General features: G+C 40.2%; 1 protein-coding gene across 1 annotated transcript; it reads right to left on the bottom strand.

Annotated features, from left to right (window-relative positions):
* Window positions 1-21,183: 21,183 nt before the first annotated feature.
* LOC143887612 ((S)-coclaurine N-methyltransferase-like) lies at window positions 21,184-70,483 on the bottom strand. Its single transcript, XM_077391715.1, has 8 exons — window positions 70,199-70,483; window positions 40,863-40,971; window positions 36,944-37,168; window positions 36,001-36,100; window positions 35,806-35,916; window positions 35,199-35,282; window positions 23,193-23,251; window positions 21,184-21,584 (listed from the first exon to the last, which is right to left on the bottom strand). The coding sequence occupies exons 1-8, from the start codon at window positions 70,383-70,385 to the stop codon at window positions 21,392-21,394; spliced, it is 1,068 nt and encodes a 355-aa protein (XP_077247830.1). The 5' UTR covers window positions 70,386-70,483; the 3' UTR covers window positions 21,184-21,391.
* Between the last annotated feature and the right edge of the window lie 1,606 nt (window positions 70,484-72,089).

Below are 72,089 nucleotides of genomic sequence, written 5' to 3'. Positions count from 1 at the left end.
GATCTTAGATCATTTCCTTGTCTTTGACATTAGTTTATCTGGTTTAGGGGTTCCCCTATTAGCCCTAGGGTTTGGGCCTAGGGTGTTGCTTTGTGTATTCCCTTAGGTCTTTGACCAAAAGGGTGAAACATTTAAAAATCTAAAAAATATCTAAAGTATTTTAAAAATCCAAAAACATTGGAAAAGCTTTAAAATCCAAAAAACATTGGAATATTTGAAAACTCAAAAATATCAAAAATATTTTGAAAACATCAAAAACCTTAAAAAATCTAAAGTGTTGAGTTTTAGGAGCGTATTAGGAAAGTTTGTTTCGAACTACGTTGGCTTGATCCTCTTACACGAGGTACGTAGTACGGCTTGAGATCCATATCCCAAGTCCAGCCAAACTTTGTAAATAAAAAACCTTTTCAAACCTTTTGAAAGCAAAAATCTTTTAAAATCTTATTTTCAACAAGATCTTCCTCTAGAGTTAGGACTTTGTCCTAGATAGAGAGTCTTGGAGTTAGGAGTTTCTCTTTGATCTGATGTTTGTTTGTTGTGTGCTTGTTTGTGCTTGTTTTAGAGTTAGGGGTTTGTCCTAGAGTTATAGGAACGCCTCCGTCCGGTCAGTTGGCGATCTACATTGCCGATTGATGAGTAGAATATGATGCGTTAGTCAATCCTTTGTTTTCCTTAGGAAACACAGCCTAGTTACACATAGGTTGTAGGAACCACCTGCATTAGCTTAGGGCTAACCTGCATTTAGTTAAGGCATCTAGGGTGTCCTAAAATCCACAATCTATTGAAATTTAAATAATCGCACAAGAAGCTTTAATAACTAGTCCGGTCTTTTAGATCGAGTCTAGGATAGAGGTCTAGGTGTCTTAGGCATCATAGCTTAGAATAGGCGCGAAGAACTACGTTGCTCTGATTCTCGTGGAGGCGGGGATACGTAGGCTTCTTTGGATGAACATCAGACCATCCAAGGACTCAGGCTAAATCATTTAGAGTTTAGGATTTGTTAAGTTATCATATTGTATGTTTTGTTATATTTTCTTACTTTCTTGTTCAGACCTTATACCTTTAGGTGTAGCATGCATGTGTTTGTCCACCAGAACTTACACACCAGTTAAGCATGTCACTCATAACCTAGCGGTGCTTAGGTGACGCACCTTTTATTTTATTTTGTGTGTGCTTATTATTTCATCCCCGAGTCATGCATGATTAGGTAGACGTCCACTCGGGGATATTTGTTCCCATTTCACATGATTTTGCCCAAAACTCTTTGGAGTTAATAATAAATGGCATAAGAGACCAAGTGCTTGCACTCGGACGAATTGGGGGTGCTCTTCGGACCTTCTCTATTCGTAATCAGGCACAAGCCCATATATATTTATGGTTATCCATTGCACAGAGGATTTGATTTTGGGGTTCCATGGCCTATCCATGGATGGCGACTCTGAGTTTATTTTAGGTACCTCTTGGTTTAGGAATTTATCCTTGGATCAATAGGTATCTCATTTATCGCCACTCGTGCTATGCTATGAGGGTGGCATCCGTTTCGAGAGTTCCTTGGTAGAGCTCTCATTTCACGTGGATGATCCAGAGGCTGTTGGGGGCTCGTCCCTCACCTCTCTCTTCGGATCGGGGTACACAGGCTGGCGACTCTGCTGGGGAGTTTTTGTAACATTGCCTAACTCTGTTAAAATGCCATTTTTATTAACTTTGGAGAAATTTAGGCTAAAATCATTTTAAATGGGAACTCTATCGTTAGAATCCAGAGTCACCAGATAGGTGCGTAATTAAAACAAGGGATTCACACACTGCACAACATACATTATTACATTCTTTATTCTGTATTTCTCATTATTTTTCATTATTATTGGCTCCACGAAAATAGATACAGTGCGTGCCAGACTAGGAGGTCATTACCCTGACGGAACCGTTGTATCTATTTTCAAGCTATGCGCCAGTGCTGCAGCCGTAAACACTAGGTGTACTTGTGTTTACAGCAGCCGATGAGCAATGAATCATACTGTGTATAACATTAGGTGTACTTGTGTTAGTATGGTTCATACGCATAGTACCCGGTAGATTGAGTTCGGATGTATATACTTACTGACTTAGTGAAATCCAACTAGGAAGTACCCAAGTTTATATAAGTATATTGCATTCATATAGGGTCGAACATGTGTTACTTACACATGTGAAGCCTAGAGTTAGGAGCTTTGTCCCACTTGTAGACTAGGGTAGCTTATTTTACATGGCTACAGCACGGTCCTAGTGCACTCACCAGTCTGTCTTGAGTCGAGACTTCCTTGACTCCGCTAGATTAGAATTAGGGCTGGTGCCCCTGGTTAGGATATATGTGTATGTATATATATTTATATATACTGATTATATATATTAAGGTTCTCCTCTTAGTTAGAGTTCCTTATTCATTTCAATCGGTTATATCCATTCTTTATTCAGATCTAGATCTATTCAGTGGCTTTTGCTTGCCATTACCTTGGCCATGATCTGTTACCACCGTTATTCATATACCTTTAGTTGAGTTGTGGGAATCCTTTATATAGCCGTTATGCTGCCGGATTTTATCCAGAATATTTTGAGCATGACCGCTGTTCTTTAGAGTTAGGTAAACCATGAGTTTGTCCTGTCATTACTCTTTTCTAGCGTCGTTATGCTGCCGGATTTTATCCAGAATATTTTGAGCATGACCGTTATTCCTTAGAGTTAGTTAAACCATGAGTTTACCTTACCTTGACTTTCTTGTCTAGCCGTTATGTTGCTGAATTTTTCACAAAATATTTTTGAGCATGGCTGCCATTCTTTAGAGTCAGTTTACCTTGTTTCGATTCCCATGTGTAGCCTCAATTAGCTTAGAACCCATTTTTAGTGAGAACTCCTGGTTTGATCAGTTGTATTTGTATCCTTTCAGTTTCACTAGGTTAGTGGCCAGTACATGTCATTCTCGTGGTCATAATTTATTTGTTACCCTTTGTCTATGTATCCATTCTTTTATTGTGTCATAGATTCATGTTATGTATATACATTACTCAGTAGGATTAGATCCTTACTTGTTTACTCGTTGTGTCTTAGATCTGGTTGATGACTCGTCCGGTGCCTTTATAGCCATGGTCTATCATTTCTTATCATATTGATCATACAGTTGTTGATATCCATCATTCAGATTTTAGATTTGGTCCTTGACCCTACTTTTGTCATTCTTATTGCCATGGTCTATTATCTGAGCCATTGACTTTTTATTGATCCATGTTTACCTGTCCTATATCTTTTACCATTGGATCATATCGAAATCATTGATGGAAAAGATTGATCTTACCTGTATCCTTTGAGTGCATGATTATCGCTGAGATCGAAATTTATATAGATTAGGGATGTTTATCGTTCCTGACTCTTTCATTTCCAAAAGAAGAACATTTATACTCAAATGAGACTTAAAGGAGTGGATTGAGAATTCCTTGAGACCCTGTTGATGTAGGTCATATTATCACTGTCTATTTTTCCTTGACCTTCATAGACAGTATTTCTTTGATTTTCAGAATAAAATACCCGTTGATGTGTTCAAGAGTACTCATATCTCTATTTGTTCAGAATCTTTATCCCATGACTATTGATCTAGTGTGTGTGCTTCCAAGTCAACAGTCTGTGTTTAGCGAAAAACCATTCTTTCAAAAGACTGACCATATCCAAACTCATTTGATCTAGGCAGTCTATTACTTCTCCCACATTGTCAACATTAGCCTTTTGTTACTTCATTTAACCTAGACCTTCTGGAGTTGCCTCTTTTTGAGATTCCTACTCCGGGATCGAATTCTATAGCTATCATTGTCATGGAGGAAGGCCTGCTACTCGTGAATTTTCAATGCCACTCTTTTGTTTATAAGAAAAAAGAAAAAGAGTTCTTTTCTCAAAGTCTGTCTTTGATGAATAAATACCAATTCTCATTTCAAAGTTGGCAAGTCAAGTTGTGTCAGTGTTAGACTTGAGTGTATTGAGTCTGTTAGTTCTTTTCATTGAGTCAATGTTTAGTTTTTTTTTAGGCTCGGGGAAAAAAAATGTCATGTCAATCAGTCTTTTTCGTTTAGAGTCAGTGGTTAGCTTTTTGTTAAAATTCAATGTAGAGCCCATTGAGGTGTGTCAAAAATCATCAATGTACTTACAGTCTTCAATTCAATAAAATGGTTGATTTTGTATCTTTGATACTCTATGATTCACTCTTAGATCTAATGTTTAAATAACTAAAGACACCCTTCTCGGATGAGAATACAGACGAAATTTCCCTCGAGATCTGAAAATTGGTCAAATGAGAGGAAGAGTGTCGAGCATAGCCACTCAAAGAAGAAATAAAAGCTATTGATAGTGGTATCGAAATTCAAAACTCGGGAATGATGGATTGGCAAAACTTTATCTCCCGAGGAGTGCGAAGAATTGATAAACCTGTTTAGAGGGGTTTGAGGTAGTCTTGCTTGATCCTATATGGATAAACCGGGTGAATGCCCTATCGTTGTGCAAAGTAAGACTCCATCAGTTTTAGACATCAAGTTGAAAGAGAGAATTCTAGAGAGTGCAACATCAAAAATCAAGTGAAGCTGGTGAGAACAATGAAAGAAGATTTTTGGATAATGAAGTCATATTCATAGAGCATGAGCCCTAAAAGAACACCTGGGCTGTGAAATTTCATGGCAAAGCAATCAGAGATTATGGACAATTTTTTATGTCCAAAAGGAAGAGGATATCCAAAAGAAAGAAAAGCAGGAAAGAAAAAAAGAAGAGAAGAGAATGTGTCCTCAAAGACAACTCCTTAGGAGTATCGAAGACCCACATGATGGAGTCAATGAGATAGATTGAGTATGCGAATTGTCTTCAACATTTGGAGATTAATGAGAGTTGTGGAATCTTGAGCATAAATTCAAGATCTTCGAGATGGGAGTGGAGCACAGTGGTTGAAGTTTTGCCTGACATGCCGTCAGACTCCTCGAAAAAAAAATTCAAAATCTTTGAACCTTAAGCAAAAGAGGTTGCACGCCAAATATACCAGCAGGCCATCCTCGGACGTTTGAACTTTTTATGGCCAAAATCCCAACGTTTAAAAATCCTTCTGTAAACCCTTTGGGCCAAAAGTAAAATTAAACCATTTCTTTTCAAATACATTATAAACCCGAGGCATTTTGTACCCGAACTACGCGGACCCGATCCCCACCTCTTCAGGGGTATGTAGGCAGTCTGATTAATTCAGATTTGGTCAAACCTTGGGGATACAAGCTAAATCATTACCCTTATAAATTTTGGAGCTAAATGTTAAACCATTCTTTGAAAAACCCCAAAGCGAACTACGCGGATCTGATCCTCCATTTTTTGGGGTACGTAGGCAGTCTGGCTAGACCAGATTCGGTCCAAATCATTTGAACTTTTCATATCTAGCCCTTTTGAACCCAAACCCATCTAGAAAGTTCTTCTGGTGAAACAAGCAAAGGTTTAAGGCAAATGAAAGCAAAAACAGAAAGAAAAAAAAAAGAACGAAAGTCTGAAGACCCACTAGGTTTAAAACCCGAAAGGGCGGCCTAGAGTTATGCATTTGCTAAGTTAACAGCCAAAGGAGTTGGCTTATGCAAAAGTCAGGGTAGTGGTCTGCTGGATTGAAAACTTGAAGAGGCAATCCAGTCAGGGACAAAGACTTCCTATAAAAAGTGAGCTTATGAGATTCAAAAGAGTTCCTCAGTCATGACGGATTCCAAAGTTTGAGTAGAATAGAATTCAAATGTAAGTGTTGCAAGCAATCCAGGCAAAGAGTTAAGACAAGTGTTTCACAAGACTACAAACCTGGAAGACATTAGTTGTAACTTTCTGCAAAGAGGAGACTCGAAGAGATGGAGAAACAATCACTACATAGGGCAGGATCTTAGAATCCGAGTAGTGTCAGCAAGACTTACTTTGACGCCTTTCTAAACTAGGGGCAGTGAAACTGAGCAAACCGAAAGGGGTATAACCATGACGGAGATCCCGATGGAGGAAATTAGGTCATCTTGACATGGTTTTTTAGATTACTCTGAGAGAGGCTGACCTTACCAATTAAAAATGACACATTTGATCTAAGGGTGAATCAAAATTGAGTCAAGTCCCTTGAATAATGTTAGTCTTCTTTGAAATAGTCCTTGGGAGTCTGTTTCTTATTCTTTAAATGTCTTCTTTCAAGGTCCAAAGTGTTTAGCACTGAGAAAGAATGGGTGTATACCTTCCAAAGTGAACAGAAAATTCAAAGTAGATACTGGTTTAGGAATCAAAGAAGGGCAAGAGATTTGTTATTCAGACCTGCCTGAAACATCAAAGCCTCAAGCACTGAGTAAAATGAAGAATTCTTACGTTCAGCCTTTGTGGAGATGGTCTTACCACTATACCAAAGAAAGAACCCATGCAAACACAAATGTTTCCTACTTATCCTAGTTTTGCTTTCTTAAGACTTTGCCATGGAAGCACATCATACTAGGGGCATCTTTTATGACTTGCGTCATAAAAGATATTACACAATGATAACTGGGATATCTATTCTTAGCTAATAGAAATCAGAGAAGCTTGAACATACTCTTTGATTTGAATTCCTTGATCAAATTGTCTCTTTTGGAGTCGGTTTCAGAAACTTCAATTCCCAGTGAAGTCTAGAATCTACTCCTGCATCCTGCAAACCTCAACAGAATGCTTTTCACATGTTAACGAGAGTCAATACCTAAAAATCTCATTAATCTACTTGAGTTTTTGCTTTCAGCAAATATCGTGCACTCCTAGTTACTCTTGGTAAGAGATAACTAATCCATTAGTAAAATCAATCAAAGATGGTAAATTCTTCATTCATTTTAAAGAGCTTATAATAAGGATAGAAATTGACAGCTCTGTGCTTCAGAGTCTGGTCTTTTCATCCATCATTTTTAGTTTTTAATAAAGATAGAAATTGACAACTCTGTGCTTCAGAGTCTGGGCTTTTCATCCTTCATTTTGAGTTTTTAATAAGGATAGAAATTGATGGTTCCGTATTTCACAGTTTGATTTTTCTTCTATGGTTTTAGAAAGTTTTCAATAAATGAAGAAATTACTATATTATGTGTTACACCGTTTGGTCCTTTCTTCCATCATTTATTTAAAAAAAAACCTTTGGTTTACACTTGTTTTGACAAAAATTTTAATACAGTTATAAAAAAAAAAAAAACTCTTTGAGTGATTAGTGTGTACTTATTTGATTTGTACTCTTTGAGTGTTTGGTTTTTGTTTGCTTTGGCAAAGTTTTAATACAATGACAAAAAAACTCTTTGAGTTTTTTAAGAAGGAAATTACCGGATTTAGTGTTGCACAATCTGGTCTTTTTCTCAATCATTTTGAAAAAGAAGATTTTAATAGAGTAGGAAATTACCGGATTTAGTATTGTACGATCTGGTCTTTTCTTCAATCATTTTGAAAAGGTTCTAATAGAGTAAGAAATTGCCAGATTTAGTGTTCCACGATCTGGGTTTTCTTCAATCATTTTGTAAAGGTTTTAATAGAGTAAGAAATTACTAGAATCTGTGTTGCACGGCCTGGTATTTTCTTCGATGTTTGGAAAAATGACTTAATGGAGTGAAGAAATAACCAGAATCTGTGTTACACGGTCTGGTCTTTTTTTTAAGTGTTTTGAAGAGTGTTTTAACAGAATAAGAAATTACCAAACCTGTGTTACACGGTTTGGTCTTTTTGAAAGGTTTTAATAGGGGGAAATTACCGGACCTGTGTTACACGGTTTGGTCTTTTTGAAAGGTTTTAATAGGGGAAATTACTGAACCTGTGTTACACAGTTTGGTCTTTTTGAAAGGTTTTAATAGGAGAAAATTATTGAACCTGTGTTACACGGTTTGGTCTTTTTGAAAGATTTTAATAGGGGAAATTACTGAACCTGTGTTACAAGGTTTGGTCTTTTTGAAAGGTTTTAATATGGGGAATTACTGAACCTGCGTTGCACGGTTTGGTCTTTTTGAAAGGTTTTAATAGGGGAAAATTGCTGAACTTGTGTTACACGGTCTGGTCTTTTTGAAAGGTTTTAATATGGGAAAATTGCTAAACCTGTGTTGCACGGTTTGATCTTTCTGAAAGGTTTTAATAGGGGGAATCACCGAACCTGTGTTACACGGTTTGGTCTTTTCTTTGATCATTTTGAAAGGTTTTAATAGGGAAAAAATCATTGATCCTGTGTTACACGGATTGGTCTTTTCTTCCTCTGCCCTGGTTTTAAATACCCAGATGATTAGTAGTGCAATGTCAAGTAGTGACTTGCCTAATCATCATTCCGCAATGTGCAGTTTCCTAACGAGTTAGAAGTTATGCGTATCTGCGAAGAGGTTTGTGTGGGACTGTTTAGCAGGACATACGAATCTGGGTTTATATGGAACTACTTAACAGAACCGCGTAATCCGAAGTAATTTGCTATGTTGAAAGAGAGGTGTCAAAGTTACTCGGATAGTTAAACAAATGTATTTTCAGCAATGATCTGTATAGCTATCGCCCGGTGAGACTTCGTTTCGCCTCGGCATTAGATGTTTAAGTTTGGCTCAAATATTCGAGTACCCTAATAAGTGGTCGAGTAAGTTTTGGACTGATCGACAAGATAAAAAAAAACTCTTTGAGTGTTTGGTTTTGAACTTGTTTTGGACCAGTTTCAATACAGTGGTCTTTGGCCTATTTGACAGTTTTTTAAAAAAACTCTTTGAGTGTTTGGATTTGTGCTTGTCTTAGATAAGTTACAATATGGTTTCTATAAAAGAAAATAAAAAATTGAATGGAGGTTTCTAAAAAAGGAAAAACTCTTTGAGTGTTTAGATTTGTGCTTGTCATAGACAAGTTACACTGTGGTTTTTGAAAGGATTCTAAAAAAAAATGTGCATGTTTGTGTTTTGTGATTAGTTATAAGTCTTTGTTAACTGATGTGGATAGTTAAGTCATGAGTATTAGAGAGAGGCTATCCCTTTGAGGTGTCATGGTTGTCATGTTAAGAGTCAGTGAGAGGCTATCTCCTTATTGCTTGTAGTATTAGAGTTGTTAGGAATCATTTTATGGCTTTACCCTTGTGAATACCATTTTAGAACTCAAAACCCAAAAATTTACTTTGCTTTATTTTCGGGTCGATCAAAATGTGTTGTCTGTTCAGCTTTGGCATTCGCGCATTACACACGCTTTGCCAAAAAAGGGCATCTGTAGACACCCCATTTTGACCGAATCCCCTTACCTTTTGTTTTGGTTAGAAATCCTATTAGACTAATGTTCTCGAGCCCCACTAGGAGACACACTATGTCTCATTAAGGCACTTCTCCTTTGGAGACAAGCCTTGTTGTTTAGAACATATTCCTTAGGGAGCCTATCTTAGTTTTGTAGAAGGCAAACTCATAGGAGGCAGGAGCTTGCCTTGTTTGTAAAATCTTCTTCAACTTGTATCCCAACTTGTATACTTACTAGTTGGAGACCAACTTGGTCTGTTAATTGCCTCATCCATGTTTATCATTGCAAGGGCAATGATAAGGATACTTGGAGTCCTCTTTTGTGTCCAGGAGATTTGGTTAGTCTCATTAGCCCCTATTTTGGTAGTATTATTATAGAGTCTTTGACTCATTCATTTTTTAGGTGGTATTATTAGAGAATCCTTAACCCATTCGTCCTTCTGGTAGCATTACTAGATAGTCTATGACTTGTTTGCTCATCTCCTTAGTATTATCGGTTAGGAGTTTCTCCTTAGTGTTGTTGTCACTCTTCTTTAGAGACTAGCAGTCTCATTAGAGCTTTGCCTTTTGGGATCTTAGATCATTTCCTTGTCTTTGACATTAGTTTATCTGGTTTAGGGGTTCCCCCTATTAGCCCTAGGGTTTGGCCCTAGGGTGTTGCTTTGTGTATTCCCTTAGGTCTTTGACCAAAAGGGTGAAAATATTTAAAAATCTAAAAAATATCTAAAGCATTTTAAAAATCCAAAAACATTGGAAAATCTTTAAAATCTAAAAAACATTGGAATTATTTGAAAACTCAAAAAGATCAAAAACCTTAAAAAATCTAAAGTGTTGAGTTTTAGGAGCGTATTAGGAAAGTTCGTTTCGAACTACATTGGCTCGATCCTCTTCCACGAGATACGTAGTGCAGCTTGAGATCAATATCCCAAGTCCAGCCAAACTTTGTAAATAAAAATCCTTTTCAAACCTTTTGAAGGCAAAAATCTTTTAAAACCTTATTTTCAACAAGATCTTCCTCTAGAGTTAGAACTTTGTTCTAGATAGAGAGTCTTGGAGTTAGGAGTTTCATTTTGATCTGATGTTTGTTTGTTGTGTGCTTGTTTGTGCTTGTTTTAGAGTTAAGGTTTGTCCTAGAGTTATAGGAACGCCTCCGTCCGGTCAGTTGGTGATCTACATCGCCGATTGATTACTAGAATAGGATGCGTTAGTCAATCCTTTGTTTTCCTTAGGAAACACAGCCTAGTTACACATAGGTTGTAGGAACCACCTGCATTAGCTTAGGGCTAACCTGCATTTAGTTAAGGCATATAGGGTGTCCTAAAATCCACAATCTATTGAAATTTAAATAATTGCACAACAAACTTTAATAACTAGTCCGGTCTTTTAGATCGAGTCTAGGATAGAGGTCTAGGTGTCTTAGGCATCATAGCTTAGAATAGGCGCGAAGAACTACTTTGCTCTGATTCTCGTGGAGGCGGGGATACGTAAGCTTCTTTGGATGAACATCAGACCATCCAAGGACTCGGGCTAAAATGTTTAGAGTTTAGGATTTATTGTGTTATCATATTGTATGTTTTGTTGTATTTTCTTACTTTCTTGTTCAGACCTTATACCTTTAGCTGTAGCATGTATGTGTTTGTCCACCAGAACTTACACATCAGTTAGGCATGTCACTCATAACCTAGCTGTGCTTAGGTGACGCATCTATTATTTTATTTTGTGTGTGCTTATTATTTCATCCCCGAGTCATGCATGATTAGGTAGACGTCCACTCGGGAATATTTGTTCCCATTTCACATGATTTTGCCCAAAACTCTTTCGGGTTAATAATAAATGGCATAAGAGACCAAGTGCTTGCACTCGGACGAATTGGAGGTGCTCTTCGGACCTTCTCCATTCGTAATCAGGCACAAGCCCATATATATTTCTGGTTATCCATTGCACAGAGGATTTGATTTTGGGGTTCCATGGCCTATCCATGGATGGCAACTCTGAGTTTATTTTAGGTACCTCTTGGTTTAGGGATTTATCCTTGGATCAAGAGGTATCTCATTTATAGCCACTCGTAATATGCTATGAGGGTGGCATCCATTTCGAGAGTTCCTTGGTAGAGCTCTCCTTTTACGTGGATGATCCAGAGGCTGTTGGGGGCTCGTCCCTCACCTCTCTCTTCGGATCAAGGTCCACAGTAGTGAGTACAAACACCACTTTGAGAGTGGTCAAAATGAAGTGAACCTTCCTTTGACATCTTATGAACTTCCCCTTGTTGAAGCGTTCCAACTTCACAAAGTCATATGTCATCTACTTCGTTGATTGCTCTATGAAGATCTCCAACAAGAATACCGTCTTAGATTGTTGTAGAAAATGGAAACAGTGGATATATAAATGAGATTGCTACAAGGTGCGTAAACGCTTCCCTTAAGAAGATATTTGCCCCCACAAGTAGTGTGCAAAGGGGTACCGCGAACTCGCTTCCAAGATACAATGAAGCCTGGTTCCAAACGAAGTGTCTGGTGACGTTTTGCACTGAACAGTATCAAACCAGAATCACCTTTGAATTTGCCAAATATGTGAGATCCAAGTGACTCTGTCTGCAGAACAATGCACTAGACAAAAACTTCAAAAAACCATTAAACAAAAAGTTTGTAGGGAATTTTGAGAGTGAAAAAAGAGTGTAAAAGTTACTGGAATCAGTAATTTGGGACTGCAAAGCCTGATTCTGAATTGTGTATGTTCTGGGCGTTTTCTGCTCTTTAAATAGAGCTTTTGGTGACTTTTTCCTTTGAAAAGCACCCTTTATAGGCATCCTTTCAGTGGGGTTGGATTCTTTATGTGAGATCGCGTATAATCGCGACTCTACGGTTCAGATCAATCTTGGAGAGACCCTTAGTTCAAAACCTCCGCCCTCCATTTGAGCCCTAGATCACAGCAGATCATCAACCCACGGCTCCGATCGCACCCAATCGCCTCTGGAACGTTGGACTTGAATGTACACAATCCAGCGGTCCGGATCACACTCGATCGGACACTATCCACTAGCCACGATCCTACGCACTAGATCTATCTTGATCCGGCACTAGCCGTTGGAATCATCCGAGTGTGATTCTAGCGCCCTACTGCCCACGCCGCGCGTGCGCGAGTGCGGACTGTACGTTATACCGTCCTGCGGTTCCACCTATGGCTAAGACCCATTGTGCAACAAACAATAAAGAGAAGTGAGTAAAGCTATTTAAATCCATCTCCATCTTTGTGCCCAAGCAATGTGGGACTATCTTTTCCCACCACGTTTGCACTCTTTTCACTCTCTTGCAAAAAAAGTAAGTTTTTCTATAAGAAATGCTTTTCATTTTCAAAAAAAGTTTTAGAAAAGAATTTACAAACACCAATTTGGACTCTGAAATCACGATTTTGAAAATTAAAACCAACAATCCCCCACCATTTCAAAAATAAAAAAAACTTGTCTCATCATACTTCGAACTCCTATGCATAAATAAAGGTATCTTACGATTTGAACCTTTACTTAGTGAGAACATATCAAAGTTGACCAGAATTGCATAGTAGACATGTCATTGAACTAGCTATTCTATACGGCCAACCGGATACGTTTCACACAAGAAATTCTTCTCCCCAGGAGATTCATATAAGCTGAAACGTGTATTGGCCATGTGTTTGTATCTCGGTTTCATAAGTGCTTTAGAAAATAGCCATGTCTTATAGGAAGCGGCACCACTTCCACACTCACATAGGTAGGCTTAAGACTCCCCTGTAAATTTAGCAGCCTAAAAACAATGTTACAAGCCTATTAAGGGCCCATATGCTCAACCTCCTTCTTTTCACATTACAAGTACCAAGCACTTTCCCTTTGGAATACCATTTATATAATATATAGTGCTTGCAATCACTCCATATGATGTACTTGGGCTCATTGAACTCAAGACTTGAAGTCTCTTCAAACGCTAAGTTGAGTTTCCATCATGGGTGATCATAGTTTATTGGCTTTCGTATTGTCTCATCTTCAACTTCTGCCGATTTTGGAGTAGTGAGTACGTACACCAATTTGAGAGTGGTCAAAATGAAGTGAACCTTCTTTTGCCATCTCTTGAAGTTCCCTTTGTTGAAGCGTTCCAACCTCACAAAGTCTTATGTCATGTACTTCATTGATTGCGCCATGAAGATCTCTAACAGGAATACCGTCTTAAGATTGTTGTAGAAAATTGAAACAGTGGATATATAAATGAGATTGCTTCAAGAAGCGTAAACGCTTTCCTTAAGACGATATTCGCCCCCACGAGTAGTGTGCAAAGGGGTACCGCGAACTCGCTTCCAAGATACAATGAAGCCTGTTTTAAACAAACTGTTTAATGATGTTTTGCACTAAACGGTATCAAACCAGAATCACCTTTGAATTTTACAAATATGTGAGACCCAAGTGACTGTGTCTGCAGAACAACAATGCACTTGACAGAAACTTGAAAAAACCAATAACCAAAAAGTTCGTAGGGAATTTTGAGTGTGAAAAAAGAGTGTAAAAGTTACAGGAATCAGTAATTTGGGTCTGCAAAGCCAGATTCTGAATTGTGGTTGTTCTGGGCGTTTTCTGCTCTTTCAATAGAGCTTTTGGTGACTTTTCCCATTGAAAAGCGCCCTTTCTATGCATCCTTTCAGTGGGGTTGGATTATGTCTGTTAGATCGCGTCTAATCGAGACTCTACGGTTCAGATCAATCTTGGAGTGACCGTTGGTTTAAAATCTCCGCCCTCCCCTTGAGGAGCTAGATCGCGACAGATCATCAACCCACAGCTCCAATCGCCTCTGGAACGTTGGACTTGAATGTACACAATCTAGTGGTCAAGATCATACTCGATCGGACACCATCCACTAGCCACGATCCTACGCACCAGATCTATCTTGATCCAGCACTAGTCGTTGGAATCATCCGAGTGCGATTCTAGCGCCCTACAGCACACTGCCCACGCAGCGCGTGCGCGAGCGCGGACGGTTCGTTATACCGTCCTACGGTTCCACCTGTGGCTAAGACCCATTGTGCAACAACAATAAAGAGAAGTGAGTAAAGCTATTTAAACCCATCTCCATCTTTGTGCACAAGCAATGTGGGACTATCTTTTCCCACTACTTTTGCACTCTTTTCACTCTCTTGCAAAAAAGCAAGTTTTTCTATAAGAAATGTTTTTCTTTTTTAAAACAAGTTTTAGAAAAAAAATTCCAAACACCAATTTTGACTCTTAAATCATGATTTTGAAAATCAAAATCCAACAATCCCCCACCATTTTCAAAGTAAAAAAAAAAACTTGTCTCATCATACTTGGAACTCCTATGCATAAATAAATGTATCTTACGATTTGAACCTTTACTTAGTGAGAACACATCAAAGTTGACCAGAATTGCATAGTAGACATCTCAATGAACGAGCTATTCTATACGGCCAACCGGATACGTTTCACACATAAGAAATTCTTCTCCTCAGGAGATTCATATAAGCCGACACGTGTATTGGCCATGTGTCTGTATCTCAGTTTCATAAGTGCTCTAGAGACTAGCCATGTCTTATAGGAAGCGGCACTACTTCCACACTCACATAGGTAGGCTTAAGAGGGCCCCTGTAAATTTAGCACCCTAAAAACTATGTTACAAGCCTATTAAGAGTCCATATGCTCAACCTCCTTCGTTTCACATTTGTAGTACCAAGCACTTTCCCTTTGGAATAGCGTTTATATAATATATATAGTGCTTGCAATCACTCCATATGATGTACGTGGGCTCATTGAACTCAAGACTTGATGTCTCTTCAAACGCTGAGTTGAGTTTCCATCATGGGTGATCATAGGTTATTGGTTTTCGTATCGTCTCATCTTCAACTTCTGCCAGTTTTGGAGTAGTGAGTACATACACCACTTTGAGAGTGGTCAAAATGAAGTGAACCTTCTTTTGCCATCTCTTAAAGTTCCCCTTGTTTAAGTGTTCCAACTTCACAAAGTCTTATGTCATCTACTTCATTGATTGCGCCATGAGGATCTCCAACAGGAATATCGTCTTAAGATTGTTGTAGAAAATGGAAACAGTGGATATATAAATGAGATTGCCTCAAGCCGCATAAATGCTTTCCTTAAGACGATATTCACCCCCACGAGTATGTAAAGGGATACCGCGAACTCGCTTCCAAGATACAATGAAGCCTGGTTCCAAACGAAGTGTTTGATGATGTTTTACACTAAATGGTATCATACCAAAATTACCATTGAATTTTGCAAATATGTGAGACCCAAGTGTCTGTGTCTGCAGAACAACAATGCACTTGAGAGAAACTTCCAAAAACCAGTAAACAAAAAGTTTGTAGGGAATTTTGAGAGTGAAAAAAGAGTGTAAAAGTTACACAAATCAGTAATTTGGGTCTGCAAAGCAGATTCTGAATTGTGTTTGTTCTGGGTGGTTTCTGCTCTTTATATAGAGCTTTTGGTGACTTTTCCCATTGAAAAGCACCCTTTCTAGGCATCCTTTCAGTGGGGTTGGATTATGTCCGTTAGATCGCGTCTAATCGCGACTCTACGGTTCAGATCAATCTCGGAGTGACCGTTGGATCAAAACCTCCGCCCTCCCCTTAAGCCGCTAGATCGCGACAGATCATCAACCCACGGCTCCGATCGCACCCATTAGCCTCTGGAACGTTGAACTTGATTGTACACAATCCAGCGGCCCAGATCACACTCGATCGGACACCATCCACTAGCCACGATCCTACGCACTAGATCTATCTTGATCCAGCACTAGCCGTTGGAATGATTCGAGTGCTATTCTAGCACCCTACAGCCCACTACCAATGCAGCCTGAGCGCGAGCGCGGACGGTTAGTTTTACCATCCCGCGGTTCCACCGATGGCTAAGACCCATTGTGCAACAAACAATAAAGAGCAGTGAGTAAAGCTATTTAAACCCATCTCCATCTTTGTGCACAAGCAATGTGGGACTATCTTTTCCCACTACTTTTTGCACTCTTTTCACTCTCTTGCAAAAAAACAAGTTTTTCTATAAGAAATGTTTTTCTTTCTCAAAACAAGTTTTAGAAAAAAATTTCCAAACACCAATTTTGACTCTTAAATCATGATTTTGAAAATCAAAATCCAACAATCATCCACCATTTTCAAATTAAAAAAAAACTTGTCTCATCATACTTGGAACTCCTAAGCATAAATAAAGGTATCTTACGATTTGAACATTTACCTAGTGAGAACACATCAAAGTTGACCAGAATTGCTTAGTAGACATGTCATTGAATTAGCTATTCTATACGGCCAACTGGATACGTTTCACACATAAGAAATTCTTCTCGACACATGTATTGGTCTGTGTCTGTATCTCGGTTCCATAAGTGCTCTAGAGACTAGCCATGTCTTATAGGAAGCAGCACCACTTCCACACTCACATAGGTAGGCTTAAGAGTGCCCCTGTAAATTTAGCACCCTAAAAACTATGTTACAAGCCTATTAAGAGCCCAAATACTCGACCTCCTTCATTTCACATTACAAGTTCCAAGCACTTTCCCTTTGAAATAGCATTTATATAATATATAGTACTTGCAATCACTCCATATGATGTACTTGGACTCGTTGAACTCAAGACTTGATGTCTCTTCAAACGCTGAGTTGAGTTTCCGTCATTGGTGATCATAGGTTATTGGCTTTCGTATCGTCTCATCTTCAACTTCTGCCGGTTTTGGAGTAGTGAGTAGATCCACCACTTTGAGAGGGGTCAAAATGAAGTGAACCTTCTTTTGCCATCTCTTGAAGTTCACCTTGTTGAAGCGTTCCAACTTCACAAAGTCTTATGTCATCTACTTCATTGATTGCGCAATGAAGATCTCAAACAAGAATACCATCTTAAGATTATTGTAGAAAATGAAAACCGTGGATATATAAATGAGATTGCTTCAAGGCGCGTAAACGCTTTCCTTAAGACGATATTCGCCCCCAGGAGTAGTGTGCAAAGGGGTATCGCGAACTCGCTTCCAATATATAATGAAGCCTGGTTCCAAACGAAGTGTTTGATGATGTTTTGCACTAAACGGTATCAAACTAGAATCACCTTTTAATTTTGCATATATGTGAGACCCAAGTGACTGTGTCTGCAGAACAACAATGCACTTGACAGAAACTTCAAAAAATCAGAAAACAAAAAGTTTGTAGGGAATTTTGAGAGTGAAAAAAGAGTGTAAAAGTTATAGGAATTAGTAATTTGGGTTTGCAAAGCCAGATTCAGAATTGTGTTTGCTCTAGACGTTTTGTGCTCTTTAAATAGAGCTTTTGGTGACTTTTCCCGTTGAAAAGCACCCTTTCTATACATGCTTTCAGTGGGGTTGGATTCTCTCCGTTAGATCGCGTATAATCACGACTCTACGGTTCAGATCAATCTTGGAGTGACCCATGGTTCAAAACCACCGCCCTCCATTTGAGCCGCTAGATCGGGACAGATCATCAACCCATAGCTCCGATCGCACCCAATCGCCTCTGGAACGTTGGACTTGAATGTACACAATCCAGCGGTCCAAATCACACTTGTTCAGACACCATCCACTAGCCACGATCCTACGCACTAAATCAATCTTTATCCAGCACTAGCCATTGGAATCATCCGAGTGCGATTCTAGCGCCCTACAGCCCACTGCCCACGCAGTGCGTGCGCGAGCATGGACGGTTCGTTATACCGTCCCACGGTTCCACCTATGGCTAAGACCCATTGTGCAACAAACAATAAAGAGGAGTGAGTAAAGCTAGTTAAACCCAACTCCATCTTTGTACACAAGCAATGCGGGACTATCTTTTCCCACTACTTTTGCACTCTTTTCACTCTCTTGCAAAAAAGCAAGTTTTTCTATAAGAAATGTTTTTCTTTTTCAAAACAAGTTTTAGAAAGAAATTTCCAAACACCAATTTTGACTCTTAAATCATGATTTTTAAAATCAAAATCCAACAATCCCACACCATTTCCAAAACAAAAAAAAACTTGTCTCATTATACTTGGAACTCCTATGCATAAATAAAGGTATCTTACAATTTGAACCTTTACTTAGTGAGAACACATCAAAGATGACCAGAATTGCATAGTAGACATGTCATTGAACTAGCTATTTTTTACGGCCAACCGGATACGTTTCACACATAAGAAATTCTTCTCCTTATGAGATTCATATAAGCCGACACATGTATTGGCCATGTGTCTATATCTCGGTTTCATAAGTGCTCCAGAGACTAGCCATGTCTTATAGGAAGCGGTACCACTTCCACACTCACATAGGTAGGCTTAACAGTGCCCCTATAAATTTAGTACCCTAAAAACTATGTTACAAGCCTATTAAGACCACATTTGCTCAACCTCCTTCGTTTCACATTACAAGAACCAAGCACTTTCCCTTTGGAATAGCATTTATATAATATATAGTGCTTGCAATCACTTCATATGATTTACTTGGGCTCATTGAACTCAAGACTTGATATCTCTTCAAACGCTGAGTTGAGTTTCCTTCATGGGTGATCATAGGTTATTGGCTTTTGTATCGCCTCATCTTCAACTTCTGCCGGTTTTGGACTAGTGAGTAGATACACCACTTGGAGAGTGGTCAAAATGAAGTGAACCTTCTTTTGCCATCTCTTGAAGTTCCCCTTGTTGAAGCGTTCTAACTTCACAAAGTCTTATGTCATCTACTTCATTGACTGTGCCATGAAGATCTCCTACAGGAATACCCTCTTAAGATTGTTGTAGAAAATGGAAACAGTGGATATATAAATGAGATTGCTTCAAGGCGCGTAAACGCTTTCCTTACGACGATATTCGCCTCCACGAGTCGTGTGCAAAGGCGTACCACGAACTCGCTTCCAAGATACAATGAAGCCCGGTTCCAAACGAAGTGTTTGATGACGTTTTGCACTAAACGGTATCAAACCAGAATCACCTTTGAATTTTGCAAATATGAGACCCAAGTGAGTGTGTCTATAGAACAACAATGCACTTGACAGAAACTTCAAAAAACCAGTAAACAAAAAGTTTGTAAGGAATTTTAAGAGTGAAAAAAGAGTGTAAAAGTTACGGAATTAGTAATTTGGGTCTGGAAAGCCATATTCTAAATTGCGTTTGTTCTGGGCATTTTCTGCTCTTTAAATAGAGCTTTTGGTGACTTTTCCCATTGAAAAGCACCCTTTTTAGGCATCCTTTCAGTGGGGTTGGATTCTGTTTGTTAGATCGTGTCTAATCGCGACTCTACGGTTCAGATCAATCTTGGAGTGACCCTTGGTTCAAAACCTCTGTCGTGCCCTAGAGCCGCTAGATCGCGACAGATCATCAACCCATGGCTCTGATCGCACCTAATCGCCTCTGGAACGTTGGACTTGAATCTACACAATCCAGCAGTCCAGATCACACTCGATCGAACACCATCCACTAGCCACGATCCTACGCACTAGATCTTTCTTGATCCAGCACTAGCCGTTGGAATCATCTGAGTGCGATTCTAGCGCCCTACAGCCGACTGCCCACGCAGTGCGTGCGCGAGCGCGGACGGTTCGTTATACCGTCCCGCAGTTCCACTTCTAACTAAGACCCATTGTGCAACAAACAATAAAGAGGAGTGAGTAAAGCTATTTAAACCCATCTCCATCTTTGTGCACAAGCAATGTGGGACTATCTTTTCCCACGACTTTTGGACTCTTTTCACTCTCTTGCAAAAAAGCATGTTTTTCTATAAGAAATGTTTTCCTTTTCAAAACCAATTTTGACTCTTAAATCATGATTTTGAAAATCAAAATCCAACAATCCCCCACCATTTTCAAAATAAAAAGAACTTGTCTCATCATACTTAGAACTCCTATGCATAAATAAATGTATCTTATAATTTGAACCTTTACTTAGTGAGAACACATCAAAGTTGACCAGAATTGCATAGCAGACATGTCATTGTACTAGCTATTCTATACGGCCAACCGGATACGTTTCACACATGAAATTCTTCTCCACAGGAGATTCATATAAGCCCCTATCACATAGAAATACTTCTTATGCCATAAAGTGAGTAAAATTCTATTATCTCTTGAAAATGAACCATAATAATCCATCTCATTGAAAACGTCATATTTGAATGAAGGATTATTGCATGCTCATTTGGGTCTTTTGACAAAAAAAAAAATCTTTTTTTGGGAATTGTTATCAGCACTACTGTATTTTGATGATTGCACTCCTCACTTTACTAAAAGTACAGTATGGCCCGCACCATAGGATTATCCAAACCGTCCATTAGATGGGCCACAGCCTAAATAGGTAGTGCCCCAAAAATTATTTCAATAGGTTGATCCTAACCCTCCGATCTATAGAGGGTTAGGATCAACCCTCTAACATTCAGTCCCTCTACAGATCGGAGGGTTAGGATCAAATTATGGAAATGATTTTTAGGGCACAAGCTATTTAAGTTGTGGCCCAACTAATGGACGGTTTGGATCATCCTATGGTACGGGCCATACCGTACTTTTAATAAAGTGTAACATTGCCCTTTTCTTTTATAATTCTAGATCAATCCGTGGAATGATATTTCAGAAACGGAAATGATGCTAACCTGCTAAGGTTAAATAGCTATATTCTGATTTTAATGCAAATTTGATGAAAATTCATCAATTTCAGATAAATTATTTGAAAATCTCACAAGAAAAAAACTGAAATTTTGGAGTCCCACACTAGCAGGTGTGAGGATGACCACATGTGGGTCCCAAATTGTGCATTGTGTCCCAAATATGTACTTTGAACTTCTACTCCCCATTTCCATCTAACCAAATGCACCATCAGCTACTAAACAACTAAAGACCTTACACTTCACTCTTTTCTCACTTTCATTTCCATGTAGGATTGCAAATAATTTCACAGGATTAGTCCCATCCAATTACTTTCTTGCACCAATTGGAGTAATAAGACCTCGATTAGAGATGGAAAAGAAAGTATCCTTCCAAACACTCCACCCAGAAATTTATCAGCAGCATCAATAGAGAGAACAGAAACAGAGAGAAAATACATCTATTCACGTAGCAGGAACAAGGCACATAAAGAACAAGATAAAGAACCCAGAAAGTACCAACCACAAAAGGGTCACCTTCACCAAGGCATTATCTTATTTCTTTTTGAATAGGAAATGTGTGACCATCCATTCTTCTCCACGATTGTATCCGAACAGCTCTGCAACTGAAATGAAGAACGTTCGCCAATAGGCTACCCATTTGGTGGCTGAATCCTTGCCATAAGTCGATTCCATTATTGGCTTTATGGAAGCCATGTTCTGGTCCATTCTTTTCAGCCATTCCTCACTGCAAGACATGTATGTTCTCACCTTTTAGGATGAATGATAACATTATATAAGGGTTTTGGGATTTGACACGGCTATCGAGTGACGGATACATCAAAACTCAAAAAGAACGATTTGTGGATACAGCAAAATATTTCAATCAAGTCTTAACTTGTAATTTTTTACATAATAATATGCTTATAACAAGTAATATATTGAACATTTTAATAGGTTAAGTAGATATACTGTATTCTTAGTTTCATTTAAGAAACTTACTATTAGTATGCGTAGAACTCAAAACACGTGGTAATTGTAAAGTTTGGGTAGTATTCAGGAAATAAAAAAAAGACAGGAGATTTAGATTTAGAAGTGTCTCAACGAATACTGTAGTACTGGAATCAGAGACGTGTCCGACATGGGTACTTCGTCCATTTAGAAGAATCCATATAACATGGATTTTAAGGATCCATGTATCTGACATGAGTAAAATATAATATCGAGCATGATACATTGGGTGTAAAAGAGTATCTATGTATCATAGTTCTTCCTTTTGTTGGGCGACTCTCAGAGGTTGGATTCCAAGGAGTGGAGCGGGTGAGTTTGGAAATGTTTGATTTCCTTCCTCCATTATTGTTCTTTATGTTTCCTTTTCTTGGTCTTGTATTTCGTTTCTGGTAATTTGGAGTTTCGACCATCTCGGTCTTCTCCTTTTCTTTAATGCAAGTTTCACCATTAAAAAAAAAACATCTTGTCTTCTTCTATTTCATTCATAATATGGAGCATTAAGATTCCCTGTTAGTGCAAGATCATAGGTAGCTACTGTTGAGAAGGAATAGCTAGATGGTGTAGAGTGTTAATAATTCTAAATATACAGTTTTAGGTTGTATTTTTAATACATAGTTATACAGCTATGTTTGAGACGCTCGAAAAGTTAAATTTGACTGCCAAATTAACTGCACCGTTCTTACTGCACATCGACTTGGCAAGCTATTGCCTCACGAACTAGCTAATCAGACATGAGGCTCTATTCGGTTGGATTCCTCCTTTTGCTCCTCAGCTTATGGGATCACTAAGGCCGACTTTAATCCCTGCTCGACGGGTGGCTCTTGCACTCAAGCCCCCTTCTGCCCTTGCACTCGGGGGCCAATTTCCGTTCGGCCTTCGTTTGGAAAGTTTTATCCTACAATATCCATTATTAGTGCTTCCGCAGTCAAATTTGGTTAACCTATCATCATGGGTATGTCCCTAGCTCCGTAGGGGTTAGTGGGAGATCCTGTTGGACTTTAATATTTTTCAACAGTTTTCATATTTTACAGTTTATATTAATTATTAACATCTTTTTTGGGTAGATTCTTTTCTCTGCTTTCTTTGGGAAATTATGTCTTCACACCATGGTTGACAATAGGCACTCTTTATATTATACACTTTCCCAATTGGCAGTTGATAGTTTTAGTAATCACGAAGCATTTAACGGCAAATTAGAAAAGTGTTAAATAAAGAGAGGAGTGTAATTATCAAATGCGTGCAGATATCTGTTCTTTTCATTTGTTGGATGTATTTATTATTAATATCGCCATCACCATTGTTGCTTTTATTGTCATTACTAAAATTCAATATAGCTCACCCATACCTTGTTTGCGCATAATGCATCCCGTTTACAAGCCAATGGTTGACAACAGAAAGATCATCCTGCATATTTATAAAACAGAGTAAGAATTAAGCTCATTGATTGAGCTCTAGTCTAGATTCAAGGTAGCTATTCTATTACTTAGAATAGATTATATTTGAGCAATGGCGGTGCTGTATAGTTCCCCCCCTATAAAATTACATCTCAACGGGGCCAACAAGTGTACATAAATTTGATTTTTAGCTACTACTATGGCTGGCCAATATGTGAAGAGTCTCACTAACTCTAAGAATTGAAAGCAGGATGAGCCATCATGAATGCTAGTCTCCGGGCAAAGGTAAACTTTAGAAAGTGCTAATAGTGACAAAAAGTTCAGAGGATAAGGCAGCATCAAAATTAACTACAGAATGATGTAGGAATGCTAAATTTTAGAAAAAAATAGAAATTTATTTATTTCTTTCCAGATTTTTCCATTTGGAAGAATAAAATAAAATAAACTGAAATTGGTGAAGAGTGCCTTCTGGCCACATTATATGATCACTCTCTTTGAGACAATATTCATCATCACTGAGGTAGCCCCAGGTCTGCAAATGCATTTATAATTTATATGAGTAGTATATAGTACAAAACAAAGAGTCCAATTGCAGTATAGAGTGGGACCTGCAATGATGCAGCCGCATCTCTTAGGAACCTTGTGCATCTTGAAAAGTAAGTCTAGGAGGGATTTTAAGAAACCGATGCAATTGAAGGATTTTGTTATTATTATCCTTAGCAAGAATTTAATTATAGAATTCCAAGATATATATTAGGAGTTTATCTGTTTATATTTGGTAGTTAGAGTCTCTTTTGCAAAAGGTTTGGAATTCATATATTTTAGTGCGTGCGTGCGTGTGTGTGTGTGTGTGTGGACGTGAGAAGTGCTATAGGGGATTTTTGGACGTTTTAACTATTATTCTACTACTCTCTACTTTCTTTGGGTTAGGGTTTCACAAAACTGTAAGCTTAAGTTGGTTGTGATTATTGAGTTTTTGGGGTGCCATTTTTCTTCTTTCTGCTCTACTAATTAGGGGTATCAGTACACTTGTTGTCTTGTTGATCGTTGGTGTTTTTATGAAGAGGCGACTACCATGGTTAACCATCGTGGGCGTGATCGAGGTGTTCGGATAGAGGCTCATCATCAAGATCACCAATTCAATGAAGTTGAAGAATTAAGGAGTTAAGCCTAGCAACTATGAATACTGTTAACTTACCAACTTCTGTAATAGCTTAAGCTGTTGGAGAAAGGCATTATTTATCTTTTATACTTTAACACTCCCCCGCACGTGTGGCCCACTTGGCAAACACGTGGCACTTGGAGAAAGGCATTATTTATCTTTTATACTTTTAACAAATACAACCAAAATTAAAGAAAATCCCATTTGTTTGCAGCATAATTGTTAGAAGTGCATAAAGGTTCTAGATGAACAACCACATTTAAATGTGGTCAAAGAATTTGACGAGTTGGTCGAATCGAAGGTTCTAGATGAACAACAACATTTTGATGACTACAATGATGATGAGGGTGACAAGATCACTTGGAGCAATCGTGGCGAGGCATTGGATAGTCGGCGTACTATGAATACAACCAAAATTAAAGAAAATACTATTTGTTTGCAGCATAATTGTTAGAAGTGTATTTGTTTGTATGTGTAAGCCTAAGGGCATAGTGGTCACTGTACCTTCCTTTTATATATATACATTAGTGAGGGGGAGAATACCCGAACTCACTCTTTCTTTCTTTCTCCACTCTCAACATGGTCTCATAGCCCTAGGGCATAAATGCCTAGGGACCACCCTTGATTTCTTCTCTTCTTCTTCTTCTCTTGTCATAACCCTAAAACCTCCACTTCTATTTTTTTTTTTTCTTCTTCTTCTTCTCCTCACCTTCCCCCAACTCCCTCCCCTCCCCTCACCCAACTTCCGCCCCTTCCCTCACCTTCCCCAACTCCAGCCCCTCACCTAACTCCCGCCTCTTCTGCAAACCCCACCCCTCCCCTCTGCAACTCCCGCCCCTCCCCCACCCTTCTAAACCCACTATAGCCCCCTTCCCTCAACCCCCCGCCTCTTCCCCACTCATCCAACCCTCCACACCCCAATCTCCTCCCTTCTCCTTGTCTTTTCTTTCCATTTGGCTTCCTTGCTCCTTGGTTTCTCCTCTCCTCTATCTCCTTCTCTTTAAATCTCTTAATCCCCTTGTCCTTCACTTTTCTCCACAAACCCTTTCCTTCTTCCTTTTTTTCTTCATTCTCATGGCCTAAATTCCTTGTGGTAACCTATTTCTCTCTCTCCAAGGCTCCGCCGTTGATTCCGAGCACCTCTCCCTCTATGTTTATTAGTGCTCCTCGCTATTCTTCTCCTATGTCTATCTATCGAGGCCGCGGTCACTACGCCTATCTCACCCTGTGATCTATCTCATCCTCTTTTACTTGACGGCTTGGCCGCGAGTCCATCTCTAGCCTTCTTTCATGGCGCCTCTTGCGAGTACGGATCTTCTTATCAGCTCCTCTCCTACTGTTAGTACCTCCCCTAGTTCCTCAGCACCTTCTTCTAGCTACACTCCCTCTAATTCTCCATCCTTAGAGCAGTCTTTGCCTCAGATGACCTGTGAGAAATTAGATGGCTCTAATTACCTCAGTTGGCGAACATCTGTTGAGATCTTTCTTATGGCCAAGGGTCGGATATCCATTATTGAGCGCGGCCCTCCTCTCTTCGGATCCGACTTATGAGCATTGGTGCCAGGATGATGATATGATCCGCTCACTCCTCTGGCAGAGTATGATAACTTTTGTTTCACGGCCACTGATGAGCGAGCCCTCGGCCAAGGCCATCTGGGATCACACCGCTCTCATTTACTCTGGGGTGGAAAACCTCACCCGGATCTTCTCCACATATTCTGAGTGGATTCGCTTTGAGCGCGGAGACGACTCTCTCCACCCACTACAGTCGCTTTGCTTTTCTTTGCCAACAGTTGGATGCCTTCATGCCTCTCACCTCGGATATTACGGTCCTTGAGCATCAGCGGGACCAACTCAGAGCTATTCACTACCTTCACTCCTTGGGGCCCGATTTCTTACCATTTCGTCAGCATTTACTTGGCTCGGGATCTCTCCCCTCTCTTACTGAGATCTATTCACGAGCCCATCAGTGTGCCCTTGGTGGTTCTTCCACTGTTCTTACTACAGAGAGCTCCGCCCTAGCTGCCTATGACAGTGGTTAATGCTCTGAGCGTGGCGGTGGCCGTGGTAGAGGTTGTGGCGGTCGTGGTAGCGGTGGCCGTGGTTTTGTTCCTGGTCGAGGTTCTAGTGGACGGGGCCGATCTTACTGCACTCATTGTCGTCGGGAGGGCCATCATGTTGACATCTGCTACGCACTTCATCCAGAGCTTCGCCCTCCCCGAGAGGCCCATCTGACTACTGTTGATCCTGTTGATGCATCCGCTTCTCCCTCCATTCTTGGCAGTGTCCCAACACCCGCTCAGCCTGATACTATGACCATCTCCATGACAGACTATGAGGAGCTCCAGCGTCTACACCTTAGCAGCCATCCACCCACAACTGGTTATGCACATCCAGGTAGCTCACCTACTACTCTTCTTTCTAGGTCGAGTCCCTGGATTATTGATTCTGGGGCCTCCAATCATCTCACTGGTAATTTATCCTCTCTCTTCTTTTCGTTCTTTTCCCTCTCTTTCTCAGTCTGTTACTCTTGCTGATGGGACTAAGGCTCCCATTTCTGGTATTGGGTCTCTTAGCCCCCCCACAAGGGCTTTACATTATCCTATGTTCTCTGTGTTCCCAAGTCCCTCTTTAATCTCTTGCCTCTTAGTTAGATTACTAAAGGTCTTAATTGCTCTGTCTCATTTTCCCCTCTTACTGTTTGTTTCAGGATCTCTCGACTGAAAGGACGATTGGCTCGGGATGTGAGGTGGATGGGCTCTATCATCTTTAGTGTACACCGCAGCCTACCATTTTGCACAATTCTGTAGACGCCTATCAATGGCATTGCTGTCTTGGTCATCCTTCTCTACAGCGACTCCAGCAGACCTCGGTTATATCTTCCCCGCTTCAGCCCTTTCAGTGCGAGTCATGTGAACTCAGGAAACATCATCGTGTGGCGTTTCCACCTAGGGCTGTTAATTCGTGTTTCTAGTATTTTTGACTTCATTCTGATGTATGGGGTCCCTCGAGGACCACCTCTCTTGCTGGTTATAGATACTTTGTTATTTTTGTGGATGATTATTCCAGGATGACATGGTTGTATTTGTTAAAAGATAGATTTGAAGTGTTTCTGCCTTTCGCACCTTTTATGCTGAGATTGTTACTCAATATTCTTGTCCTCTTAAATGTTTGCTCACAGATAATGCTTGAGAATACCTCACATGCCTTTCAGGATTTCTTTCCCTCTCATGGCATTATCCACAAGACCTCGTGCGCTTATACCTCCCAGCAAAACGGTGTAGCTGAGAGGAAGTTACGATACCTTCTTGATATGGGTCGCACCATGCTCTTCCAGATGCATGTCCCTAAATTGTATTGGAGTGACGCAATCCTTACATCTTCTTTTTTAGCAAACCGGCTTCCCTCTTCCATTTTGGATGGTCATTCTCCTTTCTCTATTCTCCACCCTCAAGGTGACTCATTTCCTCTCACCCCACGAGTCTTTGGTTGTGTCTCCTTTGTTCACAACCTTACCCTAGGTTTGGATAAGTTAGACCCCCGGGCTGAACGTTGTGTCTTTTTGGGATACTCTAGTACCCAGAAAAGATACAAGTGTTACAGCCCCCGACTTTGTCGCCTCTTCATTTCAGCTTATGTTTCCTTTTTTGAGTCTATTCCTTTCTTCTCTTCTACTCCTGTGCACGGTCCTCCTTCATCTCCTTTATGTCTGCCTCTTCCTTCCCCGAGTCTTCCTAACCCGGTCTCTGATCCTCCTCCTACCTCAGATGTCTCTGTTTCATCTCCTGTCTTAGACTCTCCTCCTCCTAGTTCGGCGGTTCCACCTTTGCCGGCTACTAAGAAAGTCTATCAGTGGCGTCAGCAAGCAGGGCCTCCTCCTCCTCCTGAGGCGACTTCCCTTCAGCCGGAGATACCGGCCTCTACCTCTCAGGTACCTTCTTCTCTTTCTGATTTAGTAGTTGATGCTCCTATTGCTTCACGCACTCATTCACGTACTACTGCTCATCCCATTTCTTCTTATGTTTCTTATGATCATCTTCCTCCTTCATTTCGTACTTTTGCCTCCTCGTTGTCTACTGTTTCCTTGCCTAAGTCTGTGCAGGAAACCCTTACCCTGGGTGGCGTGCTGCTATGGACAACGAAATGGCTGCTCTTCAAGTTCAAGCCAACCACACTTCGGACATTGTCTCCCCTCCTCCTGGTGCTCACCCTGTTGGTTGTCGATGGGTTTATGCCATCAAGTATTTTCCAAATGGGACGGTTGAGCGTCTTAAGGCGCGCTTAGTTGCCAAAGGGTAGACATAGACATATGAGATTGACTACCATGAGACCTCTCCTGTTGCCAAGATTCCCTCAGTGCGTGTTTTTATTTCTCTTGCTGTCAACCATGGCTGGCCCTTGTACCAGCTAGATGTCAAAAATGCCTTCCTCCATGGAGATTTAGCTGAGGAAGTGTATATGGAGCAACCTCCTGGTTATGTTGCTCAGGGGGAGTCCTCCTCCGTATGTAGATTGCGCAAATCATTATATGGCCTCAAACAATCCCCTCGAGCATGGTTTGGACGATTTAGTGAGGCTCTCATGAGGTATGGCATGAGACATTGTGCACTTGACCATTCAGTCTTCAGTCACCAGACAGGTGCATGGCATGTTCTTCTGAAAGTGTATGTGGATGACATTATTATCATAGGGAGTGACACAGTTGGTATACAACAATTGAAGACCTTTCTTCAAAAAGAGTTCTCCACAAAAGATCTAGGCCGCCTACGATATTTTCTAGAAATTGAGGTAGCTTACTCTGGTACTAGCCTCTCCCTCTCATAGAGGAAGTATGTATTGGATCTTCTAGATGAGACAGGATCGTCGGGTATGAAACCCGCCACTACCCCCATAGACCCCAATACTAAGCTCCACCCAGACGAAGGTGACTTGTTGCATGACCCTGGTAGATACTTAAGACTTGGGGGAAGCTCATATACCACACCGTGACCAGGCCTGATATTTCTTATGCTATGGGAGTTGTTAGCCAGTTCATGAGTGCTCCCCGTACATCCCATTTGGCTGTTGTGACTCAGATTCTTCGCTATTTGAAAGGCGCCCCAGGGAGAGGGTTGCTTTTCAAGCGACATGGCCACCAGAGGGTGGAAGGATATAGTGATGCTGACTGGGCTGGCTCTCCAGCCGATTGACGTTCCACCATTGGTTACTGTACCTTTGTGGGAGGTAACTTAGTGTCCTGGCGGAGCAAGAAACATAATGTTGTCACCAAGTCTGAGTCTATCTGGCTAGTGAGTTTATCTAGTGCTGAGGCCGAGTATCGAGCCTTGTCCCATACTAGTAGTGAGTTTATCTGGCTACGATCTCTTCTGACTGAGATTGGTTTTCCCACATCATCCCCAGCTCATCTATACTGTGACAACAATGCTGCTATTCACATTGCTACCAATCCTGTCTTCCATGAGCGTACAAAGCACATAGAAGTTGACTGTCACTTCATACGCCACAGGATCCAGCAGAGAGAGATATGCACCACTTTCACTCGGTCCATTGACCAACTTGCTAATGTCCTCACCAAACCCCTAAGCAAAGCTAGTATTACTGATATTTGTTCCAAGCTTGGAATGCTCAATATTTACATTCCAGCTTGAGGGGGAGTGTTATAAGTGTATCTGTGTGTATGTGTAAGCCTAAGGGCATAGTTGTCATTTACCTTCCTTTTATATAAATACTTTAGTGAGGGGGAGAATACCCTAACTCACTCTTTCTTTCTCAACTCTCAACAATAATATTTACCATACAAGATGTACGTCAAATGGTAAGATTGGCAATCTCATCATTGTAATGAGAGTTGCAGGAACGTCGTGGTACAAGAGATCGTCGACAAACTCAACCTCAAGATTGAGAGGAGGCCTACAACTTACAAGGAAACGAGGTACTTGTTAATCAACGTTGGTTGGTTTGCTTTTCTATCGGTTAACACTATCAAGATTCTCAATGATGTGATGTGGTGCTGATGGATGCTTGCCACTTGTTGTTGGGTCGACCGTGGCAATATGATCGAAAAACTACCCATGATGGGTACAATAATACTTACATCTCTGTTAAGGATGTCATGAAAGTGATTGTGGGTCCATCTAAGATGGAAAGTATTCCTAAGCCTTCAAAAGGGGAGGGGAGTAACTTTCTACCCATGACCGATTTTTTTGAAGAACCAAAAGAAAATAAGGGATTGATTCAAGAGTATCATAGAAAATACAAAGAATTGGCCAATAAGATTACAAAACATGTGAAATTTAAAGGAGACTTTCCTTCGATCAATATGCAGAATGAGAATTTTTCAAGGAGTAAACATGGCACGTTGGAAGACCGAGCCGATGGACTGTTTCATGTACTCGAGGGCATTAGTGAGAATATTTATATAGTTGATCTACCTGGCGACATGGGAGTTTCCGCAACTTTCAATGTGACTGATTTGGAGGCATATTGTGGTGATGATCATTCGGCTTCGAGGAGTCTTTCTCAACTAGGGGAGTATGATGCAGCCGCATCTCTTAGGAACCTTGTGCATACTATCCCGAAAACTAAGTCAAGGAGGGGTTTTAGGAAACTGATTCAGTTGAAGGATTTTGTTATTATTATCTTTAGCCAGAATATATATATATATATATATATATTGGGAGTTTTATCTTTGGTAGTTATTGTCTTTTTATAAGAGGTTTGGAGTTCCTATATTTTAGTAATTGTTAGTGATTAGGATTCCTTTTGAATTAGTAATTGTTAGCGGTTGGAGTCCTTTTGAAATAGTATTTTCTCATATACATGTCGACATGAGAAGTGGTAAAGGGGATTTTTGGACGTTTTAACTATTATTCTACTATTCTCTACGCTCTTTGGGTTACGATTTCACAAAACCATAGCTTAAGTTGGTTGTGATTATTGAGTTTTTGGGATGGCACTTTTCTTCTTTTTACTCCACTATGCAATGCCTCTTACTACGTCTAATAGACGAAGATTGCGATATGTGTTTATGCTTCTTAAGTAGCAGAAAACAACATATAGAAGGATGAGAAGAGAAAATTGGCGTCTATGTTGAGAAAGGGAAGAAGGGAGAGAATTGGACACTAGGTACATGTTAGCACTCGTTCTAGTTTTTTTTCCTATTGGACCCTAGCACAAAGAGAAAGTGTCACATGATGTAGTCATGATGGATGCATGTCACAAATCTCAAAGAATACATGCCGCATATTGCTTGGTGGGTAATTTATTATTAAATTATATTTATGCTTCAATTAAAAGGAAAACCAACAAGGTAGGTACATGTTACCACTTGCTCTTAGTTTTTTCTTTATATCAGGCTCAAGCACTAAGAGGAAGTGAGACATGATGGTAGTCTTGATGGATGCATGTCACATATCTCAAAGAATGCATGCCGCATATTGCTTGGTGGGTGATTTATTATTACATTATATCTATTGAGCAACTGCTTCAGTTAAAAAGAAAACTGACAATGAGGCCAAACCGCCAAACTAGAGAAAAACAACTTCAAAAGAAGAAAATGGGAAGACAAATTGTGCTGCCTGCATTTCATGCCAGACCATAACATCATTACAAAGAACCCCAACTCGATGGATGATTGTTACCAATTGCTTGAGAGACCATGACAGTATGATCGAGTTGTAACTCATAGGAGAGAGTGAGACACAAGAGTTGTAGCTCATTGGAGAGAGTGAAACACAAGAGCTGTAGCTCATAGGAGAGTGAAACAAATTATTTTTGGTGAAAGGTGGAGAAAAATACCACTTTTTCCAATGAGGAAGATTTTAAACCTAAATCTTCTAAAGATGGTGGTTTGTCTTCTTAATATGCAAAAGACCATGGAAGAAGATAAAAAAATTGGAATTGAAAATATTTAGAATGGGAAGGATGATGTTCAATCAACATTGGGTTCCAAGCCTATAGTGTACTTTTTAAAAAGTATGATTTAGTCTCAGAAAAATAATCGAAAACATGAAGATGAACTCCATGAAATTGAAGGTGCTCTCATCTATGATATTATTGAGAAGAAACTTAGAAGGTGGAATGAATGTGAATAAGAGAATGAAGATAAACTCAATTCAAGTGCTATTTTTTAAAACAGATCTCATGAAATAGATTATTCCTAATCAAGTACGTTTTTTGACGAAACGGTATTCAAGGAAGTAAGTTTTATATCTTTCATAAATTTTGATTTTCTATATTAGAATAATTTGATCCAATCTAAAACATATTCTTTACGAAATCAAACTCCAACCATTAGAGTATGATGGGAGATTTTCACACGGATGGAAAAAAAGAAGTGAACAAAAGAATTGATTTTTAACTATTGGGTGGCAAACTAGAACTTGAAGGAAAATTCAATATTGATGATTTACCATTTATGCTTGGTAATGTAACCTTCAAAAATTAACAATATCATTGCTTAAACATTTATAAGGCCCTGTGCGTTTGGGATTGTGGCAGCTGATTGTAGCAGCCAATTGTGATTATTGGACTCAAAATTAATGTAATTTTGATTCAAATAATCACAATTGGGTGCTATAATAGGCTGCCACAATCTCAAACGAACAGGGCCTAAGATGGTTGATTATCGTGCATCGATATGTGAAATATGAAAGAACAAGCCTACAATCAAAGGTCCATGATTTCCAACCCAGGGTGAAGTCATGCATGCAATGCTCATGACCCACTCCATAATTCAGTAAAAATGATTCAAGAAAAGAAATTTGATTGAGATGATGATTTATGAAGTTTTTTTAATGTTTTTTAATTAATCGGCCCTACAAATGTCAATAGTGAGCCCTTCAGGACTACTCATCACAAAATACCCGTAGGCTAGGCCATTATGATTTGTGGAGATTTTTTGTAAATTTTTGGTAGCCCTATGAAAGAAAAAGATAATAGTGAGTCTTTCTAATTTGAAAATTTTCGTCTAAAATAGAACGGGGATTTAATTAGGTTGATCTAAGGGCTGAAATTGATTATATACCAATGGTTTAGATCATAATTACCAGGGTGGGAAATGAAAAGTGAAACGGAAATGGGAAACGCATGAAAAATATATAGGGGAAACGAGAAACGAGAAAAGGATAAAAAATCATAGAAAAAACACACACGAAACACAAGGAAAACACGGAATATGTGGTTTTGTAGATTTAAATTTTGTTAATTTCAAATTTCTATTTGAATTTTTCTTATTTTTATTTTTATTACAATATATGCTATTGTTTTCTTTTTTAATATCTATTTCACAATTTTTGACGCGTTTTTTTTCAAAATGATTTTCATAAGTTCCACATGTTTCGTACATGTTTCACATGCATTTTCTATGAGTGTTGCATATGTTTATCAAGCGTTTCACATATAATTTACATAAGTTTCTCATATGTTTCCCAAGCGTTTTGGAAACATTTGTCCAATTTTTTATCATGTTTTGGAAACATTTCTGAAATGCTTTTTAGGGTAAGCGAGTTTCCCGCCCGAAGGAGTTTCCGGCAACTATGGTTTAGATTCATTAAGCTACAGTTTTAAAGTGTTTGGGGCTATATGAAGTTTCAATGCATATTTCAAGAGGTTAATGGGCAGCTATGAAATTTCCCTTCTAGAGTTTGGGTTTTATGCTACTTGGATCATATTCTGATAAAATCTATTTTCATTTTACCTTTTTAGCTATGTTTGTGAAGATTCATTGGATTGTTTGTGTGATTGTTTAATTCCTTAGCAAGTTTTCTACTATTGGGGGATTGCTAGTAGTTTACTTGCATCATTTAGAAAACCATTTTCAGAAAATTAGGTTGTGTTCAGGAACTATTCTCCGCCTGTATTCTTGGAGCGGAGAATAAGAAATCCCAAAGATCAGGATTTCATGAAGTTCGGTAAACGACTCACCAAGCCCGTTTCTTGCAATTCCTATATTTTGCCACTTTAGTCTACATAATAATGAGATTTTCTGAAACTACTGCGATCCGTTTCGAAAGATTCTCATTATCCTGTTTCTGCCCGTTTCGTGGAAGGATCCTGAAAATTGTTACCGAACACACCCTTATATGTCAAAAATTACTAAAATGTCTAAAAGTTTCTACACGTTCCAAAGAAGAGAACATTAATGAAGCATATCAAAGATCAAGTTATTAAGAACCTAGAGATTTTGCTTCTTTCTAAAGTTAAATTTCTATGGATCAAGTATGGGTAATCCGGGCCCAGCCGGAATTGGGGGAGTACGAAGATATGATCTCGGGGAAATAATATGGGTTTTTGCGGGGCCTACCAGGGCATTAAACTTTTGGCATCAAATAGTGTGGAGAATGTGGCGGTTGAAGGGGATTCCTTAAATGTCATCAAGTGGCTTGGAGGGGTCCAAAAGTCCCCTTGGAGGTTTGACGGATACTTTGATGAGATTGGCGATTGTAAGAGAGTTACGTCATTAGTTTCAAGCATGTGAGTTGCTCAGCTAATGAGGAGGTTGATAGCATGGCTAGATTAGGGGTGTCGAAAGAGTCCTTGGCTTTATTTGACTCTCTTCCTCCGTGACTTCTTGTGTAGTTTCAGTGTACCTTGTTTCTTCAATGCTTTCTTCTCTTCTTGTACTATGACCATCTCGGTCTCTTTTTCAATAAAATTGGCGATCATTAAAAAAACCCTAGAGGTTTTGGTTCCTCCAATACAAGCTAACAGTGGCAAGAACTTTGCTTAAAAGCTAAGCACAAATGCAAGAGAAACTTGCATGATAAGGTTGGAATATGGGAGCCAACCAGCTTACCTGGAAATAGAGAAGTAGGTTCGCAGAAGGCATTGTCCCTCCAGTGAAGAAGTATCTTGTAATCCAGTCATCTTCATTAGTGTCCTGATGAGAAAAACAACCAAAGCTAGCATATCTAAAATAAAGACATTGAGAGAGAACCACAACCAAAACAAGAAGCTTAAATGTTAAAAAACTTGACATGGACTTGCACAATGGATTGGAGGATTGGCCAAACCAACTGAGTCGAGTGAGCTTTTCACTGACCATAAATAGTTTTTCATTGAGTTGGCCTTGTTTTCTGAGTTTTCGATTGACTCGGTAAGGTCACATAGTTCAAGAAGGCATACTTAATGAACAGGAAAGCTCTTTAACAACCAAGATGTGGGTATGAAAAGGTGAATATACACTTAAAAAAACTGATTGACAATTAAATATAAGACTGAACTTTAAAATAGACGCAACACTCAAAGCAAACATAAAATGTTAAATAAATATCATGTTTATTACAGTTTTACAGTTTTTTTTTTGTTTTTTGGAATGTTTATTACAGTTTTACAGATAGTAAAGAAAATATTTCTAGATTATTGCCTATTCCAAGAAATAGCCAGCATCGAACCAAATATACCTCGAAGTGGTACGCAAATGCTTTGTGGCAGAAGTGATGAATGAAAAGGAGGCTATCTGGATTCATCCAATTGGAGATCTTCTTAAGAAGATCCTTGTAATTCTTCATGTGCTGCACAAGGAAATGAACACATGACCCAACATCAATAACTATATCAAATAACTGCAAATGAGAAGGCAGAAATGATTTGTACACCTCGAACATTTCTATAGATAAAATTCGATCAAAAGAGGCCTCCATTTCAAATTTGCTGATATCTGCAACAATGATCTCCACATTCAACAGTTTAAGCTCCCTGTAACACAAATTATGTGGTCAAAGAAATTTCAACAATTCACTTTACAATTTGGAAGTTGCAAAGTTTCAAAGCAAGATCTTTGTCTGATAGGTAATCATCGCTTTAATTCTTTTTAATCATAAAGAATCTTTTCCCTTAATAAGTGGCTGAATTGAATTGTACTTATCAATGGGTCATAACAAAACTTTTTTTATCAAAAAAAAAGGGGTCATAACAATAATCCCGTCTGAATAACAGCTTGGGAGTTGTTGATCAAGGGGGCCTGCTATCAGCCAATACACAAGTTCATGATTCTGTTAATCTAGTAACCTATTGGAGCATTGAAGTGAAATTCATATGTGAAGCAATAAAAGGAGCATGCTAGTCAAATAGAGGGGTCTCACGGGGGCATAGTCCACGGCTTTATTTGACGCCAGGCGAACTGAATAAATAAGCAAGCCTCACAAGGGCAATAGTTATAATTTCTTTGCTAAGTTTTAGAATAGGAAAGAGGAAATCAAGACACATAATGATAAAAAAAGGCTCATAAAGGGGACCTCCTCTTCTAGGATTTCGAGAGTTGGATCTTGAGGGTCATCAAGAACTTTTTTAAATCAATAACATGAAACTAGAATTTCTGAAAAATAGAGTGTTCGCCTTTTTCATGGATGGAACTTTCCAGATACTAAATGAATTTGGTAGTGACAGGAAAATGACTGCATAACAATCAAGTAATTGGCTTGTGTTATTCAAATAAATTAAAGCTACTATTTTACAAATGATTAACCAAACATTATGTGATTAGCAAGTAGCCAAGGACACAACTTTTAGGCCACTATCATACTACCTCATGCAACTCACCTACACTGTTCTTCTATAAACGCTTTTTGTGTTAATGAATTGCAAATCCCTGTAATGCTGCAGTTACTGTACTTCTTTGCAATATATAAAGAAAGGGATCCCCACCCACATCCAACATCAAGGATGGTTTGACCATCTTTTATTTGTGCCCTCTCACAGTACAGCTCCAACATTGCATTCTCAGCATCGTCCAATGTATTTGACTTATCAAGGAAGTAACAACAACTGTAAAATTTCATATCCAAAATCCAGTGCAGCACATTCAGAAAATAGAAAATCACAAGAGAGATAAATTCAAGATGATCATCAAATAAGCATCTAAATCATTTTAACACACTTGCACATGTATAAAGAAGAAAGATAAATTGGAGTTTACATTTTTCATTTCCAGCATATATATACCATCTAATAAGCATGACTTTCTTACACATTAGGTTGTGCTATATCTTAACTATCATCAATATTAATATCTAGATTATTTCTCGAAAAAAATCTAGATATAATTTGTCTACCATGCACAGGCTAACTGTTTCATTTGGGAGGATAATCTCAAAGGCCAACCCCAGGACATGATGGATGCCAAGATACAAAGTAATTTGTCTGCATGATAGAGGTGTTAAAGGTATATATTTTGCTAATTTTTTTCCAGTAAGCGTAGTTCTACTTTTTCATATTTGTGTTAAATCTTTAGTAATTAGTAGGGGTAAGGCTACGTAAGGGTAAGGTTGCTCCATTGTGACCTGGTGGTCACGGGTTTGAGTCACGGAAACAGCCTCTCTGCAAAGCAGGCGTAAGGCTGCGTACACCCAGCCATCCTGAGACCCCGCAATGGCGGGAGCCTCATGCACTGGGCCGCCCCCCTAATTACTACTCGTATTTTTGGAGTTCTTTGAATAACAACACATATAGAGGAAACCCTAGTTAACACCTGCAAGTTGTACATAATTTGTTATCTCTACAAGGGGTAAAATCCAGAACTTGAAATTTGACCGTAAAGATTGAGCTCATCATCTTTGATACCTACCTAGGTGTTATACATCTTCCATTAACTGTACTCCTTGAGTGGTGGAAGTTCTTTTCTGCATTTTAATCCCTCAAAATCATTTTTTACCTTCCATCAAATAAATTAGCATTATTTCCTTTTCGTCTTCCTTTTTCCATATCTAAATCGATTTTCCACTATTCATTCTGATTCTTCTCTTTCGAAAATATCTACATGAGATCTTTCAAAAATTATTTCATAAAACCTTCATTAATTTTCACACATACCAGTTGCTGATTTTTTAGGAAGTCAGTCTGCTTAACTCTCCTTTTTGAATTCTTTCCAATTGTGTGACCTCACTTTTAATTTGCACGAAAGCAATGAAGTTCAGCTTGTCAAAGATAATATAGCATGATTTCAGCGGCATTTCCACAAAATTTCAGCCACATTTCGTCTAAATCTAGTAAAAAATGATTTCATGCAAATTTCGTTTCGGCTTTGGCCAAAAAATGAAATGTTTCAGTCGAAACGTGTCGTTTCGGCAGAAATTTAAAACCTTGATTGGTGGTGCACTGGTGCACCAAACAACTATCTACCCATACATGGGAGTAGAGTCATCAAACTGTCCCTTGCATATGTTATCAAAATGTGCAAAGAGTGGCACATGAGGTCATTGTTTCGTTCTATAATTCGGTTTTTTTTTGCTATCATATCAGGGCTATGGTTGTCCTTGATCTAGCACAAGCACAAACACAAATCAGAGAATTAGAGAACATTTGATGACTCTATTTATTAGATGAACCTGGTACACCTAACAACGCAGGGATGGTTGCCTTCAAATCCACAAAAGGCCAGCCAAAATTCAGAATCCATAGCGGAACTTTGGATTTCGTAGTGGAAATCTTGATTGGAGTCTTGGGTTCTGGAACTCTGGATTCCACGGAGTAGTTTCAGTTCATAGTGGAGTCTCGGTGGAGCTCTAGATTTCACATGTGAAAATCAGGATTTAATGATGGCGTCCCACATGAAAAAGAAAATATGAGTTCACAGTGATTTCCCATGTGTGAAAATGGGATTTTCCTGGTCGATTCTCACATGTGAAAGAAAGAACCCACACGATATCCAGATTTAATTGTGGAGCTCCATATTTAACGATGTGGACTTAGATTCCCAATGGAAACTTAAATTGCAAGGTGGACATCAAAATCCAATGGTGGGCCTTGTAATCCAATTGGGAGATTATCTCTACTTCTAAAAACATTAATAAAGACCATTAGTATAAGTGGCACCCATTTAAGCTAAAAATAGGGTATGGAGGATAATCCCGAGTCATGACTTCCCATTACTGGGTCCTCAAGGTAAATAGCTATACCACTCCCTCAAAAATCTCCCTAATGCATCTAAATGGGAGAAAAATTTCCTTTGATGACATACAAACACAAATAGTGAAAGAAGAAATAGTTAAACCGATATTCTCTGCTAATCCGAGATTACCATACGAGTTCTTAAGTCAAGGAGTCCGAGGAGACGAGAAAAACGTACGAAAGAGCAATAGGTGTATTTCCTTTGTCAGTTTAATTTTCAGTCAGATTTCAGTTTTGAATCCATCCTCCTCTTCTTCTCCAAGGCTTCTTTTCAAAGAAAATGAGATACCATAGCAGTCTCACACATGAAACATCTCAGGTGGTCTCGTCTCCCTCCAAGTTGAATACTAGGATATATGAGTCTAGCCATGGACTCCTCACTCTCACAATATTTTGTGTTGGACAAACTCCTATGATGAGAGGTTGAAGCCCAGCCATGTTTCCCTTTCCTCTAACAGCACTTCGCAGTAGGAGAAAGGGAATCCTGCAACATGCAGACTCACCATCCTACAAGAAGGCCTTCAGAAGGGCTTATGATTAATAACCAGATGTCTTCCCTAAAGAGAATAAGTGATCTAATTAGCAGCTTGTAGTTGTGGCAACTAACCCAACAAAATCAAATGATGAAAACCCTATAGAAAAGAAAGTTATGTATTTGCTACAATGTATATTTTCTTCTTCTTTTTTTTCTCTACACCCCAGACCTCGCAATGGTGGGAGCCTCGTGCACTGGGCCGCGCCCTATACACTCATAATTTGTTTACATTGTGCCAGAGTCTAGAAAGGGGAAGTTTAGAAGCGAGAAAGAGTGTAGAGCATTAGTACGGAAGGGAAGACACCTTGAGTAGAAGTTTCCTGCAACTAAGGGATACATAATAACATTCTTATGGTTCAAGAACAAAGGTCCTCCAACCATTCAAAAAAAAAAAAGGAGAACAAAAAAAAGAACAAGGGCAGTGATAAATTCACCCCCTTCTATTACAATATTCACTCCCTATTTTTCAAAATGGATTGTATAGCCCCACCCCATGTAAATAGGGGTGGGGCTGATCCAAACTGTCCATTTGATGGGCCTCAATGTAAATAGGTTGTACCTCAAAAATCATTTCCATAGGATGATCCTAGCCGTCCAATCTTAGAGGATTGATTAGATCGAATTTCTCTATAGATGAGAGGGCTAGGATCATCCTATGGAAATGATTTTTGGGGCACAACCTATTTACATTGTGACCCATCAATTGGACGATTTGGATCATCCTATGGTGTAGGCTGTACAAACCATTTTGAAAAATAGGGGGGTGAATATTGTAATAGAAGGGGGTGAATTTATCACCGCCCAAAGAACAAAGGCCCTCTAATGACTAACTGCAAATGCAGAACTCTTGCAATGTTCCATTTAAGCTTCAATAATGACACCTTAGTTGTATGCACTCATTTACCTAAGTATGAAGCATCTATAAGCACAATACCACTAAGATACTGAACTTTGTTTTTGACACTTAGAGAATATAAGACATCAACATAGTTTGAAAGAAACAAAGTTTGATACACATTAGATGAACAAATCACCAACCTGTATTTGAGATTCTTTCCAAGTACTGTCTTGAAAAATGAGGTAGGTAACTCATAATGTTGGGATTTCGGTTTATCCGTCTCCAGGGCAATAGGCATATGTTCAAGAGCTGTACAAGTAATATTCATTCAATAGAAAGAAAAAAAATGTAACAGTATGAAACAAAAAATAATATAAAACTAAATGTAAAAGTATACATCTTAAAAGGTTAAAAATTGTGATAAATTAGAGCCACTGGTCGAACATGTAAAAGCTAAAATATACCATTCAAAACTATATTATGAAATATAATTTAAGATTACAACTCCCATTTCTTGTTCCTAAACCTCAAACGCAGGAGTCAGGTGCTCCCAACCCAAGTGGTTTTGCCAAAGGGAAGATGGATCCTCATTTTTTTTTGAAAATTGACAAATATATTCATACCAGCAAAATTTACAATGGGGACCAGTAGTCCCACCAGATTTACATAGTATGAATTGCCCAGGACCATTCTCCTTGGCCCAAAAGAAAATCCCATTACCCCTTACATTACCTAATAGCCTCAATTGTATCGAATCCAACAAAAAGTGCCATATTGTGGGGCCCACCAAGTCAAGATTGTGACCTGCCATGTCACACAGACTTCTCCACCACATTCCGAATTCGATTTTCAAAAATCTCGCTAGAAGGCCCAGAGCTATCATGCGCCCCTAACCGTGCACGATAGCCAACCACCTAACAACATCGTCGGATCTCCGGCGGCCTCCACCTCGTACCACCACCAAACACTGGCGGGTCATCCTCCCCACCATCAACCACCTCCTCTCCACGGTCACCACCTCCAGTCCCTCCTACATCTCCTCCAGAAAATTCATCTCCGCCGGGGGAGACTCAGCCACCACCACTGTCATCAAGAATCCGGCAAGCTCCATTGCCACTGGCCATCACGCCCGTCCTCAGGCCACCACCCACAATCTTGATTCCGAAGACCACAGCCTCCTACGGCCAAACCCAGCAACCCTAATGCTAAATCCAGCAATCCACAGCCTCCCAGATCCTCCACGGCCTCCATGGCGTCGCTCAACCTCTAGCCGGCCTTCCACGGCTCCAAGTCCAACAACCCATGGCCTCCGGCAACCTCTACGGTTTTCCTCGGCTCTAGATCCAGTTTCACGGCCTCCACGCTCTAGATCCGGCCTCCACGACCCCAGATCCGGACTCAACGGCCTTAGATCTAGCCACCACAGAGGAGTCATACTCCAGATCTGGCCTCCACGGTTCCAGATCCGGCCTCCATAGCTCATCTTTTGCCAGCAATGGAGAGAGACGAGAAAGAGAGGGCGAGACTCAAAAAATACAGAGGAAGAGAGGGAGACGAAAGAGAGCCGATAACGGGGAGAGACGAGAAAGAGAGGGCGAGACTCAAAAAATACAGAGGAAAAGAAGGAGACGAGAGAGAGAGAGAGAGAGAGAGAGAGAGAGAGAGAGAGAGAGGGCCGCCTCCCTCCCTATGGCTTCCGTCGACCTAGGGAGGTAGTGCTTCAAATCGCCTTTTTTTCGCCACGGGAAGATGGATCCTCAACTACAAGATAAAAGAAAATGAATTTAGGGCCCATTGGTTCATTTCCACATAAAAAGGGCTTTCCTCGGAAAGCCTAATCCTTTCCTTTACTCCTCGAAAACTATTTTGATTGTTTGGTTCAATAAATATGAAAAGGAGGACCTTTTTCCTAAAAAAGTACTTCTCCTGTTTGGATCATTGTTATGTGAAACATAAAAAATGAATACTCCATCTATATTTAGTGATATACTATGATTAATGGGCCCACACATATGCTGTGAGTTATATATTAGAAGGGGCTACATAGAGGGCCTAACGGAAAATAATGAACCCTACACGCATGCTAATCAGAGATCTGCTGGTGGGGTTAGGTTGGAGAGCCAATGTCAAAAAAACCAATGGGACCCATATAAAGTAAAGAGTTATGTGGTAACAAGGCCTACAAAGAAGGCGCACCCAAAAAGACAACGCACCCCACATGTATGCTAATCAATGATCTGCTACTGGGGCTCACATAAAGGACATAATGGTAAAAAAATAATGGAACCCACATCATACTAAGCAACGATCTACTAGTGGGACCTACATATATAATAATGACTTGCATACTAGTGGGGCCCAACAGAGGGCATAATGGTAAAAAATAATGGGCCCACATATATTGTAACAACTTATATGCTAATTACCATATAAGTGCGAACTTACTATTTATAGTAAGTGTAAATCCGACGGTCATAAAGGCCCAAATTTTAATTAGACTTGTTCGGCCGCCATTCAAGAGAAATTTACGGACAATATTAACAAAGAAAAAAAACTATCATAGTAAAGACCCTAGTGGGTTCAATCTTTGCAGAAATGGAGACACTTCTTGGGAGAGCATACTGACTTAAGCATGCCTTGTTTTAGTCAATGACAAGATGTCCGTGATGAGTCCGTGAAGGTACATGCTCGAAAGGCTTGTTATCGATATCATAAGAGGTAAAGACAAGTCCAACCCTGAGGAGACTGGGAACGACACATTTAAGCTACTTTGGATCAGCAATTAGACAGATGGCTTATATGAAAGTAACCTTGAATCGAATTAACAAGCATCTTAAGCTTAAGGCTCCCAGAGACACCACAAATACCAGGACTTTATGCTCAGCCTACCCGTCTCCTTCTTCCCCTGTTGATGAGGCTACATCTCAAGAAGGGGAGGAAGATGCCTCGACCGATGTTACCGACTCCCATGACCTGTAACAACCACTTTTTCCCCTTAAGATAGTTAATTAAAATAACTTGTAAAGACCGACCCTGAAAATACCTTTCAGGGTCCATTTGGATGTTCAATTGTTTATTAACTTTGTTAGTAAATCCCCCTTGATCGATGATCGCATGAATTAGAATTGAAATCGGAGCCTTTCGGACTGTTGGAACAACCATTGGGCCCCTTGGATCTTCGATCAAGCTCGAATGGAATCAAGATTGTATCATCTGAGCGTCGATCATACCTTAATTATCTAATTAACGGATGGGATGGAAATCAATGGCCCATATTTCATCTGTGTTTAATTTGATTTATTATATAGCTTTAATTGACAAAAAATCTGAGGGAAATTTCGACCAATAGGAAACGAGATATGATCGTGAGGAAAAGTATGAGGGGAATATTATTCTATTTTTACTCTTATTTTCATCACTTTAATTGTAGCTAAATTTTGGGGCATCATATCTTATCTGTTCGACATGATTTTAGTCCCGGTAGATGGGTATTTCGAATACCTATCCAACGGACCCAAGATTTAGTGATTCGGACGTGATTTGAGTAAGTTATGACATTTTTCTGTTAGGGTTAGGCATAGTTACGAGTTTTGTCTTATTATGCAATTTTTAAGAGTGCCAATATTAAAATTTAGTATTTTCTTTTTTAGTTAACTTAAGTAATAAGATAAAAATAAAAGAGTCCTAATAGAGTTAGGAAAGATAAGTTGGGATGGATTTCCATCCAAATTGGGAACCCCCTCACCCCCCACCTATAAGAGATTGTCGCCCCCTCTCCCTCTCTCAAATTCACGTTAAGAGAGAGAGAGAGAGAGGTACGGCCATAAAAAAACAGCGAGAGAGAGAAAAAAAGAAAAGGATAGAGAAAAAGATAAAGAAAAAGAGGAAGAGAGAGGGAAAGAAAAGGAGAAAAGAGAAGGAAAGAAGGAGAAAAGAAAGATCTAGGGCTCTTCGCAACTCGCTGGGTAAGTGTCGAAGCACGTCTTTTGTGCGTATTTCTTTTCAACTAGTATTGGGATTGATCAAAAATCAATATTTGTTTATTAATAATGATAAAAACTCAGATTTGAAATCAATTTTGTACACATGTAGGTGCAAAAACGAATTTGATAACCGCACAATCTAATCTCGTCTTATTTAAAATTTAAAATAATTAGGGTGAAAATTTGATAGAAAGTAACTTGCAATAAAGTATATTTAGGCCGTAGATCTTTCGATCAAAGGGCCTATAAATATCTTTGATTTTGAATTCTCGAACCGTAGGATATGTAAATTTGATATTAGATTGATCCCTAATCCTTAAGATTCTTGTGTATTTCCTATCACACAATAGATTAAATGATCTTAAAAATCGATAGTCATAGTGTTATTTCGTCACTTTTAGTATAACCTATTTTTGGGGCATCAAATATTGTTTGTTCGACATGATTTTGGTCTCGGTAGATGGGTATTTCAAATACCTATCCAACGGACCAAAGATTTAGCGATTTTCGAATATGATTTGAGTAAGTTACAATCCTTTGTCAGTTAGGGTTAGGCATAGTTACGAGTTTTGTCTTATTAAGCAACTTTTAGGTTGTTTTATTTAAAAATGATAAATTCTAAAAGTAACCTAATATAACCTAAATACCAATAATATATTAGAATAAGCCAGAAAATCTGATATTTTCACCCCTCTTAAGTTAGTATTAGATTATAATTAGAAATATAATAATAAGAAACCTTCTTGAGATAAAACTCTAGGCTAAGTTTATAAATAAACCCTTCTGGGGTTATTTTTAATCACCTAAAATTGAAGGAGAGAGAGAGAGATTGCATGATCCCATCTTTTCCTTTGCGGCTATGAGAAAAAGAAAGGAAAAGAAGAGGAAGATAAGGGCTTTTTCCCATCCGATTTTTCGTCTTCGAGTAAGTGCCCAAAAAACCTATTTTTCGTATTTCTTGTTCGAACTGGATGTTTTTATTTTTATTAGCTCTTGATTGTTCAAACTAGGGTTCTACTGGTAGCTTCTTGTTGATTTTGGGTTTCTTTTGGAACAAGAAAAGAGTTTTGATTTTTCTTTGTAGGGTTTTTGATGTGGAAATTATATTTTCTTATGTAAACTATTACTAGGTATAATTCAAAGTATTGAGGGGTTTGTTTACAGCTGTTTTAATCCATATGTGTGATTTAAAGAGCATTGTTTTCTCACAAAATCAGCATACAACAATGGTTGTTTTCCTAAGATTTCATCGAGTACTTGTCGTATAGATTATGTATGATGTTTTTCAATGAAAGATACGATACCTAGGTGTGTTATATATAGTTTCATGGTTGTTTTCATTAAAATCAGCACAAAAACAGTGTAATTATGACCTATTTTGTAAAGACCCCACTATATATGAATTATATGACTTATATAAGTTGTTGTATGTCATGTACATGATATAATTAAGCACTAAGGGGGCTGATTTTCGAAAATATTAGCATTTACGAATGTTTTTATGGGCTGTTTTATGTTAAACCCTTTTATATACTAGCTATATAATACAGGTATTTTATTTTTCATAGAAGATATAGTATATATAAATAATATATAAGCCATAAAGTGCTGTTTTTCATTCAATTCAGCACCTAAAAGGGTTAAATAATCATTTTATTTTGGTTTTCAAAAGGAAATCAAATTTATAAATAATAATAAATTATGTTATAACAATTGCTTTACGAAGAAATCAACACTTAGGTTTAAGTTAAAGCCCTTATGAGTTTTAGTAATAAATTTGGCATAAATACAATCGGTGTTTCTTTTAAGGTAAGAGGTTTATTTCTAGAGATAGTTTAGAATAGAGTTAACGGGTGGAAACTAACAGAATAAGACGAACAAAGTTTAGTAGAAAAGAATTGAACATTTGAACGAATGGTAACGCGCTTGATATGTAAATTATACATGATTTCTTTCTAACTGATACATAGAGCTTTCATCTCAATCTTCACGCAAATCTAAGGCAAGTGATAGTGACTTTCATACTAATGGCTTCTGAAAGTAGAGTTGTAATTATGATCGTATTTCATATGATTTACCTTTTGCTTTTACATTTTCTATTGACTATTAGAGAGTCGTTAGCATGCTCTCGTTTAATAAATGGTTGAAGAAAATAATAGAGATTGTTAAAGACTAATCATGCAGGCAAATGGGATAAAAACTCTCACCAAAAAGGGAGAGAAGGTACGTATAAAAAGCTTGCATGCATGGTAATTGTGGGAGGGAGGCCCAAAAAGGAAGACCCCCTTGGAGCCAACCTTGGACATAGCCCCAAAAGCCACCCCGACTGAGAGCGTACAACCTCGGGCTAGTGATGCATTTCGGGTGGACCCGTATGGGGTGACCCAAAGGAAATCCTAGAAAGGAGCACACCCATATGTGGGTGGAGGGTCCTTGATGGTCGGGAACCAACGGCTGGTATAAAGTACAAAGAAAAAGAGATTGAAAAAAGGGGTTGTGAAATACCGTATGGTCTCGGGGTAGTTGAGCATATGTGGGTACATACTTCATTCTCATGCACATGCATCTTTCTTTTCCATATCACTTCACAATTGAAATAATTGTTTAGCCTATTTCTTAGTTTTATTTTTTATATTATTATTGTTGCAATTACTAATCATAAGAAAATTGTTATAATGCGACTTAAATTTTGGGTGGATTCTTACTATGCGAGCCACTAAATAATTTTACTCAGCGTTTGCTGACCCCAATACCTCTACAGGTTTCGAGGAAAGCGAGGAATGAGCCTTTTGCAGATAAACAAACCTAGAACACCATCACGGGATTGGAGAGTGTAGTCATAGAGTTTGAGTTAGTGTTGGGAACGACGATTCTGTCATATCCTGTAGTAGTAGGAGAATCTTTTATTTTCAAGAATTGTAGTTGTAAAATTTTTCAGTCTCATGGAATTAATATGGTGAGTTTTATCTTGTTCCTCTTGTAGTGTGTCAGCTTGTTTCCCTTTTTTGGGTAGCAATTCGGATTTTGGGATTTGGAAAAAAAAAATTATGTCTTAAAATTTGCCCCAAATCCGGGTTTTTAAAGTTGGTATCAGAGCTTAGGCTATAAGCCCCTAGGGCCAGCATCTAGCAAAGTTGTGAGATAGGTAAAACTAGGAAAGGAGCACGTAGGATTAATACAATGGATTTGTGTGTACTGTAGGCACTGTAGTCAATTGTGTTGTAAGAACCACGTAATAAACTCACGTGTACCGGGGACGCTTGGTTCGACATGTGAGCGAGTTATGTTGACAGAAGCCAAGAAAGTTACTTGTGAGCTCCAATTTAGTTCTCACATAGACTCGGAGTGTCTCCTACCGTACGATGTGCCAAAGTGGACGCTGGGTCACAAGTGGGAAGGATTGTAAGATCCCACATAATAAAGTGAGTTGTATTAGGTTCTTAGAAATTTGATACGTTGCGAGTCTTGGGTACGTCCTAGAAAAGAGTAGTTGGTTGAACTTAATAAAATCTATGCACCTCCCTCATTATTCTCATAATACACTTAAAGGAAAACACAGCATTAATATACGTTATCTAATCACATTTTATAATACAAATAATGGACCAAAGTCATATTATAATACGTTGTTTGTTTAATAACTAAATTCTATAATATGTTGTTAGCTTAAGACTCACACAGAGCAAATGAATTTAATAATACGTTATTTGTACACTTCATTGGTTGTGTTGTTTGCATATCACCTTAGTCTTGTAACCTTAATACATGAAAACTGTTAACTTAAGGGAATTTATGGAGTCGAATTTCGACCCGAAATTCCTTTAATGGGGGTAGAATGTAATGTCCTGATCCCACCAAGAGCCTATAAAGATACAACTCCTAATTAAATCTAGGTTGTAGATCTTTCGATCAAAGATTAACGGCTAGATCTTTTATTTTGGGTTTTCGGACCGTAGGATATGTAAATTATATATTGGATCGATCCCCAATTTTTAAGATTCTTGTGTATTTCCTATCCCGCAATAAAATAAATGATCTTAAAAATCGACGGTCATAATGTTTTTTCGTCACTTTTAGTATAACCTATTTTGAGAGTACCAAATCTTATCCGTTTCGACATGATTTTGGTCCTGGTAGATGAGTATTTTGAGTATCTATCCAACAAACCCAGATTTAGAGATTCGGACGTGATTTGAGTAAATTATGACCATTTTTCTGTTAGGGTTAGGCATAGATTAGGCAACTTTTAGGTTGTTTTATTTTAAAAAAGATAAAAATTTAAAAGTAACCAAGTATAACCTAAATACCAATAATATATTATAATAAGCTAGGAAATCCAGCATTGATATTTCCACTCCTCTTAAGTTAGTATTAGATTATAATTAGGAATCTAATAATTAGATCCTTCATGAAATAAAACTATATGCTAAGTTTATAAATAAACCCTTCTGGGATTATTTTTATCACCTAAAAATTAAAGGGAAGAGAGAGAGATCGCATGATCCCATCTTTTCCCCCTTACGGCTATGAGAAAAAGAAAGGAAAATAAGAAGAAGATCAAGGGCTTTTCTCCAATCCAATTTTTCGTCTTCGAGTAAGTGCCCAAAAAATCTATTTTTCGTATTTCTTGTTCGAACTGGATGTTTTTGCTTTTATTTGTTCTTGATTGTTCAAACTAGGGTTCTAGAGGTAGCTTCTTGTTGATTTTGGGTTTCTTTTGGAGCAAGAAAAGAGTTTTGATTTTTCTTTTTAGGGTTTTTCATGTGGAAATCATATTTTCTTATGTAAACTATTACTCGGTATAATTCAAAGTGTTGAGGGGTTTGTTTATAGATGTTTTAATCCATATCTGTAATTTAAAGAGGGTTTGATCATTGTTATCTCACAAAATCAGCACACAACAGTGGCTGTTTTTCTAAGATTTCATCGAGTACTTGTCGTATAGATTATGTATGATGTTTTTCAATGAACGATATGATACCTAGGTGTGTTATATATAGTTTCATGGTTGTTTTCATTAAAATCAGCACAAAAACAGTGTAATTATGACCTATTTTGTAAAGATCCCACTATATATGAATTATATGACTTATATAAGTTGTTGTATGTCATGTATATGATATATATATATATATATATATATATATATATATATATGATATAATTCAGCCCTGAAGGGGCTGATTTTCGAAAAAATTAGCATGTACGAATGTTTTTATGGGTTGTTTTATGTAAACCCTTTTATATACCACCTATATATAATGCAGGAATTTTGTTTTTCATAGAAGATTATAGATAAAAGGGAAATGATTTATGTGCTCCAATGTTTTGATAAACATGCGCTCCAAATTTTGTCGTGTAGTATTGAAAGGGCTGTTAGAGGAATATTACGGTTCTCAAAAAGCTCTTAAAGCCCTTTAAATACTGTACGACAAACATTTGGAGCACATGTTTATCAAAACATTGGAGCGCAGAAATCATTTCCCTATATAAATACTATATAAGCCGTAAAGGGCTTCTTTTAATTAAATTTAGCACCTAAAAGGGTTAAATAATCATCTTATTTTGGTTTTCAAAAGGAAATCAAATTTACAAATAATAATAGATTGTGTTATAGCAATTGCTTTACAAAGAAATTAACACTTAGGTTTAAGTTGAAGCCTCTGAGTTTTAGTAAAAAATTTGGCATAAATACGAAAGGTGTTTCTTTTAAGGTAAGAGGTTTATGTGTAAAGATTGTTTAAAATTGAGTTAACGGGTGGAAACTAACAGCATGAGATGAACAAAGTTTAGTAGAAAAGAATTGAACATTTGAACGAATGGTAACACGCTTGATATGCAAATTCTATTCGATTACTTTCTGACTAATACATAAACCTTTCATCTCAATCTTCACCCAAATCCAAGGCAAGTGATAGTGACTTTCATACTAATGGCTTCTAGAGTAGAGTTGTAATTATGATCGCATTTCATATGATTTATCTTTTGCTTTTACATTTTCTATTAATTGTTAGAGAGTTGTTAGAGAGTCGTTACATGCTCTCTTTTAATAAATGGATGAAGAAAATAATAGAGATTGTTAAAGACTAATCATGAAGGCAAATGGGATAAAAACTCTCACCAAAAAGGGAGAGAATGTACGTATAAAAAACATGATTGCATGCATGGTAATTGTGGGAGAGAGGCCCAAAAAGGGAGACCCCCTTGGAGCTAACCTTGGGCATAGCGCCAGAAGCCATTCCGACTGAGAACGTACGACCTCGGGCTGGTAATGCATTTCGAGTGAACACGTATAGGGTGACCCAAAGGAAATCCTAGAAAGGAGCACACCCATATGTGGGTAAAGGGTCCTTCATGGTAAGGATCCAACGGCTGGTATAAAGTACCAAGAAAAAAAGATTGAAAAAAAGGGGTTGTGAGATGCCGTATGGTCCTAGGGTAGTTGAGCATATGTAGGTATATACTTTATTCTCATGCACATGCATCTTTCTTTTCCATATTACTCCATGATTGAAATAACTGTTTAGCTTGTTTTTTAGTTTCATTTTTTATATTATTGTTGTTGCAATTACTAATCGTAAGAAAACTGATATAATGCGGCTTGTATTTTTTGCGGATTCTTACTATGCGAGCCACTAAATAATTTTGCTTAGTGTTTGCTGACCCCAATACCTCTACAGGTTTCGAGGAAACCGAGGAATGAGCCTTTGCAGATGAACAAACCTGAACAACATCACGGGATTAGGGAGCGTAGTCGTAGAGTTTGAGTTACTGTTGGGAAAGACGATTCCGTCACATCCCGTAGTAGTAGGTGATTCTTTTATTTTCAAGAATTATAGTGATGGAATTTTTCAGTCTCATGGAATTAATATGGTGAGTTTTATCTTTTTCCTCTTGTAGTGTGTCAGCTTGTTTCCCTTGTTAGGGTAGCGATTCGGATTTTGGGATTTGAAAAAAAAAATTTAAGTCTAAAAATTTGCCACAAATCCGGATCGTTGCGGAGAGCCATAGGTAGCGAATAGAAATCGAATCCCTAATTCCCTACCTATTCGACCCAAATAAGCTACTGATGTTGGCACTTCCATATTTTAATAATTGCAAGAACTCAAGTTGTCGTTTCTTGTTTAAACAGCTGATAACTGGTTATTAGTTATTACATTGCCCAAAAAGCTCTAAAAAACCAATTAAAACAGAAAAGACAACTGCAGTTTGTGCAATTATAAAAAATGACAGTGCCAATATCAGTAACCTAAAAGAAATGTTAGATAATGGCTTGCATAGTTGCATATTGAAACGGGGCGGGGCGGGCCCAGCTCCATCCCCACTCCCACCCCCACTCCGTCCTCACTCCGGGAAATTTCTTTAGTCCCCGTCCCCACCCAAATCGAGGAATCCCCGCCCCGCACGGGACGGGGAGGGGTGCATCCCCGTTTTCACGGGTGAAATTGCGGACCCTATCATATTGATTTTGACACCCTATTCGAATTTTGTGGGACCAAATTTAGTCTTTATTAACTTAAAAACTCTAAATTAACTAAGTGCATATTAGTAATAATACACTAGAGAAAATATAGGAGATAAAGATGGATTTAGGAAACCCAAATCTCACCCAAAAGTTACCGGACGCACTCCCAACATGGGAGAGTGTGCACGGCCAAAGTGGGCCCCATCATTACTTAAAAACCCTTAAAAATATAAAGTAGTTTTTATATTGACATTTATACCCTTTTTAATGTTCTATATCAAATAAGATGCTTTCTATAAGTATTAGGGCTAGAATAGGAAAGCCAAAAGTGAATTAGAAGTGTAATTGGGAACAAATCACAAAATACTAAAAAAAATAGGGGGTTTATAAAATAATCCAAATTGTGGGTTTCTCCCAACTTGCACATGTAAATCGAGAGAGAGAGAGAGAGAGAGAGAGTTGTGCGCACCCCAAAAACCAAACCGAGGGAGGGAGAAAGAAAGAAGAGAAAAGAAAGAAAAAGAGAGAGAAGAAAAGAAAGGGAAAGGCTAGGGATCACATCGAGTTGATTTTCTCCTTCAAGTTAGTAAAACTTAGGACGTGTTCGGCAACTATTCTTTAACGAGATTTTCCCCTTTTTAGCGGTGGAGAATGAAGAAAGCCAAAAAAATCTCAAAAATCTCGTTCGGCTATGTGACCCGCTAATCGTTTCTAAAATTCCACCTTCTTTTTCGACTAAAAAATAGGATTTTGCAAAGCGATAAGTAACTGCTTCTAAAGATTCTCATCACTTCGTTTCTCACCCGATTAATCTGGCTAGAATGAGAAGCCTTGCCGAACGCGCCCTTAGTTTTTGATATTTTTGGGTGAAAATTTTAAGTAGTTATGCATGAAGTGATCATTGTTAGGGCTTTTCAAACCTTTTTGCTTTTTTTAAAAATCAAGAATCATTGTTTTGAAATTCTTTTCAAAAATTTGTGCCCTAGACTCTCTGACATCAAGAACACATCAAGAATTCTTTTATGTGTTCTTGATGTTATCAAATTAGGGTTTTTACAAATTTCTTAAAGAGACTTGTTTTCTTCTAAATCAAGAAGGGTATTATGATTTTTTTAGGGTTTTGAAGTAATAAGTCTATGCTTTATCATCTAAAGTGAAGGAGAATTGTTTTTGAGTAACTAAATCCACACGATTGATTTTCTTGAATGTTTTGTCGCTGTTTTTGTATAAAATCGGCAAAGAGACTTGTTCTCTTTTGAATCAAGAAGGGTATTATGATTTTTTTAGGGTTTTGAAGTAATAAGTCTATGCTTTATCATCTAAAGTGAAGGAGAATTGTTTTTGAGTAACTAAATCCATACGATAGATTTCTTGAATGATTTATCGCTGTTTTTGTATAAAATCAGCATATATTAAGGGTTACTTTGTAAGGAATATATGATACATGTTGTTGTTTGTAAAGAATAAAATATGTTAGTGTGTTACATGAGTTTTAAAGAGTGTATTTCCCCAAAATCTATAGGTATTAGTGACAGTTTTTCGAAGATTTTGGTGCATAATCAATATATGATGTGGGGATGTGATTGTTTACGAAGAATACGATATGGAAATAGGTTATATGCGATTTAAAGGGTGAAATTCCCAAAAATCAGCATGCAAAACAGTGGTATTAAGGGCTGTTTTGTCTGATTTCTCTCACGTACATGTTATATAAAATATATAAGATTCTACATGAAAGATATTATATATATATATATATATAAGCAATTTATATGCGTTTTAGCAATGTTCTCGATCAAAATCAGCAAGTTTATTGCTTTTAAACCTTGTTTTTTAAGGATTCGATGTATATAGATAGTATAACTTATATAAGTCGTTATGCATGATGTATATGATATACATAGGTTACATCAAAGTCCTATAGTGCTGATTTTCATAAAAAAAAATCAGAAAGTACGGACGCTTATGTGGATTGTTTTGTGAAGATCTTTTTGTATATATGTAGATGTAGTACAACGCATATATGATGTTTTCTAGGAAGCATAGGATGCAATTATGAGTTATTTAAGTCTTCGAGTGTTGATTTCCTAGGACATCAGCAAGAACAAATGATTTTTGGGACTGTTTTGTGTAAACCCTATTCTATAATTAGTATATAATACGTTTATATGGTTTTGTATGAAGGATATAGTGTGTATATATGTTTTATAAGCCTTAAAGGGCTGATTCCCATTTAAAATCAACACTAAGATGTGAATTGAAGCCTAAATGAGTTTTCGTAAGGGAAGAAGGTGATAGAAACAATATAGTTACAAAAAGAGGATTTTAAAATAAGAAGTTTATGTGTAAGATTAGATTTGAAATGAGAGACAAGGAGGTTGCGAAGAACTAATTGAGTTAACAAAGAGTTGCGACACTAGAACGCTTAAATTGACACCCTTTTGATATGCCATATTTGCAGGACTACTTTTCGAGTGATATCTAGAGCTATTTCATATCATCTCTTTACACTCAAAGAATCCAAGGCAAGTCTCTTGGCTCATTTAATAATAGTTCATTTAATGGTTTTGATATTATAGTTATGTTCCCTATGTTCATGCTCATTGTCTTTCGTTTAGAACTGCAACATTAACCACTTGAAATAATTTCTTATGATCTTTTTATTTTTTTGACCGTATGAATATACACAATGACTTTAAGCCGAATTATTTCAGTGTTGCGGTGTTTGACTATATATATATATATATATATATATGAGAAAACGGTTCCTACACATATGTGTAGAGAGTTCTCTACACACTAGCTTAAAATACAGTGGGGGCCCACATTGTTTGGGTGATCCAAGCCATCCATTTTAAAGGCCATCACATAGATAGGGTGTCTACAAAAAATCAGATCCATAGGATCATCCCAACCCTACGATTTGTGGAGGTAAAATGGATGTCTTTAAACCTTTACAAATTAGTCCATTTTTTGCCTCCACAGTTCGAATGGTTAGGATGATCCTATGGATCTGATTTTTTGTGGACACCCTATCTATGTGAGGGCCTTAAAAATGAATGGTTTGGATCACCCAAATAATGTGGCCCCCACTGTATTTTAAGCTAGTGTGTAGATAACTTATCTACACATATGTGTAGGAACCGTTTCTCTCTCTCTCTCTCTCTCTCTCTCTCTCTCTCTCTCTCTCTCTCTCTCTCTCTCTATATATATATATATATATATATATATATATATATATATGCTTTGGTATGTGACGTATGTTGACCCGATGATTCGGATTTGAGACAGCATACTTTGGTATACAATGTGATTTTTTTTACAGTGTCTATCTATGTTTTTCCACCTATACGAGGTTTAGGATCTTACGTTAATTATCTCTACCAGGATCCATTGATATATTCTTTGTTTATTCTCATGTCATTTGACTATCATCCTCATGCTCTTATTTCAATTTCCATATCTCTATTCGCGTTGCTGCCTATTCTATCATTGGCATAAGGATCATTGTTATAATACAATTTCATTATTGTGCACTCTTACTATGTGAGCCCACTGTGGGATTTTGTTAAGCTCATTCTGACAGAGTTACTACACACAGGTTATGTAGGTGATGAGGATGGAGCTTTCACAAATGAACAAATCTAAACAGCACATTAGGATGGGGAAGAGCAATCATAGAATCTGGAGTGTTGGTTGTCATATCCAGTAGTTGGATATTTATTTGCTTTGACTTGTAGAATTTGAGTTATGTAGTTCTGGTTTATTTCAGTTTATGGACATGATAGTAATGATTGATTTTACTAATTTATTAGACCATTGATTTATGGAATAAGATTGCTCAATTTATTTCCTTTTATTTGGATTCTTCTCATGTATCGTTTTTGTTGTTTAAAAAAAAAATTCCTTGTGCTTTTAATTGTCTTTCTTTTTCGTAGCGACCCGATGTAGATTCAGGTCGTTACACGACCTGCCAGATGCATGCAATTGATGCTAGTGATGGGCCGGACGTTCTTGGTGATGAGGCTGACACTGATAATCCAGTTGCTGGGCGTATTGAGTTTGAGCCTATTGCAGAGATTGCAGACATCGACGCCATGATGAGCATTGTGTCCGAGGATGTCGATTCTACAGTAGATGAGCACAGTGACAGTATTGACTTTACAGTCGATGCTCCGATCGAGATGATTGCGGAGGTTGAGATTGAGGATTTCAATGTACATAACGATCGTCATGAGGATTGTCAGTCTGACATCATAAAGCCACATGAGAAACCAACAGATGATGACCTTATGGACGATCATCATGAGGATGCAGGTAATGGGTTGACACATATAGATACAGGTGAGATAGATACAGGTGAGGTGCATGGGGATCCCGATTTTGCAGTTTGTCCAACTGTTATAGAGGAGATTTTGGCAGACATTGTTCATGTGGATATGGTGATGCCTGTGGATTTACATTTGATACGGCCAAGATCTTTTATGCAGTTAACACGAGTGACCATTTACAGTCTATGATTGGCCTCAGCCGAGTTGCCACTTTTCCAGTCCGTCGCACTTACTCGGATGGATTGATTGTGATGGCCTACATTAGATGTGAATTCGACGACCTTCTACTTATACTGCGAGAGTGGGTCATTTACATATTTAATCTAGGTGGACTAGAACTTGAGGCGACTTCTTTTAAATAAGGGGAGAACGCGTATTGTAAGACCAATAAGTGGCATAATTGCCCATTAGAACTTTTAGGATTTTTATTTCCGTGTCATTTAGTTTTTAGGATTTTTATTTCCATGTTTTAGTCTTTAGGGATTTTATTTCCCATGTTATTTTATTTCCAGGTTATTAATTGCCTATATATAGGCCCATGTATTAGGGTTTTGGGAGTTTTGATGAATTAATAAATTGAGAATAGATGTCTCCCTTATTTCTTCTCTTCTTCTTCCATTTTTCCTCTTCTTCTTCTCTTATTCCTCTTATATTCTTCTTCTCTTTTCCCCCTTTTCACCAATTTCTCCTTCTCTGGCCACATCATACAGCCATTCCAAAAAACGGTGGTAATCATACGTTAACAAGCCGAAAAGATGTTCTATCTTATCAGAACAAAAGAAGAAAAAAACAATCATATACCAGCACTCCCTTATACATATAAAGGCATTATTCCCCTCTATATTTACCATTTTTTAATTAGAGTGTTACAAACAAAAATACCCAAAAGGCAATCAAGACCCAATCAGGAAAATGTTACATATAAGTGGTGTCATTAGGGACCTACTGAGAACTCATTGGTAAGTGATAATCAAAAGGAGGAAAAAAAAGAAGCAAAAAGGGAGATCATACCAGCATTCCCTTATACAGAAAAAAGCATTATTCCTCTCTGTAAAATTAGGGTGTTTGTTAGGGGTAAAATCGGTACATCCGGCACCGAACCTCAAACCCCTTCTCCATTACTCAACTTGGTCGACACAATCCCTACAACAACGCTCGGTAATGAACTTTGATTAGACCACCTTGATACTTCTCCCTTGGACGGTACCGAGCTACACAGGGAGCTAAACGCAATCGCGGAGATCTCGCCCCCTAAACGGGAAATCCGGACGGCCGATACGCGTAAGGCGCGACTTTCGAATTTGAAACATCCCGCCTAAATCTCCATCCTTGATATTCGCCCGTAACCATCGGAAATCGTATCTCCACGTGTTTATTCGCCAGCTATCAAGCCCCACATAGATTGAATCAAGGATATGATTGATGTTTCCATATGTCTCCACAATCTGATTCTCCCACCATCACGCCCCACGTAGGCGAAATCAAAGGCACGATTGATATCTCCAAGATTGTGGATCTCCACCCCTATAAAAAGGGGACTTCGCACTCAAGCAAAAGGATCGAAAAAAGACTCAACCTCTCTTCTTCTCAGGTCTGGTAACCTTATTAAGCTCTCTCCCATTCCCCGTCCATTATCTGTGATTGCCCATTTCTAACTTGAGTGTCGAAGTGGCCGTCCAGAGCCACAACTCCAGGCCCGCTGACGCTTTTTCTGTGATCGCAGGATTATAATTTCTGCGAAGCTAGTTCGTGCAGTCAGATTTTGGGCGTCATCAGATTGGCGCCATCCGTGGGACCCGACATGCCTAAGTCGAAAGCTACCTCCCAACTCAACAGTGGAATGGTTACGAGAAGCCAAGCCAGCCAACGAGACCACGAACCGCTAGAAGAGATAGAGGAGATGGTCACCTCCGGCGACACTCTAGTGACAATGACCGCCTTCAATCAACCCACGCAGCAAATTGGAAGTGTTGCGATCACCCTACAATAAGTACTCCAAAGGATCCCTCTCCAACCGGCGGCACCATCTCCACCTGTGAATGCGCCGGGCGAAAGACCCCCCTCGAGATTCCAGAAGGGCAAGGATTCTCGGAAGGACGAAACCCTCGGAGTCAGAGACCCCCTCATCGTCAACAAGGGTCTGCTTCCATCACCAGCCCACCACTCGACCATCGCCATGATGTTCGGTATCGAAGGGGTGACAACTCAAGAATGGAACCAACAAACCTTACCCAGCAAAACGAGGGCCATGTACCTCAGCAAATAAGGAGCCCAGCGAAAAATGTCCAAGCAGGAGAAAACCCAGCCGTTATGGCTGAACTCCAGCGCCAGATAAAAGAACTTCAACAGCAAATGAAGGCACCGTGTGATCCGGACCTCCTAGCAGAATGGGATAGCGAGATTGCTTCTCCGTTCGCTCCAAGAGTCGCCAACGCCGTCGTTACCACAAACTCGGACATGCCTCGGTTGGATCTCTACGATGGGTCATCGGACCCTCTTGAGTTTCTCAGCACCTATCTCCGCGCGATGGTGATCAGAAATGCTTCCGAAGCGATGATGTGCAAAGCTTTTTCCGCCTCCCTGAAGAAAGACGCTAGCAACTGGTTCAGTCGATTGCGGCCCAACTCCATCGATTGTTCCACGAACTTGGAAAGGAGTTCGTCGCTTACTTCATCAACAGTCGGCCCCAAAAGAAACCAGCCGATGCTCTCCTAACTCTACTTCAGGGAAAGGACAAAACTCTGCGAAGATTTATCGGTCGGTTCCGAATGGAACTCCACCAAATTAGTGAGCCGAACTTCGATATGGTTCACGCAGCGCTCCGCCATGCCATCCGAGATAAGAGACATGAAAGTCGCGTTAAACGTGAATCCTCCCCGCGATATCCAAGACCTCATGGCTACGGCAGACAGGTACATCAATAATGAAGAATCATTTGCCATGGAAAGGGAATTAGAAACCACTCAGGGCGCCGAAAAGAGAAAGGACGACTCTAGAACACCATCAAGTCATAAGCAAGCAAGACACAGCGACCGTCAAAACCGTCGCGCGCCAAATCCCCAGTTTAATAGGGTCGACTACACCCCCCTGAACAACACCATCTCTAATATCCTGTACGAAATCCGTGGCAAAGAACCCATAAACTGGCCCGAAAAAATGAGAAACTCCGGAAAAGGTAAAGCCTCCAACAAGTACTGTCGTTTTCACCAAGACTACGGGCACACCACCGATAATTGTTACCACCTGAAAAACGAAATTGAAAGGCTCGCCGGATTGGGAAAGATCGACCGTCATCTCCAGAACCCCCAAAGAAGCCACCAGCGACCCCGATCCGAAGTTCATCGGCCTAACGAACGTCATCGCTCACCGAACCACCGAGCAGAGAGCAGTCGACACAGAGAGCAAGATCAGGAGGAAGCACCAAAAGTCATCAGAAATATTGACACCATTTATGGAGGCCCAGCGTCCGGAGGACCAACTGACAAAGGACGCGCCCTTTATGCAGGACAAGTCAACTCCATAGAAAATCCCGCAAAAAAGCCAAAGATTGGATACCGATGCACCTATCACCTTCACCGAAGCAGATTACGAAACCATAGATCGACATCATGATGACGCCGTGGTAGTTCGACTTAACATCGCCAACTGTAGCATGGGACGAATCTTGGTAGACACAGGGAGCTCAGTCAATGTCCTCCATCAGAACGCCTTCGCTGAAATGGGCATCAGCAACGATAGGCTAGAGCCTGTTAACTGGTCCATCTTCGGATTCTCCGGAAGGGAAGTCAAGGTACCCGGCAAAATCAAACTCCCCGTAACATTCGGCACCCATCCGAACCAGCGAACCATAATGCAAACCTTCGTGATAGTTCATGTCCCTTCCTCCTACAACGGGATCATTGGGAGGCCAGCTTTAATTGAATTGGGGGCAGTGGTCTCCACTGCCCATTTGAAAATAGACCACTACCCATTTGAAAATAAAGTTTCCTCCCAGACTCGGCGTCGGAGAGGTTATCAGAGATCAAGAGAAAGCCCGCGAATGCTACACCGCCCTGTTGAAAAAGAAAAAGGCCACCAAAGAAACCTTCTCCATTGGTGGTACTGACCCACGGGTTGAAATAAAGCAAGGAGAATCGGTCGAAGAACTCACGAAAGTTCCTCTGTTCACCGGTACCGAAGATCAAACCGTCCAAATAGGTTCTCTCCTGTCAGGTAAGCTTAGAACCGAACTTGTCAATTTCTTAAAAGCTAACTCGAATGTCTTCGCCTGGTCCGCCTCCGACATGCAGGGGATCCCCTCGGACGTTGCTGTCCATAAACTAAATGCGGACCCAAGTTCCAAACCAATCAAACAGAAAAAACGAAGCTTCGCCACCGAAAGACAAAAGCACATCAGAGAAGAAATAGATAAGCTTCTAGACGCCAAGTTCGTTAGAGAAATTCGTTACCTGGAATGGCTCGCCAACGTAGTAATGGTTAAAAAATCCAATGGCAAGTGGCGAATTTGCATTGATTTCACAGACCTCAACAAAGCATGCCCCAAAGATTGTTACCCGCTACCGAGGATCGATCACCTCATCGACTCCACCGCTGGACATGAGATGTTGAGTTTCATGGATGCCTTTTCCGGATACAACCAGATTCAGATGTACGGTCCCGATATTCCGAAAACCTCATTCGTGACCGACCAAGGATTGTTTTTTTACAAAGTCATGCCATTCGGCCTCAAGAACGCAGGCGCCACATATCAGCGGCTGGTCAACAAAATATTTGCCGAGCAAATCGGGAGGAACATGGAAGTATACGTTGATGACATGCTCGTCAAAAGCCTCAAAGCGCCGGACCACATCTCCAATCTTGAAGAAGCATTCACTGTACTCCGACGAAACCGAATGAAGCTGAACCCCGCCAAAGGCCGCCAAAGGCGCTTTCGGGGTTACCTCCGGAAAGTTCCTAAGCTTCATGGTTAATCAGTGAGGAATTGAGGCTAATCCCGAAAAAATCAAGGCGCTTTTAGAGATGACGGCACCCAAAGAAGTCAGAGATGTGCAGAGGCTCACTGGCAGAATTGCAGCCCTCAGTAGATTTATGTCTAAATCTGCTGAGAGATGTCTACCCTTCTTCAAGACCCTCCGAGCTGTGAAAGATTTCCAATGGACAGAAGAGCGTCAAGCTGCCTTCGATCAGCTAAAAGCATACCTCCAAGAGCTCCCTCTACTCTCCAAGCCAGTACCGGGGGAAAGCTTGTATTTGTACCTAGCAGTTGGACCTTCCGCAGTAAGTTCAGTACTTGTTCGGCAGGAAGGAAAAACGGAGCAACCTATTTACTATGTTAGTAGAGTGCTCCATGACGCAGAATTTCGATATCAAGAAATTGAAAAATTCGCCTTCGCTGTCGTTATATCAGCAAGAAAACTTCGTCCGTATTTCCAGGCTCATCCTGTCACCATACTCACCGACCAACCTCTCCGGAAGATATTGCAAAAGCCCGACACCTCCGGACGGCTGATTAATTGGGCGGTCGAATTGGGTGAATTCGACATCCAAATAAAACCCTGTCCAACAATCAAATCTCAGTCGCTGGCAGATTTTATCGTAGAGTGCACGGGGCCAAAAGAGGAGTCAAAAGAATCGAACCTCACAGCCGAAGAGTCGACCCGAACCAGCAAAATCAGAATCCACTCTGGATGTTATATGTGGACGGCTCCTCTAATGCTGGGGGCAACGGTGCCGGCCTAGTCATCACGGGGCCGGACAATTTTATTGCTGAGTACGCTCTGCGCCTGAATTTCAAAGCATCTAACAACGAGGCAGAGTATGAAGCCCTAATCGCGGGAATAGCTCTCGCTGTCGAATTACAAGTCAACCGAATCAGAGTCCACAGTGATTCTCAGTTGGTAGTCAACCAAGTGAACGGCTTTAGCGAGGCTAAAGAGCAGCGGATGATCAGATACCTAGAAAAGGTAAGAAGAGAAATCTCCATCTTCGAAGAATTTCAAATAGTACAAATCCCCCGAACCTTGAATGCCCGCGCCGATGCTCTTTCCAAGATGGCCTCCTCCGGGATGTTCGAACAGGGAAACATCTACGCCGAGATCCTCCCTCAGCCTAGCATTGAAAGAGAAGAAGTCTTACAACTCATCGAGGAACCTAGCTGGATGGACCCCATAATACAATATTTAAAAGACGATATCTTGCCCCCAGATAGAAAAGAAGCGCGACGCCTAGCAGCAAAGGCCGCCCATTATATTCTCGACGGACAAAAACTATATAAACGCTCCTTTTCTTGGCCCTTGTTGAAATGCCTCCAACCTTCTGCCGCGGAGCTCGCCATGAGAGAAGTCCATGAAGGAATCTGTGGCGACCACTCGGGCGGGACGATATTGGCTCACAAGATCCTCCGCCGAGGCTTTTTCTGGCCGACCCTCCAGCAAGACGCTTCTGATTTTGTCAGAAAGTGTGAACAATGCCAGAAGTTTGCTACCGTGGCCCGTCTCCTCGCAGTTCCGTACAAGCCCATTTCCAATCCAGTCCCGTTTGCAATGTGGGGAATGGGTTTGTTAGGACATTTTCCTAACTCAACCAGGGGACACCGAATGATGTATGTCACCATCGACTATTTCACCAAATGGGTCGAGGCCAAGGCAGTAAAGAAGACTACTTCCAAAGAAACGGAAAACTTCTTTTATCACAACATCATATGCAGGTTCGGCATTCCACGGATCCTCGTGACTGACAATGGAACCCAATTTGCAAGCCGAAGGTTCAAAGACTTTTGCGGAAAACTCACTATCGATCAATGATTCACCTCAGTAGGTCATCCGCAAGCTAATGGACAAGTAGAAGTCACTAATCGAACTCTTCTGCAAGAATTAAAGAAACATGTTGAGAGCGCTCGAGACTCGTGGGCAGAAGAGCTACCAAATCTCCTTTGGGCCTATCGAACCACTCCCAGAACCGCGACGGGAGAGTCGCCATTCAGCCTCGCCTTTGGAGTAGATGCGGTGATACCTGTTGAGATTGGAGCCCATTCCCCGAGGCTCGAAGCATACAATGAAAGGACCAATCCTAACCAGTTAAGGAGCAGCCTCGACCTCATTGAAGAAACTAGAGAAAAGGCTCGAATCAGGATAGCAGCGTACCAGCACAGGGTCGCCCGATACTACAATTCCAAAATAAAGGAAAGAGCGGTGAGGATGGGCGACTTGGTACTACGACGGTCCGAAATCTCCGACCCTCGCAGTTCCGGGAAGTTGGCTCCCACTTGGGAAAAACCCTACCGTGTTTCACGAACCCTCCAGCCAGGGTCATACCAATTGGAAGACTTGGGGGGCAACCCCATCCCCCGCACTTGGCACCTTTCGAATTTGAAGAAATTCTACCCATAGGCAAAAATGTAACTCAATTCTATCTTTTCATTTACTTTCAATAAATCTGCGTGTTTGTTCTTTGTCTTTGAGATATTACAGACATATAAACAAATCCCACAAAGTAATGAAGTCTCCTTTGCGGTTATTCATCTCCGAAAACGGTTGCTCCCTAAGCATTTAACAAATCTCCACGTCGAGCGAGCTACGAACAAAGGATAAAAGGTGTGACCCATAAACCGATGCCCCAAGAGATTCGGTAGAGCGTCCATCTACTTGAAAGGTGTGACCCATAAACCGATGCCCCAAGAGGCTCGGTAGAGCGTCCATCTACTTGAAAGGTGTGACCCATAACCGATGCCCCAAGAGGCTCGGTAGAGCGTCCCTCTACTTAAAAGGTGTGACCCCTAAACCGACGCCCCTAGAGGCTCGGTAGAGCGTCCATCTACTTAAAAGGTGTGACCCCTAAACCGACGCCCCAAGAGGCTCGGTAGAGTGTCCATCTACTCAAAAGGTACGACCCACAAAACGACGCTCTAGGAGGCTCGGTAAAGTGCCTATCCACTTCAAGAGAAAGTTAAGCGTTCTACGAGGATCGACAAAAAATCATCACCGCCAATGAAAGGTAAAAGTGTTCTAAGTGCATCTCCAAGAAAAGTGTGAGTATCTTAAAATACATCGCCAAAGTCACTTCGAAGGACAAACCCCTTCTATCCACAACAAAATAAAGTTAAGTTTTCTACAGAACCAGATCATAAGAGGCAAAGATAAAATTTCAAGGGACCTGTCCCTGAGTTTCCTTCTCCAAAACTTCCTCGGTAGAAGGCACCACAATACCAGCAACCGATGATTCTATTCCAGGAGACGTAACCGCCAGGTTTGCCTCATTGACTTCGGTCGCCTCGGAATCCTCTCCCTCGGAAAGCTCAGTCCCCGGTGGTCCCTCCAGTCTTTCGATGGGAAAAGTAGAATCTATGGCGTTGATTTGGTTTCGACAGTCCACGAAACCTTTCGCCTCAAACTCCAGAACGTGAAGCACCATATCTGTTTGATACTCCTAAGATTGGCGGAAATCGGAGATCGCCTGGGACCGAACTTCTTCCTCTCGCTCAACAACCTTGTCCCTCACCTTCTCCAGTTCAGCACGAACCTCCTTTTCACGAACAAGTTCGTCTTTGATCTTTTGGAGCTCAACCTCAGCATTTGCCCGAACGTTCGCCAAGGAATCCCCAAACACCTTCTTGTCATTTGCACGAGCCTCCACTTGATTCTTCATCTCCTTGGATGCGTGAGCATAAAGAGAGTGATACCTTTCCATGCGCCGTGAGGCATGAGAGCAAATATCTGACAGCTACAGGCGGAAAGAGAAAAAGTGAATGTTTGCAGAAACCGAAGGATATTCGGAAAAGTAAAGCTAAAATACGCATCTTCTTTGCCACAGCGACCATGTCCCGGCCTACGGCGGAGTGCGAACTTCTCTCCAATTCCGCCAAGTCTTTCGATAGAACACTCGTCATCGCCATTTCCACGGCCACCCTCGGGTTGTGAAAGGTGGAATCTTCAATACCCACTTTCCAGCCAGGGTCAAAATAAGATCCCTGTTGGGTCGCCTGATCTTTCGGAAGAGTCCCCGGCTTGAAATAAGCCTGAGTTCCCTCGCAACCTTCGACGGGCAAAAACTCCTTGCCCACGACTTGGTCTTTACCCTTACCCTCCCCTTCGATCGACTTACCCTTTTTTCTGGGGCCCTTCTCCAGTATTTTTGTCTGCCGCTTGCTAAGCACAGATTTCTCCAAAGATGCGGCACCAGTGGTCCCCACAGCCAGGACCGACCCTTTGCCGGCCTTGGCTGCCTGGCACTTCACGGCTCTGTCTTGTTTTTGCCGAGCCACTTCCTCGACCTTCAATCTCCTCGCCTCCTCCATTGCCGAGGCGGAAATATTAGCACCCGAACCTTGTGCCGCCATTTCTACGATAAAATCAGAAAATCAGTCACAACACAATGGAAGGAAAACGAGCAGAAATACGAAAAGGAAGATCGGAGAAGGGAATCACCAGACTGACTCTCGTCAGCACTTGTTTCATATTCCTCCCGTTCGCTTCAAGCCTCGTCCTCCGAGTCTATCACGGCGTTGCTCAAACCAAACTTCACCAGTACATGTTCGGATTTGAAATTCCGAACATTGAACCTCTCCTTCCCTACTTCTACACCCCTACCCACGACATCGTTGAAAATTAACCGGCTCAAAGTCCCTAGAGAAAACTTCAACCCCATTCTATCCCCGTTAGGCTCTCTCCAATCAAAGGGAAATCGCCACCCGGCTGTTTGGGCGGTTTTACAAAAAAGAACTCGTTCTTCCACCGTTTAATGGAAGAGGGAGCTCCGCCCATAATCATCAGCGTCCGCCGCTGAGTCACGTCTCCCCAATCCCCTTTCATCTTTATGAGGAAACAATTCCTGATAATATCCAATGATAGAGGGGCCCTCACCATTTTACTTTTCACTATGTACGCCAGGAGACCCCTCCACCCATTTGGAAAAATCCGGGACGGTGCCAAACCAAAAAAATCAAAAAATTCTATCAGAATCGGGTGGAGAGGGAAGCGGACACCCACTTCGAAAACCTCCTTATAGAAGGTCGTCTCTCCCTTCACACTACTACTACACGCCCGTTCATCAAGGCTGGGAAGCCGGATCTCATAATCGCCCGGAATGTGATACTTCTCCCGCAGATGATCAAGGTCCGAAGGTTGAAGGCTACCTATCGAACTCATGGCAACTTCAGGACAATATGCTGCACCATGAGACAACCGAGGCTTACGAAATTCCACAGATTCCTGAGCCACAACTCTAGTCTGGACGTCCATCGGTGCCCACCGCGAATTGCTCCTATCCTCTCTTAGAGCGGCAATTACCGGTGCGTCACTCGGTGTCAGCTCCGCCGCACCTAGAGGTTTAACTGGAAGAATCGGATCCACCTCTTTTCTTGGTCGTGGCGCTATCCTCTTCATTGATCCTCTGCTCCGCACAACCGTCGTGCCACCACCAACCTTTCCGATCTTAGTTATCAGCCTCACCTCCGACGGCCGCCCCAAATCACTCCTCGCTTCTATCTCCGATGGTCGCCCCGACATGCTCTCCACTTCCATCTCCGACGAGACTTGAGGAGAAGGGGATGCTTCCTCCATTCCCACAAGCTCAATCGACTGATTTTGTGAATCCGTGTTCTCCGACATTACTACTTTAAAGAAACGAAAGGAAAAGTCTGGGTTGAGAAACGCACCGGTGAGATTGGAGGAAGAAAACCGTGAAACTCGCCGGAGAAGACTAGTCAGCGCCTCGAAAGAAAGAAAAAATCAAGCCAAGAAGGAACTCAACGCCTTCCAAATCTCCGGTTAACACGAAAGAACGAAGCTATATGAGAGATTCTAATGGAAAAAGGGAAGTGAACCGCCGGAGAAAGGAACTCGCCGGAGCAGAGAATGAAAAGAGAGAAAAAAAGAAAAGGGTAGAAAAAAGAAAAATGGGCGGGCTTTTATAGGTCCACGCTCGGGAAAACTCAAAAGTCACGTCACTCTGACGTTATGCGACACATGGCGCCCCATAACACTCGCACAGTTACCAAAGTCATTAATGCGCCGTTTCCTCATCATTATTCAAAGCGCCGAACCACCGTTTCCCGAAAAGCCACGGCTATTACACGTGTCTCCTCGGAGTGCCCCTCAGAAGGAATACTCTGGTACCGAGTATCTCTAAATAAAGTCATATGATACACTCAAACCACGTTATGTCTGCAACGAGATTATGAACGTGAGTCCTGCCAAAACGACGTTCCTTCACATAATGATGCGTAAGTCGTGATGCTCAATTCCGACTGTCATTGCTGCTAAGATCGCAATTTATCTACACGCTACTCGCAACATTGAATGTAAACAATGCAAAAAGACATGGAAAATGACAAAAATCATGTCATTCACAAATGAAGAAACCTTTACAAAAGGTGGGCTTCTAGGCCAAATGCAAGGAAAAGAAAATACATTCGGAACCGTGCTAAACTACGACTAGCGGAACAAGACAAGAAGGAAGTGAGAAGAATCGACGCCCGGAGCTTCAGTATCATATGTCTGATGAACCGCCAAACGCTACCGGACATTGGACCTCAGCATCGCCACGGCACCCACTTGGCACAAAATCGACCGTACCACAGTCGTAACCGAAGCTCTCATCACTCGCTCGGGTCTTCTTCCGGATCTTCCTCCGGATCTTCTTCGGAATCCTTCCCCGGTGAATTCGCCTCTAGATGAGGCTCGAGACCGGGCGACGCGGAGCCGGCCCTCGTGCTACCTTCGGTCGCTCCTTGCAACATCACCCTTAGGGCCTCGTTCTCCATCTCCAACTTTTCGACTTCGACCCTCAGCCAAAGAACCTCCAAGCTTTGCTGGAGAAGTTGATCCGCCACCCCCTGTCCCCTCTCCATAGTATGCTTCAGGGACCGCCTATAATTGGCGACGAAGTGGGGTACGTCGCCAGGAGCAAGGAAATCCCTAGGAGCAACCCGAGTGTTCTGGGATCTCCGTCTTTCGCTTCTTCTGGCTTTGGGGGACGCGACTCACCCCCTCAGCTCCGGCCGATGAGGAAGCCACCGCCACCGAAGCTACCGTTTCCGGCGGATTAGGCTCCTCCTCTGGCAACCCCTTCAACCTCTGTGACCTCCTAGTTCTGCGGGCCACCGGTTCCCCAACGATGGGAGGATTTTCTCCATCTCCATCCGAAAGCGACTCCACTTCCACTACCGGGACTATCGCCCCTGGTTGATCATCGCCGGCGGCCTCTTGAAACATTTTTTAACAGAAAAATGGCAAAAGGGGATAAAGAAAAGGAAAAATATGACAGATATCTCTCTCCCTCACTCCCCTTTTATAAGTGCCATCGGGCGAAAAATTCGAGCGGGATGCAATGCCCCGCCAAATTTCGAAAACCCCCATAAAGCGGAAAATAATGGGCCAACCCGTTTTCCGAAAAAAGCATGTGGAAAATAGGCGGGAATTGAATGTTCTCACCGTTTCCCAAGAAACCTTAAGGATAGACAATGCGCCCATTAAATGACGCGACATTAAATCCGCCCGCCGATTCCCTAGAAAGACGCTTCGACTCCATCACCTCCAGAGGGTCGGCACCGGGCCACCCTTTGAAAAATTTAACTACTTCCTTGATCCTTACAAAGGGACAAGAAAGTAGGGGGGCAGTATGTTAGGGGTAAAATCGGTACATCCGGCACCGAACCTCAAACCCCTTCTCCATTACTCAACTTGGTCGACACAATCCCTACAACAACGCTCGGTAATGAACTTTGATTAGACCTCATTGATACTTCTCCTTTGGACGGTACCGAGCTACACAGGGAGCTAAACGCAATCGCGGAGATCTCGCCCCCTAAACGGGAAATCCGGACTGCCGATACACGTAAGGCGCGACTTTCGAATTTGAAACATCCCGCCTAAATCTCCATCCTTGATATTCGCCCGTAACCATCGGAAACCGTATCTCCACGTGTTTATTCGCCAGCTATCAAGCCCCACGTGGATTGAATCAAGGATATGATTGATGTTTCCATATGTCTCCACGAACTGATTCTCCCACCATCACGCCCCACGTAGGCGAAATCAAAGGCACGATTGATATCTCCAAGATCGTGGATCTCCACCCCTATAAAAAGGGGACTTCGCACTCAAGCAAAAGGATCGAAAAAAGACTCAACCTCTCTTCTTCTCGGGTCTGGTAACCTGATTAAGCTCTCTCCCATTCCCCCTCCATTTTCTTTGATTGCCCGTTTCTGACTTGAGTGTCGAAGTGGCCGTCCGGAGCCACAACTCCGGGCCCGCTGACGCTTTTTCTGTGATCGCAGGATTATAATTTCTGCGAAGCTAGTTCGTGCAGTCAGATTTTGGGCGTCATCGGTGTTAAAAGTAAAAATACCCAAAACAAGCCAACAAGTTCTTCTATATTTTCAGAACAAAGAAGAAGAAGAAAGGCATAAAGGGAGATTGATACCAGCATTCCCTTAAACAGAAAAGACATTACCATTTTCTAATTAAAGTGTTAAATACTTAAAAGGTTATCAAGACCCAATTAGGAAAATGTTACAAATAAGCGGTGTCTTTTCAAAACAAAAGAAAAAAAATAAGCATAAAGGGTGATGATACCAGAATTCCCTTAAACAGAAAAAAAGGCATTATTATTCCTCTCTACATTTACCAGTTTCTAATTAGGTTATTAAAAAGAAAAATACTTAAAAGGCAATCAAGACTCAAGAGTTCAAGACCCAGTCAGGAAAATGTTACAAAAAAGGGGTGTCCATTATCAAAAGAAGGGGGTGAGAAGTTACTGACAATGTGCGAAGTGGAGGAGGTTGGAGAGCTGGAGATGAGAGGAAGGGCTGTAGCCGGAACGAAGGCGGAAGGCCAAAAGAAGCCTCGTCAGTTTCCTTATCACAACGTCAGGGAGGAGATTTCTCTCCAATGACGCTAGCATCACACGCACAGTCGCCTCATAAGGGACCTGAGTCAGAGCCCCCATCTCCCTCTCTCTCTCTCTCTCTCTCTCTCTCTCGTCTCTAAATATGGAAAACGCTGCTAAAAACGGATCTCCGTTCCGAGATATACAGACTACGATGTGTAATGACACAAATACTCTTCTTAGATAAACCAATGAATGGGGACCTTAGTTAAACCTATGAATGGTTAAAATTTCAACTAAAACCTATGTTAGTTAAACCAATAAATGGGGACCGGGATCTCTCAAAGGAGGAAAGTCGGTGAAAGGTGCTGCGTCAGCCGTGGGAGAAATTATACAAGAGCTAAAGGAGGGCGTTAAATAGATCCGCATCATCAAGTGCAACAGAATTCAGTTTCTCGGCCGAAATGACATAGATGGTGAAGGGCCCTTCTCTGGCCCTTACATAAAGAGGGCCCTTGCATCATATATTTTAAGATATGATTTTCTGTGGCCAGGCAACCATATTTTACCATCCTCGGACGTGGTATTAGCTGAGTGGAGGTTTATAAGGCCTGTGGCTGTATAGACTAGTTTTTTTCAAAAAGTAATGTACAGCTCACTTCATTGGATGACCCAAATTGTCCATTTGTTAGGCCACAATTGTGCTCCATAAACTATTTCCATAGGATGATCCTGACCGTCCGATCAAAACGGTTAGAATCATCCTATGGCGGCGCACAACCTATTTATGTTGTGGCCCAACAAGTGAACACTTTGGAACATCCTATGGAGTGGCCGTATAATACCTTGTGAAAAAGATTGGACTATACGGCCAACACCACTATAAAAATTACACAAAAACATAAGGGTATTTTAGTCATTTCAGTGGACACGATATTATCTTACTCTTATCTTTTTGTCTTCTTGCGCACTTGAACCAATTAATGTTGTCTTTTTGTTTTAGCAAAACAGGATTCTGAATTGCTACCAACTCTCCTTTGATATATGTGACTCTTCTTGAAACACGTGGCAAAATGGGCACATCACGATTTTGTAGATTTAGTTGATAATGGAGCATTTCCTCGGGGTCCCACGAGTATGGAAAGGGACCAAATCTGGTTACTAGGTCCCACCATGAGAGGATGGATCCCAAACCCTTTGATCAAAGTTGATTAGATGATATCTATATCTGGCTCGGTTGAATTTTGGATTGCCCTAATCAGGAATCCGAATTGATATATTCCGATTCTCCCTTAAATGAAAATGAGAAAACACTTAAAATAAAAATTTTAATTCAAAAAAATTATAATAAAAATTTCTTTTCGAGAGCGGCAGAATCAGAATATCCCCTGTTCAGGCATGGAACAGATTTCAGAATTTTCCTCTAAAACCACCTCGTGTCAATTAGAATTAGACCCTGATTCCAATGCTTGATTCCGACAATCCAAACACACCCTTCAGGGCCCTCCTGTGCCGTGTATACGTGATCAGATCCATTGGTTTGAGCGGCAAAGACAACTCTAGACAAGTCGGGGCATACGCCATTAGAACGCCTTAGTTGGATGACTCAAATGTCCTTTATCCATCAACGGTCTTGCTTTCACACACATGTCCGGATCCTAGAATCAATCCTCACTGTTGATCTAGGCATAATTGTCCGCCTAGGTATTCCCCTCTGGGCGCATTTGGATCATTGGTATCGGGAAAAAGAATGGGTATTTGATTCTTTCACTGTTGATACCGGTGTTTGGCTTGTCTTACCCAGCGTAAACGGAATAGTGCGAG

Source organism: Tasmannia lanceolata, unplaced genomic scaffold, assembly GCF_043159265.1.
Source record: "Tasmannia lanceolata isolate RefF3 unplaced genomic scaffold, GAP_Taslan_0.1 ptg000012l, whole genome shotgun sequence".
NCBI lineage: Eukaryota > Viridiplantae > Streptophyta > Magnoliopsida > Canellales > Winteraceae > Tasmannia > Tasmannia lanceolata.
This window is presented reverse-complemented; position numbering and strand designations above follow the sequence as displayed.

Coding starts and splice junctions, on each gene's coding strand:
- LOC143887612 (XM_077391715.1), bottom strand. CDS start 70,385: ATGGGGGCTCTGACTCAGGTCCCTTATGAGGCGACTGTGCGTGTGATG. Junction 23,252..35,198: donor ACCTACTTCTCTATTTCCAG/GTAAGCTGGTTG, acceptor ATAAATATGCAG/GATGATCTTTCTGTTGTCAA. Junction 21,585..23,192: donor ATGCATTATGCGCAAACAAG/GTATGGGTGAGC, acceptor CATGTCTTGCAG/TGAGGAATGGCTGAAAAGAA.